Source organism: Pseudophryne corroboree, chromosome 6 (genome assembly GCF_028390025.1).
Source record: "Pseudophryne corroboree isolate aPseCor3 chromosome 6, aPseCor3.hap2, whole genome shotgun sequence".
NCBI lineage: Eukaryota > Metazoa > Chordata > Amphibia > Anura > Myobatrachidae > Pseudophryne > Pseudophryne corroboree.
The window spans coordinates 680,800,678-680,872,766 of NC_086449.1; the positions used below are offsets into that span (position 1 = coordinate 680,800,678).

The window sequence follows — 72,089 nt, forward strand, 5'->3', positions numbered from 1 at the left end:
AAAAACACACAAACGCCTCTTTCACTTAAATACACACACACCTCTCACACTCACGCCTCTTACACATGCCTCCTTAGCTTAAACACACACACTCCTCACTTACACACACGCCTCTCACTTACACACACACACACACACACACACACACACACACACACACACACACACACCTCTCACTTACACACACGCCTCTCACTTACACACACGCCTCCACCTCTCACTTACACACACGCCTCTCACTAACACAAACGCCTCTCACTTACACATGCTTCCTTCACTTAAACTCACACTTCCTTCACTTAAACACACAAACATGCCTCTTACACACACACACACACACACACACACACACACACACACACACACGGTTGAAATGACACTGGTCGACACACAAATGGTCAACACATGTTTTGTGGGGGTTTTACATATGTTCCCAACATTTGCTTGGTTTATTATCCACGTGGACTACAATTAGAAATAATAACCTGTGGTGAGCGCGGCAAACGAAGCAAGCTACTGATGGTGGTTACATATTACCAAACATACAAAATTTGACCTCCAAAAATGAAAAAAACTTGTCGACCATTTGTGTATTGAAAATTGTCATGTAGACCTTTTGTACATGTAGCCCTTAACCTCTGTAAACCTTTTATCTGTTGACCTCTTGTACCCGTTGACCATAATGCATGTCAACAATTTGGTGTTGACCTATTTACCGTCAACTTAAATACTGTAGATCTTTTATACCCACCCTGTAGGCACCACATGTGCATATACCAAAGTTTTTCTTAACCAAGTCTTTTATTCGGTTTTCATCTTAACAGAAAAAAAGATGGAAAAGTGCATAATAACATCAGTAACCTTTTCAGACAAGCTTATCTCATTATAAGCAGAATGCAAACTGATAACGCAAAACATATTTTCAATTTGCAATATGAATAAAAAGCAGGGATGCACATCTATAGGCTTTGATGACTAATAAAAGGCCAGATTGTGGAATATAGTTAGCGGTTTGTAAAATAAGTTTCACATCTATAAATAATAAGGATAATTAAAAAAAATGTTTTCTACCAAGCTTTAATATTTGGAAATGTGGCGCTCTTCAGGATATAATTTTGTATTTTTCTTTATTTTTCAGGCGGTAGAAGCGGCCCAGACACTCTGTCAGGGAAGGGGGGACCTGGTCAGCTTCTACCGCCTGCGATTGCTGCAACTTCTGCTAAATGAAATGGAACCCCTGGCCGGTCCTCTGCCTACTCACCTGCCTCCCCACCTGTGCAGCAATGGCCACTGCCATTGCTTGCTGCCGCTACACAATAAAGTTTATTATAAGTCATGACGTCACACAGAGCCACTGGAAGATAGAGGAGCAGCGTGCCGCCTGAGGAGCAGCCTGGATCACAAGAGCAGCAGTACATGAAGATCTCCATGATGCCGGTGATGCAGAGACTGCCAGTGTTAAATTGGAGGTACCAGGAGGCCAAAATGGCTCTGAGGGAGATCAGATCAATGCAAGCAAAAGAGAGGAGGATGCAGGGTGTGTACATGATATTTCTTTCCCTTTAACTAAAAGGGTGTAAGTTACCTACGCAATTTCATTGTATTGCTATTTATTATATTGCTATATTTTTCTATACCGCTGATGTGGGGTTGGGGGGATTTGTACATGCTACTATATATGGGAGCCATATCCTCCTTTATTCCACCTGCTATTGTTGGCACCATTTGGTGCATGGGGGGCAGGAAGGGCATCAGCCTCCTCACGTTCCCTTTATTTGTCTTTTATGTGATAAGTATATTTTGTTTACTAATGCCAATATTACCAGTATAAGACCAGACTGCAACAACTGGGGCTACATAGTCATTGGTACTGTATTTCTATGACACGGTGGCCATGTACTTAAGGGATGACTAAGGTTTAATGCATTGTGGTCTTTTGTCACTGCATGATTTACATGTGCTATTTTTACACATGGTAATTTGAGTACAAAATAATGTTTTGGCTATATGGTAATAATCTCTCACCTGCCTGTACTCTGGTACAAAGAGTTCTCCCTTCATTACTCTTACATGTACATGCTGGAATCTTTATTTATTAAATACTTCAAATATGTGCCTTCAGTATGCTTTTGAAAGTTAAAATTGTCTAGCAAATGGCCGTAATGTGTTCTGTAGACCTTTCATTTTTTTTAGAGCGGGATTACATTTTTTGGACTGTTCTTCAGACATTGCATCGCAAGCGCCTTGTGATGCCAGTGTACACTATGTGCATCTATGGCTCTAGCTTGGTCCAAATATATATGTATAAATATATATATATATGACGTCACTGACTTACCCGGAAGCTGGACCCGCACGGCTGGAGGCAGTGGCGTAAGTTCGTCCCAGTCGCCCGGAGGCATGATACATTTTGGTGCCCCCCTACACATACACACACATACCATATGTAGCTATCCCGCACCCAGGGTGAACAGTAGAAGGGTGCTCAGGTACCTTTCCCAATAGTAATATAGATACACATAGAAAGTGGACGCACTCCAAGTCAGTCATTACAATAAAACAGACACCAGCATACCATTATAGTACACCTACAGTGCTCCCTCACCCACCAGGTCTCCATGGAGATGCTTTGGCGCAGCGGTGTGCCAATATAATTAGTGTTCACTGTAGTATTTTTTTTTAGGGCAGGGTGCTGATCACGGGGAGGGCACATTTTTCATTCGTGAGGGTAAATTTTTAAGTTAAATGGGCAAACTTAGGTACATACTATAATGCTTGGTGCTCCCATTCCTATGGGCAAAACATCTAGGGGCGTTGTTTCGTGGGGAAGGGGCGTGGCCACATAATAGTGTCAATTCACATTACACCACACGGTAGTGCCCCTAATACACATTGCACCAGTTAGAACCTCCTATACACACTGCGCCAGGTAGAGGCTAGAGCACGTTATACATATTGCGCCAGATAGAGCACATTATACACATTGCGCCAGATAGAGCACATTATACACATTGCGTCAGGTAGAGAGCACTGAGGAACACTGCACCAGGTAGAGAGCACTGAGGCACACTGCACCAGGTAGAGAGCACTGAGGCACACTGCACCAGGTAGAGAGCACTGAGGCACACTGCACCAGGTAGAGAGCACTGAGGCACACTGCACCAGGTAGAGAGCACTGAGGCACACTGCACCAGGTAGGGAGCACTCAGGCACACTGCACCAGGTAGGGAGCACTCAGGCACACTGCACCAGGTAGGGAGCACTCAGGCACACTGCACCAGGTAGGGAGCACTCAGGCACACTGCACCAGGTAGGGAGCACTAATGGCACACTGCACCAGGTAGGGAGCACTAATGGCACACTGCACCAGGTAGGGAGCACTGAGGCACACTGCACCAGGTAGAGCACTGAGGCACACTGCACCAGGTAGAGAGCACTGAGGCACACTGCACCAGGTAGAAAGCACTGAGATTAATGTTTACAGCTGCAAAATACTTACAAGGTTAATTTAGCCCAGGGGGACTCTCATGTACGTACCGGGTCCGGCGGCGCACGGCTGGATCCGGCGACGTGGCGGGGTCCGGCAGGCAGCAAACGGCGGGGCGGCAGGGCGCACAAAAACGGGCAGGGCGGGATTCAGCTGTCTAAAAAAGGGGCAGACACCTAGCGTGAACACTAGATATATATTAAAAAAAAGACAAACGCCTCATTCACTTAAACACACGTCTCACTTAAACACACACGCCTCTCACTTACATACACCTCTCACTTACACACACCTCTCACACACGTGCCTCTCACTTACACACACCTCTCACATACACGTGCCTCTCATATACACATGCCTCTCACTTACATACACATGCCTCTCACTTATAGGCCCTACACACATAGCGATTTCACTGCACGATATGAACGATCTTGTTCATTAATGAACGAGATATCGTTCATATCGTGCAGTGTGGAGTCCCCAGCGATGAACGATGCGCGACCCCGCGCTCGTTCATCGCTGGGGCCATGTCGGCTGTGCATGCCGGCCAATATGGACGAGATCGTCCATATTTGCCTGCAAGTCTACGGAGCCGGGTGACGGGGGGAGTGAAGAAACTTCACTCCCCCCGTCACTGCCCCCCCGCCGCTGGGTCGCTCGTCGGCCGTCGGGCACCTCGGCGGCGCATCGCCGAGTGTGTAGGGCCCCTTACATACACATGCCTCTCACACACACACACATGCCTCTCACTTACATACACATGCCTCCCACTTACATACACATGCCTCTCACACACACACACATGCCTCTCACTTACATACACATGCCTCCCACTTACATACACATGCCTCTCACACACATACACACACACATGCCTCTCACTTACATACACATGCCTCCCACTTACATACACATACATGCCTCTCACACACATCACACACACACATGCCTCTTTTACTTGAATGTACAACTTTCCTTAAAAACACACACACCTCACTTAAAAACAAGCACACACAAAACACAGTACTTCCCCTCAAATACACCTCTCCCCCACCCCCCACACAGTGCCTACCTTTGGCTATCATCCAGAGCATGGAGGAGCAGAGAGTTCTGAGCTTCCCTCGGCTGGCTTACTAAGGGGCCGGGAGGAGCTGTGCTCTGGAGCTCCCCCTAGCTGCAGCCAGTGCCATCTCTCTCTACAAGAGGCAGCTTCCGTGTCATTGACACAGCTCCTCCATCTGCAATAGCAGCGCAGTCCTCAGGCTGCAGGAGACAGTGGAGGAGATGCGCCCCCTTGTGGCCAGGAGCCCGGCGGCAGCCGACTCCACTGCCTCCCACAGTTCCGCCCCTGGCTGGAGGGGTGAATGAGCGCCAACACTGACAGGTAAGGGTATTTAAACTGTTCTTAATGTCACAATGTTTGGAAGCTGCTTGAAAATGGGTAATAAACCCGACACGTTGCTGCTATTAGCCGTGGTCTGGTGATTTTTTGTGAAAAAGTCCACTGAGTCCCGTACATCTGGTGGTGTATGTATATTTTATATATATATATATATATATATATATATAAAAGTACTTATATGCCTGCATTGCTGCAGACTATGTAGCTGTAACACCCTGATATATTATATATATATATGGAATGTTGCTTTACCAGCAGTCGGGATGTTGGCGGTCAGGAGACTGCTGCCAGAATCCCGACTGCTTACAATGCCGCAAGCCAGAATGCTGGCAAACGGGCTATTCCCACTCATGGGTGTCCAAAGGGCAATTTACTCCATTGCGCTCGCCTTCCCCCCCCCAGCGTTCTGGTGGCCGTGACCGGGATGCTGACCTCCGGGATCCCGACCGCCAGCATTACATCCCCAACCATACATAAAAATATATATACGGTATTGTGACAAGGATCACATACACCAGGTAAATTTCAAACAGCAGGTTTATTGTTTTTTCCAGCAGTTAGGTCACACACATGGTTGTAACAGCAGTTCACAGCAAGTTACAGGTTAAAGTATAACATTCCATGTTCTGACAACCAGCAATGTAAGAAACACCAATGGCTCCTAATGTAAACCCATACCCTCCCAGCCTATCACCTATCCAACTTGTCCAGCATCAGAAGCATTATCCCTGTGTACAGACAGCATTCTTAAAGGCAGCTAACAGGTGTTACTAGTCAGCTTGGCTGCAGTTTATTCCTGACCTCCACGAAACCTAGACTGAATCCATGTTCAACTGCTGTTACAGGAAATCCTGCTATACACTACTAGCTGAAATCCTGTGCATCGCTACGAAATTTTAAGTATTTCCGCGTGTGTAACTTTAATTTTGAAGGACTTCCTGGTAAACTCCATTTTTAGTCTTTCCTTCAGTCTAGAGTAGGGGTGGGCAAAATACGGCCCGGCCTGCTGCCTCCCACTAGCGTGCAGTGACAAGCAGCCCGACAGGCTGAGCTGCTTATCATTGCGCTGTAGCACCTCCGAAGCTGCCGGTGCCGCTGAGGAAATCCTGGTCGCAGGTCTCCCGTCAGCCAGCCAGCATTACAACAGGTGGCAGGCGATGTTGGGGGTGTGGACAGTGTTGGGGTGGGCCAGATTGTGGATGTGGGTGGCACAGCAAGGAAAAGAGAAAGTTTGAATACACAGTGCCTGAATCTCCTGTAAGGTAAAATAATTGCTATTTTTAAGCAACTATATACATTTTTAAACAGTACCCTTGTCTGGTAATTTTGTCAAAGGGTGGAAGATAATTTGGTCCAGGGAACATGGGAGAGGGGGAGAAGCTGGTAACTGTGTGTCCAGGGGGTTGGGAGGGGGGGGAGGGGAGCTGGTAACTTTGCCCAGGATGGGATGTGTGTGTAGTGTGCGTGTGTGTGTGTGTGTGTGTGTGTGGGGGGGGGGAGCTGGTATCTTTGCCCAAGAAGGGATGTGGGGGGGGGAGAGGGGGGGGGGGGGGAGGCTGGTAACTTTTTTCCCAGGAAGGGATGGGGCGGAAGCTGGTAACCTTGCCCAGGAAGAAATGGAGGCGGGGGAAGCTGGTAACACTGGAAACTGGCCCTCATTCCGAGTTATTCGCTCGCAAGCTGCTTTTAGCAGCTTTGCACTCGCTAAGCCGCCGCCTACTGGGAGTGGATCTTAGCTTATCAAAATTGCGAACGAAAGATTAGCAGAATTGCGAATAGACACTTCTTAGCAGTTTCTGAGTAGCTCCACACTTACTCGGCATCTGCGATCAGTTCAGTCAGTTTCGTTCCTGGTTTGACGTCACAAACACACCCAGCGTTCGGCCAGACACTCCCCCGTTTCTTCAGACACTCCCGCGTTTTTCCCAGAAACGGTAGCGTTTTTTCACACACTCCCATAAAACGGCCAGTTTCCGCCCAGAAACACCCACTTCCTGTCAATCACATTACGATCACCAGAACGAAGAAAAAACCTCGTAATGCCGTGAGTAAAATTCCTAACTACATAGCAAATTTACTTGGCGCAGTCGCACTGCGGACATTGCGCATGCGCATTAGCGACTAATCGCTCCGTTGCAAAAAAAAAATAACGAGCGATCAACTCGGAATGACCACCCCTGTTTGGTGCCCCCCCCCAGCTGAAATATTTGCCCACCCCTGGTCTAGAGAATGGCTAGGCTGTCAGAGGAGCTGACTCTGGAACAGGCAACATACAACTGGCCATGGGAGAAGCAGTCACTCCTCAGATCCACACCAGCCACTTTCAGACTCTGCCCCTGAGCTTTTTTAATGGGCATGGTGTAGCAGACCTTTATCAGGAACTGCAGTAGTTTGAACTGAAAATAGTATTCTGATGGGATCAGAGGAATTCTCGTAATGAAGACAGTTTCTCCCTGGCTGACGCCTGTAAATATTATTGTTTCAATTACATGTTTGTGCAGAGTCTTCACCTGCAGCCTGGTGCCATTACACAGTTTGGGTGGATAGAAGTTGCGTAAAAGCATTATGGGGGCGCCGCCCTTGAGATACATGAGGTGGTTTTCCGGGTGGGTTCAGAGTATGCAGAAACTCTACAGGGTAGTGAATGGTGTCCTCCACCTACACCACGGAATTAACCGACTCATACAGTTGATCACTCGCTAGCTGCTTTTTGCAGCCGTGCGAACACATAGTCGCCGCCCACTGGGGAGTGTATATTTGCTGTGCAAGGGTGCGATCGCATGTGCAGCCGAGCGGTACAAAAATTGTTTGTGCAGTTTCTGAGTTGCTCAGAACTTACTCAGCCCTTGCGATCACTCAGCCTGTCCGGTCCCGGAATTGACGTCAATTGACGGAATTGACGTCAGACACCCGCCCTGCAAACGCTTGGACACGCCTGCATTTTTCCAAACACTCACAGAAAATTGTCAGTTGACACCCATGAATGCCTTCTTCCTGTCACTCTCTTTGCGAACGCCTATGCGAATGGATTCTTTGTTAAATCCATTGCACAGCAATGATCCGCTTTGTACCCGTACGATGCACCTGCACATTACGGTGCATACGCATGTGCAGTAGTGACCTGATCACTGCGCTGCGAAAAACGTCAGCGTGCAATCAGGTCGGAATGACCCCCCATATCAGTAGCCAGCCTTCTTCAACAGAGTGTTGTTGATGTTTACTGCTGAGTCATTTGTTGGAGTGAGAATAGCCCTCTCCCTCAGCCAAGAGACACTTTTACCTCCATTCTCATTCAAGGCCGGGTAGATCCTCTCAGGCAAAGCGTTCAAGTCGTAGACTAAATCGCATAGATTTTCTGGAATACGGACTCTTCCCCTTTCCTCCAAAGACTTGCCATCCCCTATTTTCTGAAGTAATTCAGAAAACTCTGCTTTCAAGTGGCCTTTAAGGTGCACTTGCATGTTGACCCTCAAGGAAAGGACGTTGACTGTTGGCCATAAGTAGGATGACTTGACACCGTAGGCATGTGTCCCATGGCACAAAAGGTACTTAGGCACTTAATTTGGTAACGTTGGTATGCAAAAACCAAATGCAAATCTTATCTGGATTAAGAGATAATGAAGAATTTATAACAAACACATTTCACTTCTTTTCACCTGTCAGGTCTGTATAATTGTCTGTTCCCGGAGGGGGTACTAGTGCAGTGGTGGTAGGATGAAGGAAACGAGAAGGCCGTAGTAAGTTCCTGCGCATGTGCGCAATGATGTTTATTAAATACACACAGCAATATAATGATTACTGGAACAGGAATAACAATACAGAAGTTTCACAGCGTGGAAGCTGACATTGGTTTTAAGTACATTCACGAATAATGAGCTGATCTGGAAACCAGCGGTGATTAGAGAACAGTAATGACCGGCCTGGGAGCCGAAGGCAATCAACGATGGTCGGCCTGGGAGCCGATGTGAAGCAGAGTCTATAACCTGAGGATAATAAATGACACAGAGGATCGGCCTGGAAACCGATGGGAGAATGTGATGGAACAACACAGGCAATAAGTAACTTTTGGTATTCAGTCTGGAAACCGTTAACAACTTGCAAATAACGATGGTCGGCCTAGGAGCCGATGGCAACTGAAATCAGTACTCTGGAGGTAAGTAATACAAATGGTATAATAACAGTCACAGGTAATGAACTGGTCTGGGAACCTATGTAATTAGCAAACTGCGATGATCGGCCTGGAAGCCAATGGTGAACATCGATGGCAGGCTTGGAAGCCGATGGTAACAGCCGATGGAATCAATATGCAGTAGGTAGGTAATGCAACCGATGGTAGTAAATACAGGCAATAAGTAACTCCGGTAATCAGTCTGAAACCCGACATCAATAGATTCACACAGTCAGAATATATGCACAAAGTCCACAGAGCCAAGCAAGGCTATAGCAGCAGACAGTTGGAAATATACTAGCTGGTTGTTTAAGTGCTGGATGCAACAGCACAGTGCTGAATGCAGATTAACAACACACAGGTGAGAATGGTGAGGCAGCACCTGGAGAGAGTCTCTTACTGCATGTAGAAGTGGAAGCTGACTGTGGAAGTAATTGTAGCAGAGCTGGATGGCTGGAGCCTGTAGTTCCACAGAGACACTGAAGCTAGGAAGTCACTGGAGACGGCTGGTGACTGGATCTGAATGCAGATGGAACTGCACCAAACTGGATGGCTGGAGCCTGTAGTTCCACAGAGACACTGAAGCTAGGAAGTCACTGGAGACAGCTGGTGACTGGATCTGAATGCAGATGGAACTACAGCAAACTGGATGGCAGGAGCCTGTAGTTCCAACGAAGACAATACACAGGGGAATCTCTGAAGACAGGAGACTAGAGCCAGGAGACGCTTATTCACAGAATGTGATGCATTGTTCAAGGCAATGATACTGAGCAGGAACTCTGAGTATATACCCCCTGGTCAGCAGGGATTGGAGAATCAAGTCATCATGTAAGCGCTCCAATGCTCAGGAGTGGATAGCACCAAGTCAGCTGACTCTAAGTGTCATGGCGGCGCCCATACTGTGGAGATGGTGTGAATACATCAGGGTACACGCTGTATGGCAAGCGGGGTACACACTGGAGAGAGTCTCTGCACATTGCAGGCAATCATGGAACATACTGCCAGGCTGGGAATGTGACCTCCGGAGGCCAGTACATCAGAGCACTGGTAAGTGATGTGATGCAAAATGCAGATTCATGACATCACCCCTTGGATGTGGAATGTTGACAAATACCTTCTTATTAGTGCCTACGTCACAAAACAAAGCTACTGTCCAAATTTCAAGTTCCCAGTCCTCATGGATCCGGAGATTTCGGAATGACTCAGTGAGTCATTCAGTGGTATTTGGCTTTTATATAAGTAGATATTGACAAAAGTATTCGCAAGCCTGACCATTACATCAACAGGGACTGTAATGACATTGTATTCAAATTCTATACTATAATATGGAGTTGGTCCCCCTTTTGCAGCTATAACAGGTTCCCCTCTTCATGGAAGGCTTTCCACAAGATTGTGGAGTGTTTCTTTCAGAATTTGTGCCCATTCTGCAGAGCATTTATGAGGTCAGACACTGATATTGGATGAGTAGGCCTGGCTCACAGTCTCATTTCATTCCAAAGGTGCTTGATGGGCCAGTCAAGTTTTTCCACACTAAACTCATCAAACAATGTCTTTATAGTGCACTGGGTACAGCCATGATGGAAAAGAAAAGGGCCTTCCCCAAACTGTTGCCACAAAGTTGGAAGCATAGCATAATTTAAAATGTCTTGGTATGCTGAAGCATTAAGATAGCTCTTTACTGGAGATAAAGGGCCTAGCCCAAACCCTGAAAAACAGCCACATACCATTATCTCTCCTCCACCAATCTTCACAGTTGGCATAATGCAGTGAGGCAGGTAACATTCTCCCAGCATCCACAAAACCCAGACTCACTCATCTGACTGCCAACCAGGCAGCGTGATTTGTTACTCCACAGAACACGTTTCCACTGCTGCACAGTCCAGTGTTGGTGCTTTACACCACTCCATCCGATGCTTGGCATTGGACTTGGTGATGTGAGGCTTGCATGCAGCTGCTTGATCATTGAAACCGATTCCATTAAGATCCGGATTTGTGCTTACATTAATGCCAGTGGAAGTTCGGAACTCTTCAGCTATGGAATCAGCAGAGCGTTGGCGACTTTTACGAACCATGTAGCAGTCGTTGACCCCACTCTGCGATTTTATGTGGTCTTCTGCTTTGTGGCTGAGTTGCTGTTATTTCTAAATGTTTCCACTTTCTAATAATGTCACTTACAGTTGACTGTGGAATATCCAGCAGGGATGAAATTTCATGAACCGTCTTATTGTAAAGGTGGCATCCTATCACAGTATCACGCCTGAGGTAACTGAGCTCTTCAGAATGACCCATTTTGTATCACAAATGATTGCAAATGGAGACTGCATGGCTAGGTGCTTGATTTTGTACATCTGTGGCAACGGGTCTCATTGAAACACCTGAATTCAGTAATTAACAGGTGTGGCAAAATACCTTTGTCCATATAGTGTATAAGTGTGTGTGTACTGGAAGAAGATGTGTGCACTCACATTCACATGTTAGTCATCTTTGGAGTGTTCCACTAAGGAAACCTGCTAGGGTTCCACATATACAGTATGCACAGATTTATTGTTGTATACACAGTCACATGAGGTCACTCATAACCACATCCAATGCAGAGTTTAAATTTATCAGTAAGTCATCATCAAAGTTGACATTTCGGCCCCAATGCAATAATTTAATAGGCAGGTGTGAAAAAAAAAATGCTGCAAAGCAAGAATGCTTTCGAAAATATAAAAAGTGAATAGTTTATTTTTATCAATTAACAAAATGCAAAGTGAATGAACAGAAGAGAACTCTAAATCAAATCAAAATTTGGTGTGACCACCCTTTGTCTTAAAAAATGTATCAATTCTTCTAGGTAGACTTGCACAGTTTTTGAAGGAACTCGGCAGGGAGGTTATACCACACATTCTTGAGAACTAACCACACATCTTCTGTGGATGTAGTCTCACTCAAATCCTTCTGTCTCTTAATGTAATCCCAGACAGACTCAATGATGTTGAGATCAGGGCTCTGTGGGGACCACATCATTACTTCGAGGACTCCTTGTTTTCTGTACGCTGAAGATAGTTCTGATGACATTGGCTGTATGTTTGGGGTCGTTGTCCTGCTGCAGAATATATGTGGAGCCAGACGCCTTCCTGATGGAATTCCATGATGGATAAGTACCTCCTGTATTTCTCAGCATTGAAGCACAAAAAAACGAGCAACGTTGAGGACCGCAGATTCAGTGGTCGGCCAAGGAAACTTAGTGCAAACAATAAATTCATAATAATAATAATAATAATAATAATAATAATAATAATAATAATAATAATAATAATTAAGTATAATATTCTTAAGATAGAATTGTGCCTTCAAAGTTATAGATACATTAGATGCGAAAGACACATTCTGCATATAAAATATACTTAAATACAAAGACCTCAACTGTTATTTTCCCACTTTTTTTTTAATAGAGTACATTGTGTATTCATAGAAAAAAAGGGTCAGATACAGATAATAACTGTGCAAGTAGTCAATCGTAGTAGAAAGCATGGGATACAGGTACATGGCAACCCGGCAACAGAGAATCAATGCAGTATATATATAATACAGATCCCAAGGTCAATATTAAGAACTTGTAAGAATAAATGGTCAGCATAAGAAAGTAAAAACTTGTATACAAGTGTGTCAGAGACCAAAATACATTTTCAAACGAAACCTGGCAAATGAAACTAACATTCGCCAAAAAAACAGCAAAGTAACAAAACGAAAGTAAGAAAAATAAAGTAAAATAACACAGAGTAAGTAGCACTGCGTAGCAAATAAGGTACGCGTAGAAACCAGACATTAAGAGGTCAAACCCTTCAAACCCTTACATAGAAGGCTCATGAGAGGAGTATACAGATCCCAGCCAGGGAGACCATATCTTTTCAAATTTAGAACCACCATTATTTTGAATATATACAAAACGCTCTTTTGAGACAGTCATTCACTAATGCCTTAAAGGAGGAAAAGGTGGGTCCCTTGGGAGCCATCCAAGCTCTTGCAATGGAGACCTTGGCCAGGGCACAAATGTTATGGATATATAATTCCTACCATCTAGACAGGGAACTTGAGCCCACTATTCCCAGGACAAATAACTTTGGTGTCAATACATCTGTATCTACGGGCATACCTGTATCTCCCATGGCCAACTGAAGGGCACTCCCACATAAGATGCCAGAAAGTGCCTTGGGCAATGAGACATTTAGGACAGGCATTAGAGCGCCCACGTGCAAACTTGGCAAGCCCAACTGGAGTCATATAAGCTCTGTGTAATATGAAGAACTGCATTTGTTGAAATCTAAGGGACTTAGTAACAATACGTGGGTATTCCATAGCAATTCCCCATTCCTCCTCATCTATTGGACCCAGGTCCCCCTCCCACTTCAGCTGCAACCAAGAAAGCAGATTGGTGTGATGTAAGGCAAGGAGATGGAGGTAGGAGAGAGAAATCAATTTAACAGGACCCAGATGAAATATAAAAGTCTTAATGGGAAACAGGAGTGTAAGAGGTGTGTTTCGAAACTGCGCTTGTAAAGCGTGCATAAGTTGGAGGAAGCTAAAGAAGTATGAGTTAGGTAAGCCATACTCTTCCTTCAATTGTTGGAAGGATTTCAGTGTACCATCACAATATAAGTGAGACTATAGAGTTAGGGGCCCACAAACTATGGCCAACAAGAGATTTCAATTCAGGAAGCCAGCGAGAGAACAAGAAGGGAGTGTCCGGGTCAAGACCATCAAATCTAGGAAGCACCCACAGTGCCTGCCAACTGAAAAACAATAGTGGGAGAGAACTGAGAGAAAGAGCCACTCAATAAAACCTGCATAGGTGAGAAACCCGGAAAATAACAGTGAATAAATGCACAATGCAGCAAACATACATCATCATCCTGCAACCAGAGCCTGAGATGCGCTATTTGTGCAGCGTAATAATAAAGTTGAAAGTTAGGGAGCGCCAGACCACCTTCCGTCCTACTTCTACTGGGGGTATTAAGTTGTATTCGAGGGTGCCCATTAGCCCAAATTAATGAGGAAAGAATGCTATTTCATTTCCTAAAAAATAAAGGAAATATGTATACTGGAGGTTGAGAAAGGATATACAAAGGTTTAGGCAGCAATAACATTTTAATAAGATTGACCCTGCCAGTGACCGTCAATGGATTTAGATGATTTAGATTTGCGTATAGTGTATTGCATCAGTGGTTTGAGGTTTAAGGGGATAAAATCAGCGGGATCATTAGTAATCTGAATGCCTAGGTACTTAAATTGGCCAGTCCAGCATAAATGTAAGGGGATTTTAGGGGTAACAGGAGGAGGGCCAATTACCAGCATTATAAAAGACTTAGACCAGTTTATACAAAGGCCAGAAAATTTACCAAAGCCATCTATCACCTGTAGGAGGGCTGACATGGACACGGTATAGTCATGTTAGAACAACAGTAAGTCGTCCACATAAAGGGCAATTTTATTCAGACTGGAGCCAACGCATATACCTAGTATATCCGGATGCAACCTAATAATACACGCAAGGGGTTCAATGGCAATAGCAAAAGTGTGGGGGAAAGGGGACACCCCTGCCTAGTACCCCGGGACAGAGAGAAGGTGTCAGAAATATAACCGTTAACCGAGATCTTGGCAGTTGGCTGTTGGTAGAGGAGTCTGTTCCAGCGTACATAATTGAGACCAAAGCCCATACCATTCATAACCTCCCACAAAAGCTTTGGGCGCATCTAAAGAGACTACAACCGAGTCAGAGGGAAAATCATGTGGGGCTTGGAGTTCAGTATTCAGGTGCCGCAGGTTAGTGGACGTGGACATGCCAGGCATAAAGCCAGACTGATCTGGGTGAATTATGGTTTTGATAACGGTATTAAGCCGCAGGGCTAGAATTTTTGCCAGGATCTTGGCATCAGTGGAGATGAGAGAGATAGATCTATAAGACTCTAACAGCTTGGGGTCCTTTCCGAGTTTTGGTATTACAATGATAACAGCCTCGGACATGGAGGGGTGAAGTCTATTTTCAGCAAAAAGTTCTAAATATAAGGAGTGCAGAATAGGGGCAAATACATCAATGTGTTTTTTTATATAATTCGATGGGAAGCCCATCACTACCAGGGGCTTTACCACCCGGAAAGGAACCAATTGCTACAGCTACCTCTTCAAGTGCTATAGGCACATCAAGAAAGGCGCAGGCCTTAGAGGAAAGTTTAGGGAGGATGATGGCTGAAAGATACTGACAGAGCTCGAAAGCCGAACAAGCTAAACGGGACGTATAGACATCATGATAATAATGTAGGAATGTGCATGCAATGTCAACAGGCGTAGTGTCAACAGTGGCACCAGCAGGGTTAATCACCTGTATAACAGCAGTCCCAGGACGATCACAGTGTATTAAATGAGCCAAAAGACTACCAGGCCTGTCCGCTTCCATATAAATATTACGTGCCCTAAACATAAGGGACCTAGAGTTTTTATCTGATAGGTGGGCCAGCCAGGCTGATGGAACCAACAGCCAACGAGTCTTGGTAGAAGATAAACCATCCATTAAATACTGTGTCTCCAGATGCCGAAATTCAGCTTCCAGAGCATTCTCAGTATATCGATGGGATATCTTAAGGGCAGCAATACGCTTTATAAGAGTACCCCGCAGGTAGGCCTTAAAGGAGTCCCCGACTACAGTAACATGAGCAGACCCAGTGCTAATGGCGAAGTATCCCTTCCACTGCTTTTCCAAAACCGGACCGTCACCCATCTGCAGCAACCAGGACGGGTGCAATTTCCAATAGGACTGTCCCTTCTGGCATGTTATATTAAGTGATAACAATAAAGGTGATTGGTCAGAAATCCCCCTGGCCGCATAGTGAATATCAGTAAGTTTAGGTAAAACAGAGGGAGAGACTAGGGCCAGGTCAATCCTAGAAAAGGAACCATGGGTTTTAGAGAAACAGGAAAATTGTTGAAGTGTAGGATGACGGCTTCTCCAGGCATCCACCAATCCCATACTATCAATGTAGTCAGCAAACCTGGAGGAGCCGTCATGAGCCGTACCAAGGAGGGGCGATTTCTATTTGTCAAGTAAGGGGTCCAAAAGATTGTTAAAGTCCCCCAAGCAAATGACAGGAGTAAGGGGAGAGGAGGCTATAAAGGTGGCAGCTTTTTGTAAAACCTCATAAGCAAAAGGAGGGGGACTATAAATTGCTAACACAAAAAAAGGTTGGGAAAACAATTGTTAGGCGCCGGGGTCCGCTCGTCGGTGCGGCCCGGCGCCTAGCAACCAGGGACGCCGTGCGCGTACAGCCGCCGGCTCCCTGGCAACGCTAGACGCCGGGCGCACGGAGCCGCACGGACCCTAGCAACGGGGACGCCACTGACGGACCGCGTTCCCCGTTGCTGGGTCCATTTTAATTAATAGGACACCTGTTTCCTGGCCATGCAGCTAGGCAGCTGTATGGCATCTAATCCAATCAGCCTCTAAACAGCTGATTGGAGGACTCCCTGTTAAATACACTTCCTGGGCTTCTCACAGACGCCGGTAATAGCTTCTTGCATGCTGTATCTGTTTGCTGAGAGTGTTTCCAGTCCTGCTGTATCCGGTCGTTCCTGTTCTCAGTTGTCCTGTACTCGGAAGTCGTCATCTGTTCCTGGAGTCCTGTCTGAGCACCTTTGAACATCCAGTGGTGTTCGTGAGTCACGGCGTAGCCGTGTGTTGCGGCTTGGCCGCTTTATCATTTATTATTTATTATTTGTGTTTCGGAGCTTTTGCGGAGGATTCCGCTCCCACAGATCCACTCTGGTATCCAGCGGTGCTGGGTAGGAGTAACGGACTAGTGGATTTTGGTTGTCCTTTTCCCTGGCGGGTTTCCGCACATACCTCAGCTTTTGTCAGTTAGCTTGTAGCCCCTGGCCTGGTTGTTTAGTCAGAGGGCCCCTTGTTATCACCCTGTCTCGGATTTCCCTTTGTCTCCCATTAAGACCTGATGGGGCATCGGAGTTGGGCAGACATAATCCGCCCTTCAAACGCGGCTGCCATGGGCTCAAGCAACCATAGTCTCGCAGGGGATTTCTGACAGCACGGGCGAGACAACGGAGTTAGGGCGCCAGGGGCTACTTTCTATTCCCGCTTCCTTCCCCAGCATTACGTTCCAGTGCTCCGGTCCTTGCAATAGGACCTCCTCAGACAAGAGTGCTGGAATCATAACAACAATTTACATTCAATAAAAACATACCGACGACGAGGGTCAGTCTGAATCGAGAGCAATTCAAATCATACAGTTTTCTTAATCAAGACTGAAACGCCACTAGAAAAAGAGGAGTGAGAGGCGTGGTAGTGGGAGGAGTGGGAGCCCACTCAACCCAAGGTCAGCGGAGCGACAGCAGTCTAGTGCCCTCCAAATGAGTCTCACTAAGGCAGGCAATTTCAGGGTTGTATTTCTTAACCATTTGCAAAACGACAGAGCGTTTCACTTTGTTATTTATACTTCGGACATTCCAGGCTAAATTTTTTTTAACTCTGGCATAATATAGTTAACACTGTATAGGTATAGGAGAACAAAAAGGAATGACTATGAAAATAAACAGGTACTAAGGGGTATATTTACTAAGGTCCCGATTTTGACCGAGATGCCGTTTTTTCTTCAAAGTGTCATCTCGGTAATTTACTAAACTCAAATCACGGCAGTGATGAGGGCATTCGTAATTTTTTGGAAGTCCAAGAAAAAAATTACGAATGAATACACCATCGGTCAAAACGCGGCTGTTTAAGTATGAATCTCGGTAATTTACTAAGAAGTACAAAGCAAAAAAAAAAAAACACTGCCGTGAAAAATTACAACTCGTAAAAAAGTGCTAAAAAAAAACAGACCTGCTTTTTTCCCCCGTGATTGGATAGGCATGCACGGATCCATGAGATCCGTGCATGTATATCAGTGGGAAGGGGTGGGAAAGTGGTTATTTTCAGGAAAAAAAATGCGTGGGGTCCCCCCTCCTAAGCATAACCAGCCTCGGGCTCTTTGAGCCGACCCTGGTTGCAGAAATATGGGGGGAAAAATGACAGGGGTTCCCCCATATTTAAGCAACCAGCATCGGGCTCTGCGCCTGGTCCTGGTTCCAAAAATACGGGGGACAAAAAGAGTAGGGGTCCCCCGTATTTCTAAAACCAGCACCGGGCTCCACTAGCTGGACAGATAATGCCACAGCCGGGGGTCACTTTTATATAGTGCCCTGCGGCCGTGGCATCAAAAATCCAACTAGTCACCCTGGGGGAGTGGGGACCCCTTCAATCAAGGGGTCCCCCCCAGCCACCCAAGGGCCAGGGGTGAAGCCCGAGGCTGTCCCCCCCATCCAATTGGCTGCGGATGGGGGGCTGATAGCCTTTTGTGAAAATGAAAAGATATTGTTTTTAGTAGCAGTACTACAAGGCCCAGCAAGCCTCCCCCGCATGCTGGTACTTGGAGAACCACAAGTACCAGCATGCGGCGGAAAAACGGGCCCGCTGGTACCTGTAGTACTACTACTAAAAAAATACCCAAAAAAAGACAAGACACACACACCTTGAAAATAAAGATTTATTACATACATCCACACAAACATACAAACATACTTACCTATGGCCCCACGCAGGTCGGTCCTCTTCTCCAGTAGAATCCAAGGGGTACCTGTTGAATAAATTATACTCACCAGCTCCAGGGTCCCAGGCTCCTCGTAGCATCCATTTGTAATCCACGTACTTGAATAAAATAAAAAAACGGACAACCGAGCCACGCACTGAAAGGGGACCCATGTTTGCACATGGGTCCCCTTTCCCCGACTGCCAGAAACCCACTCTGACTTCTGTCTAAGTGGGTTTCTTCAGCCAATCAGGGAGCGCCACGTTGTAGCACCCTCCTGATCGGCTGTGTGCTCCTATACTGACTGACAGGCGGCACACGGCAGTGTTACAATGTAGCGCCTATGCGCTCCATTGTAACCAATGGTGGGAACTTTCTGCTCAGCGGTGAGGTCACTTTCGGTCAACCGCAGGGCAGAAAGTTCCCACCATTGGTTACAATGGAGCGCATAGGCGCTACATTGTAACACTGCCGTGTGCCGCCTGTCAGTCAGTACAGGAGCACACAGCCGATCAGGAGGGTGCTACAACGTGGCGCTCCCTGATTGCAGTAGTGTTTGGCATATGTGTAAGGGGCATTATGTGTGTCATGTGTAAAAATGCATTAATAATGTGCAGCAAATGTGTAAGGCAGGCATTCCCAACCACGGTCCTCAAGGCACACTAACAGTGCAGGTTTTAGTGATATCCAGGCTTTAGCACAGGTGACTTAATTAGTAGCTCAGTTATTTTGATTTAACCATCTGTGCTGCAGCCTGGATATCACCAAAACGTGCACTGTTGGTGTGCCTTGAGGACCATGGTTGGGAAAGCCTGGTGTAAGGGGCACTATGTGTGTTATTATGTGTATAAGGGCATTAATAATGTGTGGCATATGTGTAAGGGGCATTATGTGTGTCATTATGTGTATAAAGGCATTAATAATGTGTGGCATATGTGTAAGGGGCATTATGTGTGTCATTATGTGTATAAGGGCATTAATAATGTGCGGCATATGTGTAAGGGACATTATATGTATAAGGGTTGTCATAATGTGTATAAAGGTTGTCATAATGTGTAAGGCGCATTATGTTTATAAGGACATTAATAGTGTGTGTCATATGTGTAAGGGGCATAACTGTGTGGTATTATGTGTATAAATGCATTACTAATGTTTGGCATTATGTGTATAAGGTGCTCTACTGTGTGGCGTAATGTATAAAAAGGGCACTACTGTGTGGTCTAATGTGAATAAAGAGCAATTCAGTGTGGTATAATGTGAATAAGGGGCACTACTGTGAGGAGTAATGTATATAAGGTACAGTGGTACTACTGTGTGATGTAACGTGAATTAGGGACACTATCGCATGATAAAATGTGAATAAAGTTGCAGTACTGTGTGGCGTAACTTGAATACTATTGTGTGGCCATGCCCCTTGCCAGCAAAAACACACCCCTTTTTGGGCTGTGCATCGACTGTTCTTATTTAAAATATAGGGGGTAGGAAACTCAAAATAAGGACTGAGGGTGATGGTGCTGGGAAAGGGGTGCACTGTCAGAGGTGGAACTAGTGGTGGTGCTAGGGGGCACCAGCCAAAATCTTGCCTAGGGCATCATATTGGTTAGGGCCGGCTCTGACAGAGGCAGTAATTCCTCATAAAACAGCCTCCTCACATAGGCAGCAGCAGACTGTAACAGCACGTGCAGTGTACCTTCCAAGATGGCCTGCCGGAGCAGCAGAGAATCCTCAGCAGCAGCGTGCAGCGTCCACAAGCCACAGCCACTGGGGGACCAAACCTCCAGCCGCACACCTCCAAGTGCAGTGGGAGCCAGACACCGCCAAGTGCAGTAGGAGCCACCCACCGGGGACCCGCGACCGGAAGTCCAGCGGCGTCCCGGGGATATGGAGGCGGCACAGGCCGGAGCACCAGAAAGCCATCCGCCAGCCGAAGGAGAGGCAGAAAGTGGGACCAGAGGGCACCACCAGCCGCTCCAGTGAGTGAGGGAGCCAGGAGGGCAAAAGAGGCGCTGCTGGTAATGGGCAGGATGGGTATTTAGGATGATAGGCCGGGGAGCTCTGGGAACCAGCATCCTACTCCCTTGTTGCCGTGGCCACGCCCCGTTATTTTCAACTTTAAAAATTAAATGGGAATCTTCTTTCTGGCTGTAGTCCAATTGGAAATGTTAAGTAATTTGAGTAGATGGCTGTGACATAATATAAGATAGCAGCCATACTGATGATGATGTCAGTACTATCAGATGGAGTGGTCAATATGCAAAGAGTTAGATAAGCTGCTTATATTCTTCATCATTATCATTGTATCAGCCTTCCATTACCTGTTTTCTATTACCTGCAAGACTCTTATCTGGGGATGTGTCCATATATAATTATGGCCCAATTTTGTGAACACACCTTTGTTGTATTTAGCATATGATTGACCTACCCTGTCTGTTCCCATTCTGACCCTCTAGGTATAAGGGGACTTAAGTCAACAATATACAAAATGTAGATACATTCTAAGATGACCTGCACAAAAAATGTACTTCAAGCTGTAAATGAGACCTATAATGCATGAACATTCAAAAAATCTCAAAGTTACAGCCTAGGCACATGCATGCAGCAAAGGCCTGTAATGATTAAAACTCCAAGGCCTCTGCTTTTGGCATGTAAAAATTGGTTATGGGTCAACAGTTAAAAGGTCGAAAATGTCTAGGTCGACACTGAATGGCCGACATGCTTGAAAAGTTGACATGGGCAAAAAGCCAACCTGGAAATGCTCAACACATGATAAAATTGACTTCAGTTTTTGATGTTTTATTGGTGTCAAATTTTACCTTTCAACATGTGGAACCCAAATTACTTTACCGCTTTGCTCGCCATGCACTTGGCACAGGTTACTATTCCCAATTGTAGTCCACAGGTGACCTTGGTTAACCTTGCGGTCTGCGGTAGACCGCCGGTTCCCAAACCCATAGACTTCAGTTTGACTTTTTCCCCATTGAAGTCTATGGGCTCCAATTGCCTGACAGGTGAGGAGGACCTAGCCAATCAGGATATCAGGATAATGCTACTACGTGGCACTCCATGATTGGCTGGCGGGTCTCAAAGTGACAGAACACATGGAGTCCCGTCATTCAGGAAAGGCTATCCATGTGTGTACACATGGATCCCCTTAAGTCAACTTGGATCGGGTAGTGTGTTTTTTTTAACCTTATGGATGCCTACAAGAAGAGGACCGATCTACACTGGATGTTGGTAAATATGTATTATTGGCTAGTGGGTCTCCAAGTGACAGAACACGTGGAGTCCCGTCATTCAGGAAATGCTATCCATGTGTATACACATGGATCCCCTTAAGTCAGCTGGGATCGGGTAGTGCATTTTTTTTAACCCTATGCATGCCTACAAGAAGAGGATCGATCTACACTGGATGTTGGTGAGGAAGGGGCTAGTCCCCGAAACGTCACATAAAGATTGCCCTGCGGGGTTTTTTTACTTTAAACTTGTGTCCAAGTCTCTGAGTGCCGCTCTCAACAAGGTTCCATATGCACACAGAGTTGACATGCTCTGAAGGGAAGGCACCGGAGCAGTATTGGCGTTAGTCCGGAGTGCCGGGGTCCAACCATTGACTGTATATATATATATATATATATTTTTTTTTTTACAGGTACACTATGGATTTCTACTTGGACAAGGGTCCCGAAGGGCTACGTGGGATGGTAGATAAGTATGTGTAAGTGTGAGTGTGTAAGAATGTTTTATTAACGTTATACTGTCATGGTGTGTGTGTTGTCGTTATTGTAATATTTCTTTTACAGTAGAACTACAGGTACCAGCAGGCCCTCTAATGCTCCACATGCTGGGACTTTTGGTTCTCCAGGTACCAGCATGCGGGGAAGCTTGCTTGGAATTATAGTTCCACTGTAAAAAGACAATATTAATTCTTACTTATACACACTTTACTGGAGTATCAACTCGGCATTCACAGCCCAGGAATGCCAGGGATAGCCCCAGGCTGCAGCCGTGGCCATTGGGGTCTTGGAGGGGGACACCCCTTTATTGGGGAGGGGGGAGTTCCCACTGCCCCAGGAAACCCCGACCAGGATTGACTAGTTGAATTTGTAATGCTATGGCCGCATGAACCAGTTTAAATGTATCCCGTGGCTGTGGCATTACCTCCTTGACTAGTGAATCCCAGTGCTGGTTGTTAAAATACGGGGGATCCCCTACTCAAGTTTTTCCCTGTATTTTAGCAACCAGGACTGGCTCAAAGCTCCCAGGGCTGGTTATGCTTTGGAGTGTGTGTGTGTGTGTCGGGGGGGACACAGCGTCTTTATTGTTTTTTACTTTTTATTAACTATTGAAGCACTTTTTCTTACAGAAGCATGCATGGATCTCACTGCTCTGTGTATGTCTTGTAAAACTGGCATAATGTAATGAAACTTGCATTACAATGTGCGTGCTTTCATTTGAGAAAACTTGCATACACTCGCACAATGTAACAACCTCAAACTTAAAAACTCACAGGCTGTTACATTGGGATGACCACCATGGTTTTGCCCAGTTGCTAACTTTCTTGCTGCTGCGATCAACTCAGAATTACCCCCATGTGCACTGCAGGGGGAGCAGATATAACATGTGCAGAGAGAGTTAGATTTGGGTGTGGTGTGTTCAATCTACAATCTAATTTGCAGTGTAAAAATAAAGCAGCCAGTATTTACCCTGCACAGAAACAAAATAACCCACCCAAATCTAACTCTCTCTGCACATGTTATATTTGCCTCCCCTGCAGTGCACATGGTTTTGCCCAACTGCTAACAAAATTCCTGCTGCGATCAACTTGGAATTACCCCCTGCATCCCATCTTAAATCGGAAACCTACCCATAACTACTTTCAGAAGGTTTTTTGTGCTTATGATGGGATGTAGGTATGTGACTGGCAGTCTCCTGACGCTGGGATCCCGCACCTTCACAATCCCGACATGCCGACTAACAGGGACTATTCCCACTTGTGGATGTTCACAACACCCATAGAGTGGGAAAAGAACCTGTGTGAGCGCAGTGAGCCTGCAAGGGGTTTTGTTGTGCTCATTTTCCCCACTGGACATCTAAAAGCTGGGATCCTGGCGTCAGTCACGTGAACCCAACCCCTTATGATAACTATAACCTAAAAATATGTTGAAATACTGGTAGAATATACATATGGAGTATGAAGGAGGTTAGAACCATGGACCTCCATCATGATGACACAAGAAAGGCAACAAACGTTGACGGCACTAAATTAGAATGAGAATTCTAACAAAAATTTGAGTGAGATAAAGATGATTTTCTAAGTTGTTTTTAGTTGATAAAAAGGAGATTTATGGTAAGACTTACCATGGTTACATCTCTTTCTGAGAGGTACACTGGATTCCACAGGGAATAACATTGGGGTGTAGAGTTGGATCTTGATCCAAGGCACCAACAGGCTAAAGCTTTGACTGTTCCCAGGATGCACTGCACTGCCTCCTCTATATCCCCGCCTCCAGGCACTGGAGCTCAGTTTTGTTAACCAGTCCAATGCAGTAGCAGGTAAAAGAGACAACAGTAGTTAGTAGCCACAGATAACCACATTCTCATGATAGGAGAAGCTAACAGCGGCTAATGCCATACAAACCCAAAGAAGCTAAGTGCGTCAGGGTGGGTGCCCTGTGGAATCCAGTGTACCTCGCACAAAGAGATTTAACAATGGTAAGTCTTACCATAAATCACCTTTTCTGCAGCAAGGTACACTGGTATTCCACAGGGAATAACATTGGGGATGTCCTAAAGCAGTTCCTCATGGGAGGGGATGCACTGTAGCGGGTACAAGAACCTGGCGTCCAAAGGAAGCATCCTGGGAGGTTGAAGTATCAAAGGCATATAACCTAATGAACGTGTTCACTGAGGACCACGTAGCCGCCTTACACAACTGTTCTAGGGACGTGCCACGGCAGGCCGCCCAAGAAGGTCCAACAGACCAAGTAGAATGGGCCTTGATAGCAGCAGGAGCTGGAAGTCCAGCCTGCGCATAAGCTTGTGTAATCACCATTCTAATCCATTTGGCCAAAGATTGATTATTCGCAGGCCAGCCACGCTTGTGAAACCCAAAAAGGACAAAGAGAGAATCAGATCTCCTAAGAGAGGCGGTTCTCTTCACATAGATACGGAGAGCCCGTACCGCATCCAAAGACCGCTCTTTGGAGGACAACCCAGGAGAAATAAAGGACAGAACCACAATCTCTTGGTTAAGGTGGAAAGACACCACCTTAGGTAGATAACCAGGGTGAGTTCTAAGAACCGCACGGTCACAGTGAAAAATCAGAAACGGAGACCGACAGGATAAGGCACCCAAGTCTGAAACCCTTCTAGCAGAGGCAATAGCCAGCAAAAATAAGACCTTAAGCGTTAGCCATTTAAGGTCCACAGACTCAAGCGGTTCAAATGGAGACTCTTGTAGGGCATTCAGAACAACTGACAAATCCCAAGGAGCCACAGGAGGGACATAGGGAGGCTGAATCCATAAGACACCCTGAGTGAAAGTATGAACGTCAGGCAGAGACGCAATTTTTCTCTGAAACCACACTGACAAGGCTGAAATATGAACCTTGAGGGAGGCCAGACGAAGGCCTAAGTCCAGGTCCTGTTGCAGAAAAGCCAAAAGTTTGGCAGTACTGAACTTGTGTGCATCATAATTCTTAGCCGCACACCAGGTGAAGTAAGAATTCCAGACCCTATAATAAATCTGATCTGAAGCCGGTTTACGGCCTATCAACATAGTTTGAATGACCGCCTCAGAAAATCCTTTGGCCCTCAGGAGTGAAGCTTCAAGAGCCACGCCATCAAAGCCAGTCGGGCCAGATCCTGGTAGACACAAGGGCCCTGAACGAGGAGGTCTGGGCGTTGCGGAAGTAAAAGAGGACGCTCTATTGAGAGACCCTGCCGGACTGAGAACCAATGCCATCTGGGCCATGCTGGAGTGATTAGAAGTAGTATTCCTCCTTCTTGCTTGAACTTCCTTATTACCCTGGGCAGGAGTGACACCGGAGGGAACACGTGCGGCAGCCGAAAGTTCCATGGAATTGCCAGTGCGTCTGCGAATGCTGCTTGAGGATCCCTTGTCCTTTTTTCAAAGACCAGAACCTTGTGATTGTGTCGAGACGCCATCAGGTCTACATCTGGTAGACCCCACTTGTCCACTAGGAGTTGAAAGACTTCTGGGTGAAGGCTCCACTCTCAGGCATGTTCCGCCTATTGAAGAATCTTTGACACTTCCAACATTGCCATGCGGTTTCGAGTGCCGCCTTGATGATTTATGTACGCCACCGTGGCAGCATTGTCCGACTGTACTTGAACAGGCATGTTCTATATCAGAGGCAGGGCAAGCTTCAGAGCATTGAACACTGCCCGCAACCCCAGAATATTTATCGGGAGGAGAGATTCCTCCCTGGTCCACCGACCCTGAAGAGAGTGTTGCTCCAACACCGCGCCCCAACCCCGCAGACTGGCAACTGTCGTTAGGAGGACCCAGTTGGAGATCCAGAAGGGACGACCCCTGCTCAATTGTTGGTCCTGTAGCCACCAGCTCAGTGACAAATGCACCTTTGGAATCAAGGAAATCATGTGATATTTGGTCCGTCCCACTTGAAAAGTATTAACCTCTGAAGAGGGCGGGAATGAAATTGAGCGTACTCCACCATGTCGAAAGCTGACACCATAAGGCCTAGTACTTGCATCACCGAGTGTATCGACACTCTTGGGCGAGAGAGGAAGCATCTTATCCTCTCCTGGAGTTTCAGGACCTTCTCCAGAGACAAGAACAAACGTTGGTTGTGTGTGTCCAGGAATGCCCCCAGGTGCACCATGCTCTGAGCAGGGACCAGCGAGGATTTCTTTCAATTGATGAGCCATCCGTGGGCTTGTAGAAATTGGACCATCTGTTCTAGATGACGAATGAGAACCTCTGGGGAGTTCACCAGGATCAGCAAATCGTCCAGATACGACAGGATCCTGATGCCTTGATGACAGAGAACGACCATCATGACAGCCATGACCTTGGTGAAGATCCGAGGAGCTGTGGTCAGTCCAAAAGGCAAGGCTTGGAATTGATAGTGTAGGTTGACGATAGCAAACCGCAGATACCGCTGATACGACATGGCAATAGGTATGTGTAGGTAAGCATCCTGTATGTCCAGGGATACCATATAGTCCCTAGGCTCCAAAGCCAGAACAATAGAGCGAAGAGTTTCCATACGGAATTTGGATACCTTCACAAATTTGTTCAAAGACCTGAGGTTGAGAATGGGCCAGGAGGATCCATTCGGCTTCTGAATTAGGAACAATAATGAATAGTACCCCTTGCCCCTCTGAGACAGAGGCACCGGCACTACCACTCCTGTGTCCAGGAGGGATTGTACCACCAAATGTAGAGTTTTTGCTTTTAACGGATCCGAAGGGATAATTGTCGAGCAAAACTGGTGAATAGGACGTGTCTTGAAAGAGATGGCGTATCCGTGAGTGACGACTTCCCTCACCCAGGCATCTGAAGTGGTCTGTAACCATACCTGGGCGAACCGCAGAAGTCGGCCTCCCACCCTGGAGTCCCCCAGGGGGAGGCCCGCCACATCATGCAGCAGGCTTGTCTGGTTTGGAAGCAGGCTGACGGGCAGCCCAAGAACGTTTAGGTTTGGGCTTAGAGGTTTTGGAAGTGCAAGCCTGTTTCGGGTACGCCTGACACTTTGCTTTACTTGGAGGTTGAAAGGAACAAAAGGAGGTACTTTTAGCCTTTGGAGCCCAAAGATTAGTACTTGGCAGACATGCAGTCTTTGCAGATGCTTAGTCAGCAACAATCTTGCTCAAATCTTAGGTTTTGGAAAGATTTGAACAAGATTCCTCCAAGGTCTTTTTAGAGTCCAGGAACACCGACGAGGACTGCAACCACAGAATCTGGTGAGCCAGAATGGACGCAGTACACGCTTTGGCCGCCAGAACACTGGCATCAAAGGCCGCCTGCTGAATGTAATGAGAGGCTGTGGTAATATATGAAGGACACTGTCTGGCATTATTAGAAAAATTCAGGGGGTAGCTCTGCCTCAACAGCTTGAACCCAGGCTTCAATACCTTTTGCAGCCCAAGAAGCTGCTCTAGTGAGTCTATGTACGGCACCTGCAAGAGTGTAAATAAACTTCAAGCATCCCTCCACACACTTATCCGTCGGTCCCTTCAGAGAGGTGACGGTAGTGACAGGCAGAGTAGAAGACACCACAAGACGAGCTACATGTGAGTCCACCGGTGGTGGTGTTTCCCAATTCTTACTTAACTCTGCAGAGAGGGGATAACGAGCTAGCACCTTTTTAGACAGGGAGAATTTCTTTCCTGGAGACTCCCAGGATTCTTGACGTACAGTATGTCAACTAAATGGTCAGAATGTGGCAAAATGTATTTAGTAACCTTCTGACGTTTGAACTTATCAGGTTTCTTAGAAGTACCTGGAGGGTCAGTTTCGTCATCAATCTGAAGAATCAGTTTAATACCCTCTAATAGGTCAGGAACATCAACCTGTGTTGTAGATTCCTCATGAGAATCATCTGCATCAGTGTCTGATGGGTCAGTAAATACGCCATCTTCATCGGATGAAGTGTCCGAAACATGATTGTGAGGAAGAAATGGCCCACTTAGATGACTCTTTGGTCCTAGGAGGGCGAGGGTAGGCTTTTGGTTAACCATATACTGATTTAATTGCTGTAACTGAGTCGACAGAGCATCCGCCCATGGCGGATTAACTACAGGGACAATATGTGATTGTAATGGCACAGGAGATCCCACAGGGGGTGTAAGTGTTGTACTAGCGTAGTCAGTAAATTAGAAAAAGCAGTCCAAGGTGGGTCTTGGTGTGCCAACATTGCTGCAGACTGACTGAGGGGTACAGTACCCCCGGTACCTGGACCCTCAGCTGGAATATTTTCCTCAGATAAATCTGTGTCGTCAGCACTGCATGACGCAGGATCAGCCACGGATCTCCCGCCCTGTGTAGCAGACATTATTTGGACACATAGCCTTAGGGCGTAACAGTACAATATAGACAGACACAGTACCTGACAAAAAAACCCTGTGGAGTGTGATTGCAAATGCAGAACACAGACAGAGGATTTAAGTGGTATATGGTGACTGAAATACACAGAGAAAAATACAAAATAGTATAGCCTGTGGAACACTATATATATATAGGACCCTGATGCACTTAGCCCACCTCAGGGTACAGAGTATAGGGATAGCAATATGTGTACGATACACGGAATAGGAACCACACAGCAGCTATTAGCACAAACAGTCACATGTACACTGCAGAAATGATTACACACCACAATAAAACTGCACTGGACTAGTAATACTACATAAAACTACGGAGGTCATTCCGACCCGTTTGCACGCAGCGTTTTTTCGCTGCGGTGCGAACGCGTGCGGAATGTGCATGTGCAGCGGCCGTTGTGCGTGTGCGCGATGTTCCCCGGCGACAGTGGTTGCCGGGTTACGTCGCGGCTACCGACGGAAGCGGTCGCAGAGGCGACTGCTAAGAAGATTGTCAGGAAGGAGGCGTGGCAGGGCGGATCCGGACCGTTGGAGACCGTTTTTGGGGAGTGGTGAGTAAAATGCAGGCATGTCCAGGACAACAGAGGGCGGAGGTGTGACGTCAAAGCCGGCCGATCATCGCTGGATCCATCGCACAGGGTAAGTAGGTATGGGGCTACTCTTCTTCTGCTTGAATTTTCTTTTAGCTTAGCAGGGCTACACAAGCGATCGCAGCCCTGCTAAGCTAAAATACACTCCCCCATAGGCGTGGACTATTGATCGCAGCAGCAGCTAAAAGTTGCTGGCTGCGATCAACTCGGAATTACCACCTATGTACAGTATGTATACAGATATAACAATGCACAGTAAACACTGGATGTATATCACAGAATACTAAATATTCCTGTAGTTATGCACTTGTTCTTAAGACTGTCTAAACGACATGTAGAATACTTAAGTGTCCTGTACATGCACAGCGCTGATGAGGCAGGCGGCTTTACTGGGCAGAATCAGTGCAGCTCTGTGTAATCATAATGGCGCCCAAACGCTGACAAAGAGTGAGGGAGAGAGAGACAGATGCAGCTCCAGGGTGGGAACATCTGCTGTAGATGGTGCCTGGGGCTGGGGGAGGGGCTACAGATCAGCGCCTTATCCCCTCTGCTGAAATACACCACCGGGTACTATAGAGCCTGTAATAAACGGATTTTAGGGAATCCGACCTGTGCTCCTTGCCCTGGTGGATATAGTGGGGTCCCTGCATGGCCACAGTGTCCACGTCAGCGGCACTGTATATCTCCGGAGACCGCGTCCCAGATCGCAATTTCAGCGGGTCCCGCCTGGGGGACCCTCTTACCTCCTCCCTATCGTGCGGACACGTGATCCCGGAGAGCAGCGGCGGTGTGTGTTCCTGAGAAGACCGGAAACGCCTCCGCTGTAAGTACCCGGCAACCAGGGTGCGGGAGTATACAGCGCCGCTTGGGGAGGTGAGGGAGATGCAGCATGATATGACCGACTGACATATAGCATCAAGTGCCTATGCTGCGGCCCTTGAAGTCTTCTTTCTTGTCAGAAAAGCTCTTTTCAGGGCTGCCTAACGCAGCCCTCACTGTTAACTGCCTGCACTACAGGCACCAACTTACAAACTGAGCTCCAGTGCCTGGAGGCGGGGATATAGAGAAGGCGGTGCAGTGCATCCTGGGAACAGTTAAAGCTTTAGCCTGTTGGTGCCTTGGCTCAAGATCCAACTCTACACCCCGATGTTATTCCCTGTGGAATACCAGTGTACCCCGCTTCAGAAATTTTGAGTTTGACAGATTTCACCGTTATGCACAGTAGAGAATAGAAATCTGGGGAAAACTGATTTCAAGAAGACAAAGAGATAATCAAGATCTACTAGGTCAGGCCTAGGAGAGTCAGTAAGAGAAAGCCACTGTACAAGAAAACAGCTGCACTAAATCCCAGATTCAGGGGCGTAGCCAGAACTTTCTGGGACCCATAGCAGCAGTTTGAAGGGGCCCCTGTCTCAATGCTTTTCTCATTATGTCACAATGAAGGGCTGCAAGTACACCTTACGCAACAAAGTACCCCCAATCTACATTATGACATACAGTGCTCAAGTTCATATTATGAAACATTATAATGCCCTCCAGTTCATTTTATACCACATTATAATGTGAAAGTCCAGAGGACTATCTCAATATATAACAGGTCCCATAGGCAAAAGTTTGTAAAGGCACCTGTGTACCTCCCTAAGGGACCACCCAATGGTGAAAAATGTATGTAACACATGTAGCTGTGACAGGGAAGGTGGGCCCCTCTCCGCTCTGGCCCCATAGCAGCGGCACTCCCTGCACCTATGGTAGCTACGCCCTTGCCCAGACATCAGTACTTGCAAGGCAATGTAAATGACAAGTTTATATTTATGTACTTTTTATTTTATTAAATGATGCAGAATAGTCCCTGAGGAATTAAATTGACAAATATATTAACCTATGTCATATAATTGGTCAGATACCAAATACCAAAGACAAGTGCTTTAGAACAGTTTGCGATAAAATGCAGGTGTGCAGCTCAACATTGCATAAACGTGTTGATCCAGTAACACAAAAGAACAGCAAAGAAACATACATCATACATCATATAGATGATTCCCAAGCAATGAATGCAAGAATAAAGTATACACTTTCCTCCTTTCTCTTTTCATGAATCTGTTTTTTCAGATTCATGAAAGGAGGAAAGTGTATACTGCAGCTGAAAAATATCTTTTGCTGGATACTTTTGAACCGTCGCAGGGTGATTTAATTCAGTTTTATTCAGATTGTCAGTATCTGGGAGCGGCGGCCGCCACGCTTACCACTCCGCCGGCTCCTTCTCCCTGCAGCTGTGTCATGTAGCTCTCCCCCAGGCTGCTTCCTGGCCACACCTGGAGATGCTGGATGCGGAATGCAGGAAACGGAGTCCCTGCTGTCCTCGGGTCCGGGGGCACCGCCATTGTTCCAGGTGGTCACATGCTGGGAATAGGCCAATGGTGGTCCCCGGCCATCACATGACCCCAGCGGCCAAGGAGAGCAGGCGGGAGATTCAAAAGGAAGCGCTGGGCAGAGCCCCAGCGCCTGAGTATTGATGCTACCACAGCTTCACCATAGGCTCCTGCTGTGATTCCTGGAGTCCTTTGCCTTTGGATACTTTCCAGTTTATTGCAGTGTGCACCGAGACCAGAATCAGTTCAATTCTGTTTCCAGTTTCAGTATTTCCAACACCAGTCTGCAAATCCGATATATACTGTACCAGCCCGGATCATTGCTGCAACCCCGTTATATCCGGTATCAGCCCGGAACATTGCTGCAAACTCATTATATCCGGTACCAGCCCGGATCGTTGCTGCAAACCCATTATATCCGGTACCAGCCCGGATCGTTGCTGCAAACCCATTATATCCGGTACCAGCCTGAATCGTTGCTGCAAACCCGTTATATCCGGTACCAGCCCGGATCGTTGCTGCAAATCCATTATATCCAGTACAAGCCCAGATCATTGCTGCAAACCCGCTGTATCCGGTACCAGCCCGGATCATTGTTGCGAACCCGACATACATATCTATCCGGTTCCATCCCGGATCACTGTCAAGCTACCAGTTATATAACAGTACCCGATGGGGTCCCTCACCACTAGACTAATTCCAAGACCTCTATCACCACGGTGAACATCACCTCTCCTACATCAGAGTAGCTGTATGAGGAGGACTTATATCTGACCCTCTTTGTTCCGACGCAGCCTCAGTTCCCTGTCCCAGATATCGGACGAATCCCTGAGTGCACAAGCATCTAGAGCCAGTCCAGTGACAGCATACTCAGGCCAAATGGAGTCGGAGGATAGGAACGTGGAGGCGAGTGCCATTCAGAACTTGGCTTCTCATGTACAGAGTCAGGAGGCGGCCCATGGGCAGGTGATGCAGTATCTCCTAGAGTTATTGGGTCATCTGGATGAAATTCAAGCGACACTGTCTTCAGCTGTCACTCTTGCTCCAGCTTCAGCTCCGGTAGCGGTTTCTAGTACCGTCCAGCCACAGGCGGAAGTCAGGTCTCGTCTTCAGCCTCCCACTCCATCCCATTATAATGGAGATCCCAAACATTGCCGCAGGTTCCTAAACCAGTGCAAGGTACATTTTGAACTGCTCTCCCATAATTTTCCCATGGACAGATTCAAGATGGCATATATAATTTCCCTACTTGAAGGTTCAACATTGGACTGGGTGTCTCCGTTATGGGAACATTCGGAACCACTAGTCTCCAACTATGTTAACTTTATTGCATCCTTTCAAAGGATTTATGATGAGCCTGGCAGGTCCTCTGCGGCTTCTATAGATTTACTCCATGTTCGGCAGGGTTCCCGTTCCATTGGGCAATACTTGATTCAATTTCAGACCATCGCTTCGGAATTGCGTTGGAATAATGAGGCCTTCCAGGCAGCCATTTGGAATGGTCTTAAAGATGAATTAGTCACCAGGGACCTACCCAGTAGTCTTGAGGAGCTGATCTCCCTTTGTGTCAAAGTGGATCTTCGTATGCGGGAATGAGGAAGTGAGCGAAGCCGGGCTGATTGGGCAAAGGTTCGTCTTCCACCTCCCAGGCATGTTTCACCGTCAAGTCAGGATGAGCCAATGCAGATTAACCACTTGCGTTTGTCTCCCGAAGAACATCAGCTTCACCAAGAGGGAAGACTCTATTGCGGAGTCGCTGACCATTTCATTAAATCCAGCAAGACCCGTCTGGGAAACGGACAAGCCTAGCTTGTTCCGGAGGAGTCAAGTTAGGTACTATGGCCAAATCTTCTTCAGGGAAGGACTGTTTACCGTTTAGTTGTCCGTTCGGTCTTTTACTAAATCTCTATATGCATTATTGGATTCCGGAGCTGCTGGGAACTTTATCGCTGCCAGTTGTGTCCAAGAGTTTCACCTGAAATTGAGGTCCATCGACCGACCCATTAAGCTAACTGCTATTAATGGTACTAACAACAGGAGAAAAAGAAAGCTCTTGTGTGGGCGCACTCTTATACAAAGAAGAAAAGTTCTTCAAATGTGTGTCAAGAAGATATTTAAAACATCCATTTATTATTCAAAGTTAAAAAGCCGTTACCCATCTATGATCCAAATGTGAAATGAGAAAGAAATAACGAATATACGAAAAATTGTTAAAATGTTCTGGTCTTTTTTAGAGAGGTTGTAGACACTGGATTGTCTAACAGCCGTCTCCCCTGACCAGTACAGAAATTCTGTATTGATGGGACCAAGGAAGGAAAAAAGTGTGTAACTGGTGTATCTTCGAAGAACCAATCTAGTTGGATCTATGTTGTACACTTGGCTGGCAACCAATTGCTCGGATTACCCACGTGTTAGGGCTATCTGTTACTGTACTTAGAGTCTGACGCTGAACTGTTATATAACAGAGCAAGGGGGGGGGGGAAAGATTAGTGGTGATACTGCTGTTGGTGTTCACCTTAAAAAGGAGTAGTTCCTACTCTACAACACCGGGTATTCCCAGGAAGTCTCCTCTCCAGGTACTGACCCAGCCCGACGCCGTTTAGCTTCCAAGATCGGACGAGATCGGGCATTAGCGGCGTGGTATGATAGTAGAGGAACTATGTACCAATGAGAGTGCACCTATATAAGTACAGTAAAGATTGTGGTTGGAAGAGGATAAGGTATAAAGTGTGGCTCTGCTTTCCCGTTAGGCAGGGCGCAACGACCACCACTGCCGTGGTGTCAAGCATCCTGGATCGTGGATGAGAGTCCACAGAAAGATAGTAAGTAGGAAAATGTATAGGGGATAGTCTTCATTATTTTTTATATATATTATTTTTAATTTTTATTAATATTTTATATTTAAATAAGAAGTTTGATAGGAGTAAAGAGTTCCTGAGAAAACTCAAGCGTCAGACAAATTTATAGGTCAAGTATAAGTTTGAACATATATTCTCTTAAGTGGAGACATCAAATATTGCTATAAGACAGAAATCATACATGAATAGGACACCGTTCTAATTACCAGAACTTGTGGCAAAAATTAAACAGCTATAGTATCTCTTACCGAATAAACTGTTAATCTGGGCACAGTATTAATAATTGTGATCCTTCTACATTATACACTGTGACACTAATAAGCTGCTTACTGCACACCAAGAAAAAATGGAACTTAAAATTACCTGATAATCACATGTAAGCAATTGTACAGCAAATGTGGATATACCCACACTGTATATGAGGCTATATCCAGGTATACTGATCACACATAAGTGAAAAGTGTGTCAGATATCGGTATATGAGTGTAATTATACACAGAGCGGGTGCAGGCTTACGAGACTCCAAACGTGACAGTCAGGGAAAACTGTCTGACTGTCACATTTGCTGTACAATTGCTTACATGTGATTATTATACACATATTTACTAATATGAGATCAATATAGTCAGGTCCATCAGGTAATTTTCAGTTCCATTTTTTCTTGGTGTGCAGTAAGCAGCTTATTAGTGTCACATTGTATAATGTAGAAGGATCACAATTATTAATACTGTGCCCAGATTAACAGTTTACAGTTTATTCGGTAAGAGATACTATAGCTGTTTAATTTTTGCCACAAGTTCTGGTAATTAGAACGGTGTCCTATTCATGTATGATTTCTGTCTTATAGCAATATTTGATGTCTCCACTTAAGAGAATATATGTTCAAACTTATACTTGACCTATAAATTTGTCTGACGCTTGAGTTTTCTCAGGAACTCTTTACTCCTATCAAACTTCTTATTTAAATATAAAATATTAATAAAAATTAAAAATAATATATATAAAAAATAAAAAATAATGAAGACTATCCCCTATACATTTTCCTACTTACTATCTTTCTGTGGACTCTCATCCACGATCCAGGACCCTTGACACCACGGCAGTGGTGGTCGTTGCGCCCTGCCTAACGGGAAAGCAGATCCACACTTTATACCTTATCCTCTTCCAACCACAATCTTTACTGTACTTATATAGGTGCACTCTCATTGGTACATAGTTCCTCTACTATCATACCACGCCGCTAATGCCCGATCTCGTCCGATCTTGGAAGCTAAACGGCGTCGGGCTGGGTCAGTACCTGGAGAGGAGACTTCCTGGGAATACCCGGTGTTGTAGAGTAGGAACTACTCCTTTTTAAGGTGAACACCAACAGCAGTATCACCACTAATCTTTCCCCCCCCCCTTGCTCTGTTATATAACAGTTCAGCGTCAGACTCTAAGTACAGTAACAGATAGCCCTAACACGTGGGTAATCCGAGCAATTGGTTGCCAGCCAAGTGTACAACATAGATCCAACTATATTGGTTCTTTGAAGATACACCAGTTACACACTTTTTTCCTTCCTTGGTCCCATCAATACAGAATTTCTGTACTGGTCAGGGGAGACGGCTGTTAGACAATCCAGTGTCTACAACCTCTCTAAAAAAGACCAGAACATTTTAACAATTTTTCGTATATTCGTTATTTCTTTCTCATTTCACATTTGGATCATAGATGGGTAACGGCTTTTTAACTTTGAATAATAAATGGATGTTTTAAATATCTTCTTGACACACATTTGAAGAACTTTTCTTCTTTGTATAAGAGTGCGCCCACACAAGAGCTTTCTTTTTCTCCTGTTGTTAGTACTTGTACTTTCTGGCTCTGGGCGCACCACCAACTAGGACTACAATCTAAAAGATAGTAACTTTCTTTCTTTAATTGTCCACACTTGGTCTTCTACACATTTAAACCATAATCCACCTTGGACCAGTGCCCGGTCGCCTCTTGTTCTTGTGCTATTAATGGTACCCAGATTTCCAATGGAATTGTTTCCTACTAGGCGGAGCCACTCAATTTACAGATTGGAGCGTTATATCGCGAATATATGGAGTTCCTGGTGATTCTGGAGATGTCACATGAGTTAGTTCTTGTCTTACCCTGGCTCAAGATTCATAATTCTCATATTGATTGGGAGACTTCACAAGTCTTGTCCTGGGGTTCCTACTGTCACTCAAATTGTCTCACGTTGGTCTGTCCTTTGCGTGCTTCTACCAAGCCTATCAAATAATTCCTCCCATAGCCCTATCAGGAATTTGCAGATGTATTCTCCGAGCAAGCATCCGACCGGTTGCCACCCCATAGACCTTAGGACTGCCCAATTGACCTGATCCCTGGGAACATACCACCACGAGGTCATACATACCCTCTGTCTTTGCCCAAAACACAAGCAATGTCGGATTATATCAAGGAGAACCTTCAAAAGGGATTAATTCAGCCATCTACTTCTCCGGCGGTGGCTGGATTCTTTTTCGTGAAAAAGAAAGACGGCGGGTTAAGATTATGCATAGACTACCGGGGAATAAATGATATTACCGTCAAAAATGGATACCCTTTACCCCTGATTACAGAGCTGTTTGATAAAATTCGGGGTTCCAAGATTTTCACAAAACTCAATTTGAGGGGTGCATATAATCTCATACGTATAGGACAGGGGGATGAATGGAAGATAATTTTTAACACCAGGGACGGTCATTATGAATATCTGGTAATGCCGTTTGGTCTCAGTAATGCAGGTAATGCAGTAATACAGGTGTTCGTCAATGAGATCTTTCAGGTTATGCTATATCAATGTCTTGTGGTGTACCTGGACGACATACTTATTTTTTCCTGCAAAATTTCCGAACACAGGGTTCAGATCAAAGAGGTGCTACGTCGTCTTCGCAAGAACCACTTGTACGGCAAGATTTCCAAGTGCACTTTCGATGTTACGTTCACTGTACTTGGTACTCCTGAAACTGGGCGGATGAGCCCCAAGTACAGGAACGTAATGCTGGAGTGGGAACGGAGTTACGCAGCAACCCCTACAGAAACCCTGACTCCGTTGTTCCACCCGCGTGGTCAGTCTACGCCTGCGAGACTGTTTGCTTGGGCCCACGGCAGCCGCGTTTGAAGGGCGGATTATGTCTGCCCAACTCCGATGCCCCCCTGTCTTAGTTGGAGACAAGGCGTAAACTGAGACGGGGCGAGAACAAGGGGAACCTCTAACTAAACAGAAACCCGAGTTAGGGGCAACTACAGACTCAAACAAAAGTATGTGCGGCTCAGCCGCCAAGACGAACTACAACAAAAGGAAATGCTGACCACACGCCGACACAATACTGTTGTGTCCCGGCGATGACGGCATATGCAGAACCCTCTGCAGAAAATCCAAAGCAAATATAACAAGAAGCTACGGCCAAGGCCGTAAGGTGCGACAAAAGCTGCTACTCACAACACCGGTGCTAATACAGGCAGGTGAACGGGAACCCCGAAGCCGCAGGCACAGGCTCACAGGAATGGAAAGCTGGAAGGATTCCAGCAACAGGCCACAGGACACCAGGACTCAGGATTACACGATCAAAGGAAGACAAAACTCAGGATTCCAGGACAGGAACGCTCCAGGCCAGGAAGCAGCTCATAAGAAGCTCCAGTCTCTGACAGAGCTGAGTACACAGGATTCCAGTATCAGACAGGGCCTGGACACAGATGCAATACTGGACAAGACACTAATCAGGAACATACAGGAACAAAACGTCTATCACCAGCTCAGAACTGCATAGCTAGCTAGGTAATAAGGGAACACGCCCCAATCAGGATGGCTGGAGGCCAGGCACACTGTAATGACCAAAATAGCTGCAGGTGAGAGTAACATAGAACAGAGCCAGATTGCAGTACAGAGACTCACCACATAATGATCAACTATCAGACAGGTGAGTCTTAACACATAGAAACAGGCTGCAATTACACCGACTCACCACCGGCGGCCAACAAGAGTCTTTTAAACAAATACAATGGAAATCCTGGCATGCAAACATAACTATAATACATGAAATAAATAAACAGAATACAAACAGGAATGAACCACTGCTTGTGGTTCATAACATTTGAAGTGCCAATAATTACATTCCTCGAGTATATCTCGGGTACAGAGCTCCGTATGGATCCGTAGAAGGTCAAGGCCATCCAAGATTGGACTCAACCACTATCCTTAAAAGCTGTGCAAAGGCTATTGGGCTTCGCTAATTACTATAGGAAGTTCATAAAGGGTTTTTCCACCTTAGTAGCGCCCATTACTGCCTTGACCAGGAAGGGTGCAAACCTGAGTCTTTGGTCCCCGGAAGCCCTTGAGGCCTTTAATCTATTGAAAACAGCATTTGTATCTGCACCAGTGCTATGACAGCCTGATTTCGAGAAGTCCTTTGTCTTGGAGGTGGACACCTCTTCAGTTGGAGTGGGAGCCATTCTGTTGCAGTACTCCTCAGATGGGAAATTGCATACATGTGGGTTTTATTCTCTGAAGTTTACACCGGTGGAGCGAAATTACTCCATATGAGATCAGGAGCTCTTGGCAATCAAATCAGCCCGGAAGATTGGAGATACTTATTGGAGGGGGCAAAACATCCCATTACTATTTACACAGACCATAAGAATCTGTTATACATCAAGTCTGCCCAATGTCTCAATCCCGCTAAGCTAGATGGGCACTGTTCTTCACGCGTTTCCTTTTATCATCAAGTATTGGGCTGGAGTCCTCAATGCAAAGGATGACTCTTTGTCTTGCTCTGTGTCCGCCTCTGATGAGGAGAGTTCTGCTGAAAGAAGTCTGATCATCAAGCCTGTTTCTATTACTGCGGCTCCAACCTCCTTCAACCCTCCTCCAGGCAGGTTGTCCATCCCAGTTGAGCTCCATCCGAAGTTACACCAATGGGCTCATGTCTCTAAGTTTGACGGTCACCCTGGTGCTCAAAAAATGTTTGAATTCTTGCGTAAGGCTTACTGGTGGCCCTCCATGAGGAAGGATCTACAAGACTATGTAAGTGTGTGCTTGCAGTGCACTCAACATAACATTCCTTGTCTCCATCCAGCTGGGTTACTGCATCCTCTGCCCATTCCCAGACGACCTTGGACTAATATCTCAATGGACTTCATCACAGATTCACCCCTTTCCAAGGGATGCAATACAATCTGGGTGATTGTTCACCACTTTTCTAAGAACAAGCCTTTGACGGGTCTTCCCACTGCTCCCAAGTTAGCTTAGTTATTCATTCGAGTACACTTCCGGCTACCTCATGAAGTCATTTCTGATTGTGGAGTTCAGTTCACCGCAAGATTCTGGAGAGCTCTTTGTGCTGCTTTACAAATCAACTTCAAGTTTTCTTCCGCTTACCACCTGCAAACAAATGGGCAGAACGAAAGAGTACACAAAGATCTTGAGACCTTTCTCCGGATTTACCTTTCTCCTTCACAGGACAATTGGGTAAGAGTTATTACCATGGGCAGAATTCGCCCACAATTATCAGTACCATACTTCCACTGGCGAGACTCTATTCCTTATCTAACTATGGTTTTCATCCTTGTGTTCCTGAATTAGTCTTCTCCTTCGTTGGATGTTCCTGCCATGTCTTCCACTATCCAACACTTCAGTCGCATCTGGAACAGGGTACATGCGAATCTAAAGAAAATTTCTGTGAAGTACAAACTCTTTGCAGACAGGAAACGCCCAGCAGTTCCTTAATTCAAGGTTGGCGACAGAGTATGGCTTTCCACTCGCAACCTTAGGCTTGGTGTCCACCATGAAGTTCGCTCCCAAATACATCGGCCAATTTTCCAGTTTTGTGAGTTTTGAATCAAGTTGTGTTTAAGCTGAGGCTACCGTCTCATTTCCGGATGCCAAATGCCTTCCATATTTCCCGCCCTCTCATCTTAAACCACTTTAGTCAGGATTCTCCTAAGGTCACTCCAGATCACACTGAGGCTGGGACAGAGTTTGAAGTCAAGGAGATCATCGATTCTTGTTACTATCATAAGAACTTACAGTACTTGGTGGAATGGAGGGGTTATGGACCAGAAGAGAGGAGTTGGGTAAATGCTACAGATGTCACTACACCACGATTAGTCTGGAACTTCCACTCCAAGAATCCACGGAAACCAGCAAAGTATCCAGTGGCCACTCCTAGAGGAGATGGTACTGTCAGTATCCAAGAGCAATGGCCGCCGCGCTTACCGCTTCGCCAGCTCCTTCTCCCTGCAGCTGTGTCACGCTGCTCTCCCCTGGGCTGCTTCATGGCCACGCCTGGGGACGCTGGGTGCAGAATGCAGGGAACGGAGTCCCTGCTGTCCTTGGTCCGGGGGCGCCGCCATTGTTCCCAGTGGTCACATGCTAGGAATAGGCCAATGGTGGTCCCCGGCCATCACATGACACCAGCGGCAAATGGGAGCAAGGCGGGAGATTCAAAAGGAAGCGCTGGGCAAAGCCCCAGCACCTGAGTATTGATGCTACCACAGCTTCACCAAAGGCTCCTGCTGTGATTCCTGGAGTCCTTTGCCTTTGGATACTTTCCAGTTTATTGCAGTGTGCACCGAGACCAGAATCAGTTAAATTCTCTGTTTCCAGTTTCAGTATTTCCAACACCAGTCTGCAAATCCGAAGTATCCGGTACCAGCCCGGATCATTGCTGCAACCCGTTATATCCGGTACCAGCCCGGATCGTTGCTACAAACCTGTTATATCTGGGACCAGCGTGGATCGTTGTTGCAAACCTATTATATCCGGTACCAGCCCGGATCGTTGTTGCAAACCCGTTATATCCGGTACCAGCCTGGATCGTTCTTGTACTATATCCGGTACCAGCCCGGATCGTTGTTGCAAACCCGTTATATCCGGTACCAGCCCGGATCGTTGCTGCAAACCTGTTAAATCTGGTACCAGCCCGGATCGTTGCTGCAAACCCGTTATATCCGGTAACAGCCCAGATCAATGTTGCAAACCCGACATACATATCTACCCGGTTCCAGCCAGGATCACTGTCACGCTACCAGTTATATAACAGTACCCGACGGGGTCCCTCACCACTAGACTAATTCCAAGACCTCTATCACCACGGTGAACATCACCACTCCTATGTCAGAGTAGCTGCATGAGGAGGACTTATATCTGACCCTCTTTGTTCCGACCCAGCCTCAGTTCCCCGTCCCAGACATTGGACGAATCCCCGAGTGCACAAGCATCTATTGCCAGTCCAGTGACACAGATGTAGTCCTTTGCATCCTACTACTGGGTGAGAGACACATGGGGGGCAGACGAAGAGCAGTTTTGTAGAAGACCTACAGTAGTAGAAAGAATAAGTGACATTTTTTTTAATCTATTTGGGATGTGAACGGTTTTTAGGTATGTGTGATGTTTTGGTGGAATACCATTAAGATGCTAGCCAAAAGGCCATTAGCTATGCCACTTATACTAAGCAATTCCTTTGTTTATAAATGTTTAATACATACACTGTGATATTTGAGTATGTTTAATTTTCAGCAATAGCAACAGGTGTTACTTTAGGTTATATTCAACCAGCTGGATTAGCTCTACATACAGTTTTTGATAATCACATTTTACCTACTGTAAGAAAAAATAAGAATTTACTTACCGATAATTCTATTTCTCGTAGTCCGTAGTGGATGCTGGGGACTCCGTAAGGACCATGGGGAATAGCGGCTCCGCAGGAGACTGGGCACAAAAGTAAAGCTTTAGAACTACCTGGTGTGCACTGGCTCCTCCCCCTATGACCCTCCTCCAAGCCTCAGTTAGGATACTGTGCCCGGACGAGCGTACACAATAAGGAAGGATTTTGAATCCCGGGTAAGACTCATACCAGCCACACCAATCACACCATATAACTTGTGATCTAAACCCAGTTAACAGTATGATAACAGAGGAGCCTCTAGAAAAGATGGCTCACTAAAGCAATAACCCGATTTTTTGGTAACAATAACTATGTACCAGTATTGCAGACAATCCGCACTTGGGATGGGCGCCCAGCATCCACTACGGACTACGAGAAATAGAATTATCGGTAAGTAAATTCTTATTTTCTCTGACGTCCTAGTGGATGCTGGGGACTCCGTAAGGACCATGGGGATTATACCAAAGCTCCCAAATGGGCGGGAGAGTGCGGATGACTCTGCAGCACCAAATGAGAGAACTCCAGGTCCTCCTCAGCCAGGGTATCAAATTTGTAGAATTTTACAAACGTATTTGCTCCTGACCAAGTAGCTGCTCGGCAAAGTTGTAAAGCCGAGACCCCTCGGGCAGCCGCCCAAGATGAGCCCACCTTCCTTGTGGAATGGACTTTCACAGATTTTGGCTGTGGCAGGCCTGCCACAGAATGTGCAAGCTGAATTGTACTACAAATCCAACGAGCAATAGTCTGCTTAGAAGCAGGAGCACCCAGCTTGTTGGGTGCATACAGAATAAACAACGAGTCAGATTTTCTGACTCCAGCCGTCCTGGAAACCTATATTTCCAGGGTTCTGACAACGTCTAGCAACTTGGAGTCCTCCAAGTCCCTAGTAGCCGCAGGCACCACAATAGGTTGATTCAGGTGAAACGCTGAAAACCACCTTAGGGAGAAACTGAGGACAAGTCCTCAATTCCGCCCTGTCCGAATGGAAAATCAGATGAGGGCTTTTACAGGATAAAGCCGCCAATTCTGACACGCACCTGGCCCAGGCCAGGGCCAACAGCATGACCACTTTCCATGTGAGATATTTTAACTCCACATATTTAAGTGGTTCAAACCAATGTGACTTTTGGAACCCAAAAACTACATTTAGATCCCAAGGTGCCACTGGAGGCACAAAAGGAGGCTGTATATACAGTACCCCTTTCACAAACGTCTGAACTTCAGGGACTGAAGCTAGTTCTTTTTGGAAGAAAATTGACAGGGCCGAAATTTGAACCTTAATGGACCCCCATTTCAGGCCCATAGACACTCCTGTTTGCAGGAAATGTAGGAATCGACCTAGTTGAAAATTCCTCCGTCGGGGCCTTACTGGCCTCGCACCACGCAACATATTTTCGCCAAATGCGGTGATAATGTTTTGCGGTTATATCTTTCCTGGCTTTGATCAGGATAGGAATGACTTCATCCAGAATGCCTTTCTCCTTCAGGATCCGGCGTTCAACCGCCATGCCGTCAAACGCAGCCGCGGTAAGTCTTGGAACAGACAGGGTCCTTGCTGGAGCAGGTCCCTTCTTAGAGGTAGAGGCCACGGATCCTCCGTGAGCATCTCTTGAAGTTCCGGTTACCAAGTCCTTCTTGGCCAATCCGGAGCCACGGATATAGTGCTTACTCCTCTCCATCTTATAATTCTCAGTACCTTGGGTATGAGAGGCAGAGGACGGAACACATACACTGACTGGTACACCCACTGTGTTACCAGAGCGTCTGCAGCTATTGCCTGAGGGTCCCTTGACCTGGCGCAATACTTGTCGAGTTTTATAAACATGTGGAAGACTTCTGGGTGAAGTCCCCACTCTCCCGGGTGGAGGTCGTGTCTGCTGAGGAAGTCTGCTTCCCAGTTGTCCACTCCCGGAATGAATACTGCTGACAGTGCTATCACATGATTTGCCGCCCAGCGAAGAATCCTTGCAGCTTCTGCCATTGCCCTCCTGCTTCTTGTGTCACCCTGTCTGTTTACGTGGGTGACTGCCGTGATGTTGTCCGAATGGATCAACTCCGGGTGACCTTGAAGCAGAGGTCTTGCTGAGCTTAGAGCATTGTAAATGGCCCTTAGCTTCAGGATATTTATGTGAAGTGATGTCTCCAGGCTTGACCATAAGCTCTGGAAATTCCTTCCCTGTGTGACTGCTCCCCAGCCTCGTAGGCTGGCATCCGTGGTCACCAGGACCCAGTCCTGAATGTGCGGCCCTCTAGAAGATGAGCACTCTGCAACCACCACAGGAGAGACACCCTTGTGCTTGGTGACAGGGTTATCCGCTGATGCATCTGAAGATGCGACCCGGACCATTTGTCCAGCAGGTCCCACTGGAAAGTTCTTGCGTGGAATCTGCTGAATGGGATTGCTTCGTAGGAAGCCACCATTTTTCCCAGAACCATTTCATTGATGTACTGAGACTTGGCTCGGTTATAGGAGGTTCCCGACTAGCTCGGATAACTCCCTGACTTTCTCCTCCGGGAGAAACACCTTTTTCTGGACTGTGTCCAGGATCATCCCTAGGAACAGAAGACGAGTCGTCGGAATCAGCTGCGATTTTGGAATATTGAGAATCCAATCGTGCTGCCGCAACACTACCTGAGATAGTGCTACACCGACCTCCAACTGTTCCCTGGATCTTACCCTTATCAGGGAATCGTCCAAGTAAGGGATAACTAAAATTCCCTTCCTTCGAAGGAGTATCATCATTTCGGCCATTACCTTGGTAAAGACCCGGGGTGCCGTGGACCATCCATACGGCAGCGTCTGAAACTGATAGTGACAGTTCTGTACCATAAACCTGAGGTACCCTTGGTGAGAAGGGTAAATTGGGACATGAAGGTAAGCATCCTTGATGTCCCGAGACATCATGTAGTCCCCTTCTTCCAGGTTCGCAATCACTGCTCTGAGTGACTCAATCTTGAATTTGAACCTCCGTATGTAAGTGTTCAAGATTTTAGATTTAGAATCGGTCTCACCGAGCCGTCCGGCTTCGGTACCACAACAGTGTGGAATAATACCCCGTTTCCTGTTGCAGGAGGGGTACCTTGATTATCACCTGCTGGGAATACAGCTTGTGAATGGCTTCCAAAACTGCCTCCCTGTCAGAAGGAGACATCGGTAAAGCCGACTTTAGGAAACGGCGAGGGGGAGACGTCTCGAATTCCAATTTGTACCCCTGAGATATCACCTGAAGGATCCAGGGGTCTACTTGCGAGTGAGCCCACTGCGCGCTGAAATTCATTGAGACGGGCCCCCACCGTGCCTGATTCTGCTTGTAAAGCCCCAGCGTCATACTGAGGGCTTGGCAGAGGCGGGAGAGGGCTTCTGTTCCTGGGAACTGGCTGATTTCTGCAGCCTTTTTCCTCTCCCTCTGTCACGGGGCAGAAATGAGGAACCTTTTGCCCGCTTGCCCACGAAAAGACTGCGCCTGATAATACGGCGTCTTCTTATGTTGAGAGGCGACCTGGGGTACAAACGTGGATTTCCCAGCTGTTGCCGTGGCCACCAGGTCTGAAAGACCGACCCCAAATAACTCCTCCCCTTAATAAGGCAATACTTCCAAATGCCGTTTGGAATCCGCATCACCTGACCACTGTCGTGTCCATAACCCTCTACTGGCAGAAATGGACAACGCACTTAGACTTGATGCCAGTCGGCAAATATTCCGCTGTGCATCACGCATATATAGAAATGCATCTTTTAAATGCTCTATAGGCAATAATATACTGTCCCTATCTAGGGTATCAATATTTTCAGTCAGGGAATCCGACCACGCCAACCCAGCACTGCACATCCAGGCTGAGGCGATTACTGGTCGCAGTATAACACCAGTATGTGTGTAAATACATTTTAGGATACCCTCCTGCTTTCTATCAGCAGGATCCTTAAGGGCGGCCATCTCAGGAGAGGGTAGAGCCCTTGTTCTTACAAGCGTGTGAGCGCTTTATCCACCCTAGGGGGTGTTTCCCAACGCACCCTAACCTCTGGCGGGAAAGGATATAATGCCAATAACATTTTAGAAATTATCAGTTGTTATCGGGGGAAACCCACGCATCATCACACACCTCATTTAATTTCTCAGATTCAGGAAAACTACAGGTAGTTTTTCCTCACCGAACATAATACCCCTTTTTGGTGGTACTCGTATTATCAGAAATGTGTAAAACATTTTTCATTGCCTCAATCATGTAACGTGTGGCCCTACTGGAAGTCACATTTGTCTCTTCACCGTCGACACTGGAGTCAGTATCCGTGTCGGCGTCTATATCTGCCATCTGAGGTAACGGGCGCTTTAGAGCCCCTGACGGCCTATGAGACGTCTGGACAGGCACAAGCTGAGTAGCCGGCTGTCTCATGTCAACCACTGTCTTTTATACAGAGCTGACACTGTTACGTAATTCCTTCCAACAGTTCATCCACTCAGGTGTCGACCCCCTAGGGGGTGACATCACTATTACAGGCAATCTGCTCCGTCTCCACATCATTTTTCTCCTCATATATGTCGACACAAACGTACCGACACACAGCACACACACAGGGAATGCTCTGATAGAGGACAGGACCCCACTAGCCCTTTGGGGAGACAGAGGGAGAGTTTGCCAGCACACACCAGAGCGCTATATATATACAGGGATAACCTTATATAAGTGTTTTTCCCCTTATAGCTGCTGTATTTTTAATACTGCGCGTAATTAGTGCCCCCCTCTCTTTTTTAACCCTTTCTGTAGTGTAGTGACTGCAGGGGAGAGCCAGGGAGCTTCCCTCCAACGGAGCTGCGAGGGAAAATGGCGCCAGTGTGCTGAGGAGATAGGCTCCGCCCCCTTCTCGGCGGCCTTATCTCCCGTTTTTCTGTGTATTCTGGCAGGGGTTAAATTCATCCATATAGCCCAGGAGCTATATGTGATGTATTTTTTTTTTGCCATCCAAGGTGTTTTTATTGCGTCTCAGGGCGCCCCCCCCCAGCGCCCTGCACCCTCAGTGACCGGAGTGTGAAGTGTGCTGAGAGCAATGGCGCACAGCTGCAGTGCTGTGCGCTACCTTGTTGAAGACAGGACGTCTTCTGCCGCCGATTTTCCGGACCTCTTCTGTCTTCTGGCTCTGTAAGGGGGCCGGCGGTGCGGCTCTGGGACCTATCCATGGCTGGGCCTGTGATCGGTCCCTCTGGAGCTAATGTCCAGTAGCCTAAGAAGCCCAATCCACTCTGCACGCAGGTGAGTTCGCTTCTTCTCCCCTTAGTCCCTCGATGCAGTGAGCCTGTTGCCAGCAGGTCTCACTGAACATAAAAAACCTAAAACTAAACTTTTCACTAAGCAGCTCAGGAGAGCCACCTAGTGTGCACCCTTCTCGTTCGGGCACAAAAATCTAACTGAGGCTTGGAGGAGGGTCATAGGGGGAGGAGCCAGTGCACACCAGGTAGTTCTAAAGCTTTACTTTTGTGCCCAGTCTCCTGCGGAGCCGCTATTCCCCATGATCCTTACGGAGTCCCCAGCATCCACTAGGACGTCAGAGAAACAAAGAGAAGACAACAGCATTGTCAGTAGTGGTTCTCAAGCTGTGTGCCGTGGCACCCTGGGGTGCCTCAGGACACTTGCAGGGGTGCTTTGGATTGGTGGTCTAGGACCAATTCAAATAATTTCTCGTCAATGTAATAGGCAAAACCAGTGCTGGTGACTGGCAATCATAAAATATGTAGACAAACAGAAGCAAATCTTGTCCCCTACCATATAACTGAACCTAAGGATGACACATAAACACAATTTACTTCATTTAATATTTATTTCTAAATGACTCAATAAGGTACTTTTGGCCTAGGGGTGCCAGAAAAAAATTCTGATGGTCTAGGGCGCCGTGATTCCAAAAAGTTTGGGAACCACTGGTATAGTGGAATGAAATAAGACTTTCACAAGCCGCCGAGCGGTTTCTGCCCCCCGCGAGCCCCGTTGTTCTCTGACAACCAGGACATTGTGTCTTCTGGGAGCAAGGTTGATGGATCCCGCCTGTCTCCAGGCAAGCAGGGTACCACTCAACTACGGCATCCCTGGATTCCTAGCAATGCAGCCGCTTACTGTCTGTGAGCGGAGAACATGCAGCACTGCAGCTGCACACAGTTGATTAATTATCCAGGCACTCCCTGGATGGCTTCCCCATTGGTTAGTGCGTCTGTTAAAATCCAGCCAGCCCAGCTCTATGTGCCGGATATAGCTTGTGCCCTGTAGTCCTGGTCCTTATCCCCAGATTGAAGTCCAGGTGGCAACCTAGGTACCAGTGCACATGTTGTGTACTAAGGGAACCACAGGGGGTTGTTACTGGCGGAAGAACCTCTCGCCAGCTCTAGGGGTCTCATATAGTACTAGTAACAAAGATAGTATATGCAAAATAGTATATATAGTATAGGCAGTCACTACATATACTATAAGAATAACTCCATATACCTAATTATGTAACTAGAAACAGAAAGGAATGCAAAACTAGGCCTTAAAACTGATCCTGATGTACACAAGAAAATAGTCAAATTAATTCCACTTATTAAATAATAATACATTTGGAAGATTGATTTAGTATTGTTTAGCCTCATTCTCCATGTTTTGTAAATATGACTTCAAGATACTGTACTACATTGGTCAGTTTTTTCCCCTACTGTGGCATATTAACTATTTTATTTCCACAAACTGAGAATAACTTTGAGCCTAATTCTGAGTTGATCGCAGCAGCAACTTTGTTAGCAGTTGGGCAAAACCATGTGCACTGCAGGAGGGGCAGATATAACATGTGCAGAGGGAGTTAGATTTGGGTGGGGTGTATTCAAACTGAAATCTAAATTGCAGTGTAAAAATAAAGCAGCCAGTATTTACTCTGCACAGAAACAAAATAACCCACCCAAATCTAACTCTCTCTGCAAATGTTATATCTGCCTCCCCTGCAGTGCACATGGTTTTGCCCAGTTGCTATCAAAAATCCTGCTGCGATTAACTTGGAATTACCCCCTTTATTGGTAGCAGAGATATTGGATGAATAGTAATAAATTAAATAATAGATGTTATCACAAATTAGTGACTTTAAAAAAATCAAAACATTAAGGGGAGCGTATTTATCATCGCTGGATGGCCCCTGATGATTCAGTATTCAACTCGCCGTGAGTTGCGGTGGGGGATACTTATCACCGGGGCTTTTCAGCACTGCTCTGGTGTAGAGATAACTGCTCTGAAAAGCAGCTGTCCCTGCGGAAGCGGTTAAAATACAGCTAGTCGGCATCCCGGCGGTCACAATGCCGACGAAGCAATCCCAACTTTCACATTGCAATATTTTATTGTTATTATTATTATTATGATGCGTAAATAGTAACTTATGTGAAACAAATAAAACCTCCAACAAAACAGCAATGTTGCATAGTAAAGATTAAGTGCAAAGCATAAATTGACCGTATATATATTTAATCGGCTAAGCAATTTTTTTTTGTGAGTGCAACTACTCCGAAATGGCAACACTGATTTCGATGGTTTAGGTGTTATACGGCAGGGTGTGTGATGTAAATATGCAATCAGGTTGCAGAATTTTTATAAGTGGCCAGGTTGCTGAGAAATAACGTGCCATAGGCCCTCATTCCGAGTTGTTCGCTCGCTAGCTGCTTTTAGCAGCATTGCACACGCTAGGCCGCCGCCCTCTGGGAGTGTATCTTAGCTTAGCAGAATTGCGAACGAAAGATTAGCAGAATTGCAAATAAATAATTCTTAGCAGTTTCTGAGTAGCTCGAGACTTACTCCTACACTGCGATCAGCTCAACCCGTTTCGTTCCTGGTTTGACGTCACAAACACGCCCTGCCACTCCCCCGTTTCTCCAGACACTCCCGCGTTTTTTCCAGGCACGCCTGCGTTTTTCCGCACACTCCCGAAAACGGTCAGTTTCCGCCCAGAAACACCCACTTCCTGTCAATTACACTCTGATCACTTCAACGATGAAATTTTGGTGTGCCTGACGTGCATCTATACAGTTGGATACGTACATTTATTGCATTTATTACGCATTGTAAATACAAATATATATGGTTAACAAGTGTTTACTTATGCGTTAATTCATGTGTTTTACTTGATCTAGTAAACATCTTCCTATTGTATCACAGATGCATGTTTAAAAAACAGAGACTGTATGCAATGCATTGTAAATGCATCTAAATAGACATCAAATACATATAAAACATACATACTGTATGCAAAATGAAGTTTAAATATGCTTTTAATTGAGTTTTAACATATGTAAAAAAACCTGCAATGTTTATACAGCTTATCACATACCAACATGTTGTAGTCCACAACATTGCAGAGAATATGATCCGACAACAACTTTAACTCTCATGTATGAAAGACTCTGTGGAACGGTAATGTCAAGGTACTTGCAGATGTGGGATGTGGGCATTGCATACTGTAGCTTGTGCTTTGAGAGTTCTAGAACTTTCACAAAGTTTGTTAGTAATAAATAATGGACAAGCAGCTGGTAATTATCAGTTGTGCACTCAGCACTGAGCAATTGTGTATTGTGCATTGAGTCCAAGCGACTTACCTACTTCACAGCTTTAGCCCTTTGGTCAGAACAGAGATCTTTAGGGGTTTATTTACTAAAGGTCGATTCCCTTCAATTTTTAACAATCTAAATAGATGCTTTGCTTCAAGGCATACTTCCCAACATGACCCTCTCCAGGAGGGACAGAATGCTAAAACACACATTGACTAACATTTAAAAATGATTATCAAAAATCATCTGTTAGTAAATGTGTGTTTTAGCTAGTGATGTGCACCGGAAATTTTTCGGGTTTTGTGTTTTGGTTTTGGATTCGGTTCCATGGCCGTGTTTTGGATTCGGACGCGTTTTGGTAAAACCTCCCTGACAATTTTTTGTCGTATTCGGGTGTGTTTTGGATTCAGGTGTTTTTTTCCCCATAGAATTTGGGGGTAATTTTGATCCTATAGTATTATTAACCTCAATAACCATAATTTCCACTAATTTACAGTCTATTCTGAACACCCCACAATATTATTTTTAGTCCTAAAATTTGCACTGAGGTCGCTGGATGGCTAAGCTAAGCGACCCAAGTGGCCGACACAAACACCTGACCCATCTAGGAGTGGCACTTTAGTGTCAGACAGGATGGCAGATTTAAAAAATAGTCCCCAAACAGCACAGGATGCAAAGAAAAAAAGAGGTGCAATGAGGTAGCTGTGTGACTAAGCTAAGCGACCCAAGTGGCCGACACAAACACCTGGCCCATCTAGGAGTGGCACTGCAGTGTCAGACAGGATGGCAGATTTAAAAAATAGTCCCCAAACAGCACATGATGCAAAGAAAAAAAGAGGTGCAATGAGGTAGCTGTGTGACTAAGCTAAGCGACCCAAGTGGCCGACACAAACACCTGGCCCATCTAGGAGTGGCACTGCAGTGTCAGACAGGATAGCAGATTTAAAAAATAGTCCCCAAACTGCACATGATGCAAAGAAAAAAAGAGGTGCAATGAGGTAGCTGTGTGACTAAGCTAAGCGACCCAAGTGGCCGATACAAACACCTGGCCCATCTAGGAGTGGCACTGCAGTGTCAGACAGGATGGCAGGTTTAAAAAATAGTCCCCAAACAGCACATGATGCAAAGAAAAAAAGAGGTGCAATGAGGTAGCTGTGTGACTAAGCTAAGCAACCCAAGTGGCCGACACAAACACCTGGCCCATCTAGGAGTGGCACTGCAGTGTCAGACAGGATGGCAGATTTAAAAATTAGTCCCCAAACAGCACATGATGCAAAGAAAAAAAGAGGTGCAATGAGGTTGCTGTGTGACTAAGCTAAGCGACCCAAGTGGCCGACACAAACACCTGGCCCATCTAGGAGTGGCACTGCAGTGTCAGACAGGATGGCAGATTAAAAAAATAGTCCCCAAACAGCACATGATGCAAAGAAAAAAAGAGGTGAAATGAGGTAGCTGTGTGACTAAGCTAAGCGACCCATGTGGCCGACACAAACACCTGGCCCATCTAGGAGTGGCACTGCAGTGTCAGACAGGATGGCAGATTTAAAAAATAGTGGCACTGCAGTTTTCTAGCGAGAGGATGAGTACTTCCAACCTCATGTGAATCTGAACCACTAGCCATGAACATAGGCCAGGGCCTCAGCCGTTCCTTGCCACTCCGTGTCGTAAATGGCATATTGGCAAGTTTACGCTTCTCATCAGACACTTTTAATTTTGATTTTTGGGTCATTTTACTGAACTTTTGTAGTATACTTGACGACACAGAGGTAGAGCAGTGGACTACTGTACCGTACTGCTATATATATACTGGTGGTCACAGCAACATTCTGCACTGTCCCCTCCTACTATATACTGCGCACAACTAAAATGCAGCACATGTATGGATGCATAGTATACCTGATGACACAGAGGTAGAGCAGTGGACTACTGTACCGTACTGCTATATATATACTGGTGGTCACAGCAACATTCTGCACTGTCCCCTCCTACTATATACTGCGCACAACTAAAATGCAGCACAGGTATGGATGCATAGTATACTTGACGACACAGAGGTAGGTAGAGCAGTGGCCTACTGTACCGTACTGCTATATATTATATACTGGTGGTCAGCAAAATTCTGCACTGTCCTCCTACTATATATACTGCGCACAACTAAAATGCACCACAGGTATGGATGGATAGTATACTTGACGACACAGAGGTAGGTAGAGCAGTGGACTACTGTACCGTACTGCTATATATTATATACTGGTGGTCAGCAAAATTCTGCACTGTCCTCCTACTATATATACTGCGCACAACTAAAATGCACCACAGGTATGGATGGATAGTATACTTGACGACACAGAGGTAGGTAGAGCAGTGAACTACTGTACCGTACTGCTATATAATACTGGTGGTCACTGGTCAGCAAAATTCTGCACTGACCTCCTATACTACAATGCAGCACAGATATGGAGCGTTTTTCAGGCAGAGAACGTAGATATTTTCAGCACACTGAGCACAGATATTTGCAAGCACACTGAGAACAGTTATTTGCAAGCACACTGAGCACAGATATTTGCAGCACACTGAGCACAGATATTTGCAGCACACTGAACACAGAAACTGAGAGAATGCTGCACGTCCTCTATCATCTCCAATGCACGAGTGAAAATGGTGGCGACGCGCGGCTCCTTATATAGAATACCAATCTCGCGAGAATCCGACAGCGGGATGATGACGTTCGGGCGCGCTCGGGTTAACCGAGCAAGGCGGGAGGATCCGAGTCTGTACCGTGTAAAATGGGTGAAGTTCGGGGGAGTTCGGATTCACTAGTTTTAGCCCTTGAAAAACAACTTTGATTTCCATCGATTTCCATCAATTTAAAAATCTATAAAAATCAATAGAAATCAACCTTTAGTAAATAAAGCCCCCAGGTTTGATATGTGTTATATTTAAGCACTTCCCTTTCTTTTTTTCAGCTCTCACAGACTTGTATATTGTTGTTTATTGCATTTGAATTTGAATATTGTTTATTTTTATCTGCTGATTTAATAACCAGAGAGGGTGACCTATACTATATACTAGTCATAGATGCCTACATTTACAGTTTGCTCTCCGGGAGAAGCCTAAAGAGCACGGCCAGCTGCCTAGGGGCGATGGCCCCTGGGGGCACCACTGAATTCAACTAGCAAAACACTGAAGGTCTGTGATTACCACCTCCTCCTTTACATCGCGCTTGCTGCTGCTCTGGGTCTAATCTGGTGCAGCCGCCGTTACCAGGATGTATCACATAGGGGGTCATTCTGACCTGATCGCGCGCTGCTGTTCATCACAGCAATCAGGTCGGAAGTGCGCATGCACCAGCACCGCAGTGCGCCGGCGCATGCCAGACAGTCGACGGCTGTCATAGCCCAGCGATGGAATCAGGCAGGGGCGGTCGTTGGGTGGGAGAGGGGCAGCACGGCGGCGTCCATCACAACGACGAGTAACTCCCGGCCAGCACCCAGGAGCTGCGCTAGCTGGGAGTTACTCTTCAAGTACAAAAGCATTGCCTCTGTGCGATGCTATTGTACTTGTGCGGTGGGGCCGGGCCTGACATGCGGGGTGGACTAGCCCTGTGCTGGGCGTCCCTCCGCGTGTCAATGTGGATGATCGTAGCTGTGTTAAATTTAGCACAGCTACGATCAGGTCTGAATCACCACCATAGTGCCTCAGTGTTTCCTCCGTGCTGACACGTGTAACATCGATTCATGTTAAGGCACATAGGAGGCGGATGTAACTATGATTCCCAAAGGGCGCCCACAAGGCCGCTCCTCATAACCCTGCTGCATCTAATCTAGGCTTCTGGATCCTGGCTTTCCAGCAGCAAGCAGCTCCTGACTACATGTCTGTACCCTCAACGTCGCTGTAATGCTGCTGCCACCTACAAGAGGTGTCCTGCCAATGACGAGCGAAAAACAAGAAAACAACTTAAGGTAAGTAACCCATGGGGGTTCTGCGGGATCACAGATAGTACAGATCTTACAGCCCAATGGGTAGTTTGGACTTGTAATCATCATAATAAGGGAAACCTAGGCACTGGGGCACGATACAGTACAAATGGAGGGGTGGGGGAAGGGGTGTCGGTAATTAACTTACAGAAATGGGGGGATGGAACACAATTAGGAGCATAAAAAATAAGAATTTACTCACCGGTAATTCTATTTCTCGTAGTCCGTAGTGGATGCTGGGTACTCCGTAAGGACCATGGGGTATAGACGGGCTCCGCAGGAGACTGGGCACTCTTAAAAGAAAGATTAGGTACTATATCTGGTGTGCACTGGCTCCTCCCTCTATGCCCCTCCTCCAGACCTCAGTTAGGGAAACTGTGCCCGGAAGAGCTGACATTACTAGGAAAGGATTTGGAATCCAGGGTAAGACTCATACCAGCCACACCAATCACACCGTATAACTCGTGATAACTATACCCAGTTAACAGTATGAACAATAACTGAGCCTCTCTCAACAGATGGCTCATACAATAACCCTTTAGTTAAGCAATAACTATATACATGTATTGCAGAGAGTCCGCACTTGGGACGGGCTCCCAGCATCCACTACGGACTACGAGAAATAGAATTACCGGTGAGTAAATTCTTATTTTCTCTGACGTCCTAGTGGATGCTGGGTACTCCGTAAGGACCATGGGGATTATACCAAAGCTCCCAAACGGGCGGGAGAGTGCGGATGACTCTGCAGCACCGAAAGAGCAAACTCAAGGTCCTCCTCAGCCAGGGTATCAAACTTGTAGAATTTTGCAAAAGTGTTTGAACCCGACCAAGTAGCAGCTCGGCAAAGTTGTAAAGCCGAGACCCCTCGGGCAGCCGCCCAAGAAGAGCCCTCCTTCCTCGTGGAATGGGCTTTTACTAATTTAGGATGCGGCAGTCCAGCCGCAGAATGTGCAAGCTGAATCGTGCTACAGATCCAGCGAGCAATAGTCTGCTTTGAAGCAGGAGCACCCAGCTTGTTGGGTGCATGCAGGATAAATAGCGAGTCAGTTTTTCTGACTCTAGCCGTCTTGGAAACATAAAGTTTCAGGGCCCGGACTTCGTCCAGCAACTTGGAATCCTCCAAGTCCCTAGTAGCCGCAGGCACCACAATAGGTTGGTTCAAATGAAACGATGATACCACCTTAGGGAGAAATTGGGGACGAGTCCTCCATTCTGCCCTTTCCATATGGAAGATCAGATATGGGCTTTTACATGACAAAGCCGCCAATTCTGACACACGCCTAGTCCAAGCTAAGGCCAAAAGCATGACCACTTTCCACGTGAGATATTTTAGCTCCACGGTCTTAAGTGGCTCAAACCAGTGGGATTTTAGGAATCCAACACACGTTAAGATCCCAAGGTGCCACTGGAGGCACAAAAGGGGCTGAATATGCAGCACCCCTGTAACAACGTCCGAACTTCAGGCAGTGAAGCCAGTTCTTTTTGAGATAAAAAGGGATAGGGCCGAAATCTTGGCTTTTATGGATCCTAATTTTAGGCCCATAGTCACTCCTGACTGTAGGAAGTGCAGGAATCGACCCCCCTGGAATTCCTCTGTAGGGCCTTCCCGGCCACACACCAAGCAACCTATTTTCGCCATATACAGTGAAAAAGTCTTGCTGTCACGTCTTTCCTAGCCTATATCAGCGTAGGAATAACTGCATCCAGAATGCCCTTTTCCGCTAGGATCCGGCGTTCAACCGCCATGCCGTCCAACGCAGCCGCGGTAAGTCTTGGATCAGACAGGGTCCCTGTTGCAACATGTCCTGACTGAGAGGCAGAGGCCATGGGTCCTCTGAGAGCATTTCTTGCAGTTCCGGGTACCGAGTCCTTCTTGGCCAATCCGGAGCAAAGAATATTGTTCACACTCCTCCGTTTATTACAATTCTCAGCCCTTGGGTCTGAGAGGAAGAGGAGGGAATATATAGACCGACTGGAACACCCACGGTGTTACTAGTGCGACCACAGCTATCGCCTGAGAGTCCCTTGACCCAGCGTAAAACCTTTTTTATCTTTTTATTGAGGTGGGACGCCATGTAGTCCACCTGAGGCAGTTTCCATCAATTTGCAAAACTGCATGAAGACTTCCTGATGAAGTCACCACTTTCCCGGGTGGAGGTCGTGTCCACTCCCGGAATGAACACTGCTGACAGTGCGCTTACTTGATTCTCCGCCCAGCGAAGAATTCTGGTGGCTTCTACCCTCGCCACCCTGCTCCTTGTGCCGCCCTGGCGGTTAACATGAGCCCCTGCGGTCTGACTGGATCAGAACCGGTTGGTCGCGAAGCAGGAACTCCGCTTGACTTAGGGCATTGTATATGGCCCTTAGTTCCAGGATATTGATGTGAAGGCAAGTCTGTTGGCTTGACCACAAACCTTGGAATTTTCTTCCCTGTGTAACTGCCCCCCACCCTCGGAGGCTTGCATCCGTGGTCACCAGGACCCAGTCCTGAATGCCGAATCTGCGGCCCTCGAGAAGGTGAGCACTCCGCAGCCACCACAGGAGAGACACCCTGGCCCTGGGGGATAGGGTGATTAACCGATGCATCTGAAGATGTGATCCGGACCACTTGTCCAGTAAGTTCCATTGTCCTTGCATGGAACCAGCCGAAGGGGATGGCCTCGTATGATGCCATCATCCTTCCCAGGACTCGAGTGCAGTGATGCACTGACACCTGTTTTGGTTTTCAATGGATTCCTGACCAGTGTCATGAGCTCCTGAGCTCTCTCTATCGGGAGATAAACCCTCTTCTGGTCTGTGTCTAGGATCATGCCTAGGCGAGGCAGATGAGCTGTAGGAACCAACCGCGACTTTGGAATATATAGAATCCAGTCGTGTTGCCGTTTCACTTCCAGAGAAGGTGATACGCTGTCCAGCAACTGCACTCTTGATCTCGCTTTTATGAGGAGATCATCCAAGTATGTGATAATAGTGACACCTTGCTTCCGCAGGAGCACCATCATATCCGCCATTACCTTGGTGAAATTGGTAATGACAATCCCGTACCGCAATTCTGAGGTACGCCTGATGAGGTGGATAAATGGAGACACGAAGGTATGCATCCCTTATGTCCTGATTCATTTCAGGCTTGCAATGACCGCTCTTAGCGATTCCATCTTGAACCTGAACCTTTTCAGGTATATGTTCAGGGATTTTAATACAATATGGGTCTAACCGAACCGTCTGGTTTCGGGATTATAACATGGTCGAATAATAACACCCTCTTGTTGAAGGAGGGGACCCTTGACCACCACCTATTGAAGTTACAATTTACGAATTGCAGTTAACACTGGCTCCCTCTCTGGGGGGGAAGCCCGCCGGGTCCTCGGTGAGGGGGCATCTTCTCACAGTCCAGCCTATATCCCTGCGATACAATTTCTATTGCCCAGGGATCTAACAGGGAGTGAACCCACTTGTGGCTGAACTTACGAAGGCGTGTCCCCACCGGGCCTAGCTCCGCCTGTGGAGCCCCAGCGACATGCGGTGGACTTTTGTAGAGGCCGGGGAGGACTTCTGTTCCTGGGGACTAGCTGTGTTGTACCGCTTCTTTCCTATGCCCCCGGCTCTGACAAGAAAGGACGCACCTCAGACTTTCTTGTTTCTTTATTCGAAAAGCTGCATTTAATAATGTCGTGCTTTCCTAGGCTGTGCAGGAATATAAGGCAAAATATCAGAATTACCAGCTATAGCTGTGGAGACCAGGCCCGAGAACCTTTCTCCACACAATCCTCAGCCTTCCATATGCCGCTTAAGTCGGCATCATCTGTCCAATGTATATTCTACAGGACACGTCAAGCAGAAATCGACATAGCTTTTGTCTCTAGGACCCAGTATACTCATGTCCCTTTGGGCATGCTTTATAATTATATATCTATCACTTAAGACAGCATCTTAAAATATTTATATGAATACTAGGGTCTCAATCTCTGCTGATAAGGTACCTGTCCACGCTGCCACAGCACTATAAACCCATGCCGACACAATCGCCGGTCTGGGTAGTATATTAGAATGTGCACACTATCTGCAGGATCCCTGAGAATAGCTAGTGCAAACAGGACACCCAAGGGAAAGATTCTCAACACATCCTGGCCCTAGTGGGGAAAGGATACAACCTGAGAATTCTCTTGTGGGAAGCTGCCGTCTCTTGTCTGGAGATTCCCGCTCTTTTTCCTCATGAGAGGAGGGAAATTTACCTCAGCATTCTTCCCCTTAACATGTGTACTCTCGTGTCAGGGACAGATGAGTCATCAGTGATATGCAAATCATCTTTTATTCCAATAATCATATATTGAATATCTTTTAGCCCTCTTGGCTGTAACTTTGCATTATCGTAGTCGACAGTGGAGTTAAACTCCGTGTCGATACTTTGTTATTTTGGATAGTGAACATAGAGAGACTCTGAAGGACTCTGTGACATAGGGACAGACCAGGGTAGATTTCCTTTCTGTTCCCTAACCTTTCGTGCAATAATTTTACCTCAGCACTTACACATATCCAAACACGTGTCGGCGTTGTCGACGGAGACACCCTCCCACACACATATCCGCTCTATCACCTCCTTAGAGGAGCCTTTTACCTCAGGCATGTCGACACGCGTACCGACACACCACACACACAGGGGATGCTCTATTTGAAGACAGTTCCCCCACCAGGCCCTTTGGAGAGACAGAGAGAGAGTATGCCAGCACACACCACAGCGCTATATAATACAGGGATGTACACTATACTTACTGATTTTTCCCCTATAGCAGCTTATATACACAGTTTTGCGCCTAAATGTATGTGCCCCTCCCTCTCTTTTTTACCCTTTGCGTACCAGGATACTGCAGGGGAGAGCCTGGGAAGCTTCCTTCCAGCTGAGCTGTGAAGAGAAAATGGCGCCGGTGTGCTGAGGAAGAAGGCCCGGCCCCCTCAGCGGCGGGCTTCTGTCCTTTTATGTACTTTAATGTCGGGGTTAATGCACATATACAGTTTATCAGACTGTATTATGTGCTTTTCGCCAAGTAAGGTAATCTAATTGCTGCCCAGGGCGCCCCCCCGAGCGCACCCATCAGTGACCGGAGTGTGTGGTGTGCTAAGGGAGCAATGGCGCACAGCTGCAGTGCTGTGCGCTACCTTAATGAAGACTGGAGTCTTCAGCCGCCGATTTTCAACTTCTCTTCGTTTCTTCTGGCTCTGCAAGGGGGACGGCGGCGCGGCTCCGGGACCGGACGACCGAGGACTGGGCCTGTGTTCGATCCCTCTGGAGCTAATGGTGTCCAGTAGCCTTAGAAGCCCAAGCTAGCTGCAAGCAGGTAGGTTCGCTTCTCTCCCCTCAGTCCCACGTAGCAGTGAGTCTGTTGCCAGCAGATCTCACTGAAAATAAAAAACCTAACAAATACTTTCTTTTCTAGGAAGCTCAGGAGAGCCCCTAGGGTGCATCCAGCTCTGGCCGGGCAGAGATACTAACTGAGGTCTGGAGGAGGGGCATAGAGGGAGGAGCCAGTGCACACCAGATATAGTACCTAATCTTTCTTTTAAGAGTGCCCAGTCTCCTGCGGAGCCCGTCTATACCCCATGGTCCTTACGGAGTACCCAGCATCCACTAGGACGTCAGAGAAATATATGTATGTCTGCGTATACATGTATGTGTACACAATTAAAGGGATGTAGTTTTCATCCCAGCAGGATGCCAGCGTTCAGAAAATCAGAATCTGAATCCCGACACCTGTCAGGGTGCCGACATCAGAATCCCAAATGTTAGTATGCCAGGAAGGGCTAGGGTTAGACTGGAGAGGGAGGGGTAGGAAAGGGGTAAGGTTAATTAATTTCATTCAAAATGTCGGTATCATGGTGGTCGGGATGCTGCTGTCGGTATTCTGATTGGTGGCATCCTGTACCCAACCCCAATTAAATATCCCTACCAGACCCCATATATCCCAGCTAGGGAGGCGGGATCCCGGGATTTGAATCCCTGGATTCGACTTCCATCCCGGGATTCATGGGATTAGGTTGCACATGAGTAGTTTTGCCGGGCAGCACATCGCTGCCTGGCTGTGCGGCCCGGGTAGCAGCGGGGTATTTAAAGCTTAGGTGGGCAGCCACGGACACACTGACTGGACCGGCGGCCTTTCAAATGTAGCGCCGGCAACAAGCCACTTAGAGCTGGCGGACCGGCTGCATAATCAGGGAAGAGGCCGCAACAGCGGCTCCTGATTGGCTGTCGGACTGCCAGTTCTGACTGGCTGGTGGCCAGCGCTACATTTAAAATGCCACCGGCGATGTCAGTGTGTCCATGGCTGCCCGCCTAATAGTATGTACGCAGCATACTCCTGAGTCCCTACAACCTGAGGCCCTCCCTCACTGTTCCCTCTCCTCTCACATTTGGGTGTGGATGTAAGAATACAAAGGTGGTCCTCTGGCGGAAGACATGTTTATAAGGGAAACTCACATGATTATTGTGTGAGTACGGTACGCCATCCTCTTGTTGTAATCAGGTGGAGGATACCACTTGAGTTGAAAGTAGACCAGTGAACACATATTGGGTGTATTATATCCTCCATTTAAGATATACTACACTAGATTCTCTTCTTTACATTTATCTTTTGGATATGTGAACAACCGTGGAGGAAACAAGCGTTTGCAGGGGTGGATGTAAGAACAGAAGGTGGTCCTTCAGTGGGAGATTTTATCAAAGATACCTTGATAGGTGGAATACGCACTATTGCTGTGTGAGTATGGTACACCATTCTTCCATTGTAATTTGATGGAGGACACCAGTGGAATTTAAAGTGAACACAGATTGGGTGTATGATCTCTCCCCTCAAGGACATACTACACTATATTTCCTTTTGTATATTATTCTTTTTTATATGGAATATCAGCAGATATACGTTTCAAAATCACTGACAAAGGCTCTTCAGATCGACCCAGTATTAAGTATTCGTTCAATTATTTATGTTCTGTGTATAGTGAGAGCCAGTGGTGATTGACGTGTATTTCATTGTTTTACATGTTCTCTGTGTCCGTTTGGATAACAGACCACTCATTCCATCTCACTTGTTGCTCCTAGAGTGCGCAGGTCACTTCTAATTTTGTATTCTTTGATTACAATATACTTTTTCGCTTTAAAAGTCCTTGAGTGTTGTTTCTTTTCTCTGTACTGTATATGTATAATGATGCAATTCACCCTAGCTCACCTAGTGGCTACCTACATCTTCCATCTGGGAAGTGGGAGGGGGATGGTTTCAGGTTGGGTGGTGCTAGGCTGAAGCTTTGCCTAGGGTGCAGAGAAACCTTGCACCGGCCCTGCTCGAGAGGAGACGCTGATTGTCACTTTGGGGAACAGGCTTCACATCACTGGGCCAGCCCCAAAATGCAGTGATTTGTGGGATTGTGGGGAAGGGGCGGAGCTAAATGATGCAAATTTACATTTTTTTAGCACCACCTCCTCCATATGGCACCGCAACTCCCTGTATAATCTCCTCATCAATTCTCTGGCTCTTGTGGATTGAACACAGTGTTTCTAAGCTCAAGCCCTCTGCCAGCTAGACTCGCCCATGGGAAAGAACCAGTGAGAATCAACCAACACCAGCCAGGATGTGTCCAGCATGTTCATGCATGCCAAAAGTAGGTGGTTCCAGGTGCCAGAGGCAGGAGCCTGGGAGAAGTGCCACTGTAGGAGCTTGGAGGCGGCAGCGAGTTACCAACCCAATATGCAGTGGGTGGAGTCAGTATCAGGTGGTTACTGACAGTAAGGGGGAATCCCTAATAATCTAAATATAGTGGGATAAAAAAAAACTGATCACTGTGATGTTAGTGTATTAGTATGCTTAATACTTGTAGACACTCCCTTAGTAATATGTGTAAGCCTGAATCTTCAGTGATGGTCCCTGGGACCAGGGGGATGCTGGGAAGTGGGTGGTCCAGTGTGCAGTGTGCCTGGAGTTGGTGATGGAATAAAAAAGCACAGCAGTGAACTCACATGTCTCTGTGTCCTGATGACTGGATTTACAAACATATGAACAAAACATAGTGTCAGAATAAGTTTAACTTAGACTACTAGTGCTCTCAGAGTGTGAAAGAATCCTGCAGCAGTCTGTCAGGCTGTGATACTCAGTGTCTGCAAAGCCTGCCGTGTGCTCCTCTCTTCAAACAGTGAGTAACCATGGATAAACTGGCTCCTCCAACTGGCATGCTGATGTATGGTAACTTGTCTGAAAACTGGAAAAGATTTAAGCAAAGGTTTAATATATATCTTGCTGCATGTGGAGCTGATACAGAGGCTGACAAAACGAAGGCATCCATTTTCCTCCATGTGATAGGAGAGGATGTGCTGGATATTTATAATAGTTTTCAGTTTGCTGAGGGGCAGAATATGGTGCTATCTTCTATAATGCAAACGTTTGAAGATTACTTTGTGCCAAGGAAAAATGTGACTTATGAGAGATATGTTTTTCACATATGATCAGAAGTCTGTAGATTGATTTGATCAGTATGTTACAGAGCTGCAATCACTCAGTAAAACCTGTGAGTTTGGGGATTTAAAGGATTCACTGATTAGAGATCGTATTGTCTGTGGAATACCTGATAATGGACTCAGAGAGAGACTGCTGAGAGAGCAAGACCTAACACTAGAAAAGGCAGTGACTATGTGCAGATTTGCAGAAATAACTAGATTTCAAGCCAAAAAGTTACACAAGGAAGCTGATGTACAGCACGTACATGTGGTGCAGAAAACAGAGCCAAGCAAACCTCCATTCTCAAGAATGAAGCAGTCTAAGCCACAGTCTAACAAGGAAATGTGTAGTAGATGCAGAAATGCTCACAATCCTAAAATGTGCCCTGCTTATGGTAAAACCTCCATGAAATGTGGTAGACTTAATCACTTTGCCAAATGCTGTAAAATGAAAAGTGAAACCAAAGTGCATGCTATTAAACAAACAGGAATTCTTTGTGGATTGCATTGAACTTTGCAGTGCAGATAAGAAAGAATGGATTGTCCCTTTAACTGTGAACGAGATTGTCATTCCCTTTAAGCTTGATACTGGCACACAGGTTAATTTAATATCGTTTCAAGACTATAAGACTTTTAGAGTAAAACCTAAAATTCATCCAGCCAAAGTGAAAGTTACAGGGTACACTGGGGAGGAAATTCCTGTGAAAGGTACATGCTTAGTGACACTGAAATATAAGGGACAACAGTTTAAAACATCTCTACTGATTGTGGATAAAAATGTGCAACCGATTCTAAGATTAAGTTCCTGTGAGAAACTAAGCTTGCTAAAGAAAGTTTTATATGGTGACATCACAAGTAGAAAATGACTGCAAATCGATGTTTACAGAATACAGAGACTTGTTTGAAGGTCTAGGTTGTTTGCCTGGAGAGCATAAAATAAATATAGACACGCAAGTTTCTTCAGTGATACACCCCTGTAGAAAAGTGCCGTTTGCGCTGAGAGAAAAACTGAAATGAGTTAAATCGTATGGAAGCCTTGGGTATGATACAGAAAGTTGATGAGCCTACTGAATGGGTAAGCTCCTTAGTAATTGTTGAAAAGAAAAATGGACAACTCAGAACATGTCTAGACCCCAGAGATTTAAGCAAAGCTATTAAACGAGAACATTTCAAACTACCAACCAGAGATTAAATCATGTCGCAATTTGCGGGAGCAAAATGGTTCAGTAAATTGGACGCATCATCAGGATTCTGGCAAATGAAGCTAGATGAGGCCAGCTCAAAGCTTTGTACATTTAATACACCAGAAGGTAGATACAGATTTCTTCGACTACCATATGGAATATTGTCTGCTCCAGAAGTATATCACAAAAAGATACACATGATTTTTGAACATATTCCAGGTGTTGAAACAATGATGGATGACATTATTGTCTGGGGATCTACAAAGGAAGAACATGATTCTAGATTGAGACAGGTAATGGAACTTGTCAAGAAAGTGAATTTAAAGCTAAACAAGGACAAATATGAATTTGGTGTGAATACACTTACCTTTATGGGCGACGTGGTCTCGGATCAAGGTGTAAAACCAGACCCAAGGAAAATATCAGCCATAGTGAACATGGAACGTCCTAACAACAAAGACGACGTCAGAAGATTCCTAGGAATGATTACTTACTTAGGAAAGTTTATTTCTGAACTCTCTGAATGAACAGCCTCTCTTAAATGGTTGTTGGACAAAGATAACGAGTGGATGTGGTCACATGAACAAGAAGAAAGTTGGCAAAACTTGAAAAAGATCATTACAGAGCAACCAGTGCTAAAATTCTTTGATCCTGCGAAAAGAATAAGAATTGCAGCAGATGCTTCGCAATTTGGCCTAGGCTCAGTGCTGTTACAAGAACATGAGGATACATGGCAACCAGTAATCTATGCATCAAGAGCACTGACAAGTGCTGAAACAAGGTATGCTCAGATAGAAAAAGAACTTCTAGCGATCACATATGCATGTGAGCGATTTCATCAGTTTGTGTATGGTCAAACATTTACAGTGGAAACTGACCACAAGCCATTGGTAGCTATCATGACTAAATCATTGCATGACTGTCCCATGAGAATTCAACGAATGCTTATCAGACTACAGAAATATGATGTACACTTGCTGTACTGTCCCGGCAAATACATGTACATTGCTGATACACTTTCTCGTGCTGTGGACAAAAGTGAAGGTTCCAAAAGTCTGATGGATGAAGAGATAGAAGCCTATGTTAATTTGATCGTAGCTTCTCTACCAGTGTCTCTTGCAAGACAAGAACAGATTAGGAAAGAAACTGAGACAGATGACACAATGAAAGTGTTGAAAGATATCATTCTGAAAGGTTGGCCAGCAGAAAAACATGCATGCCCGCTGTCTAGCCATGATTATTGGATGTACCACAGTGACCTTACAGTTGTCGATGGTATTATTTACAAAGGCAATAGGTTTGTCATACCTGCACGACTAAGAAAAACTATGCTGTGCAAGATACATGAAGGCCACTTAGGAGAAGAAAAATGTAAGCGGAGAGCGCGTGAAGTTATGTATTGGCCAAGAATGAACCAAGACATAGCACAGACTACAGCTACATGTGAATTATGTCTTACGTATAGACCGAAACAACAAGTCGAGCCACGCAGTGCCAGAGAGACCGTACCAGAAAGTTGGCGCAGATTTGTTTGATTGCAATGGGAAAACGTACATTGTCATGACTGATTATTACTCTAACTACCCTGAGGTGAAGACACTATATACAACTACTAGTAAAGCAGTAATCAATTGCATGAAGTCAATCTTTGCAAGGCATGGTGTTCCTATGGAAGTGTTCACTGACAATGGTCCTCAGTTTTCCAGTGCTGAATTTAGACAGTTTGCTGATGAGTGGGAATTTGTCCATACTACGTCAAGTCCCCACTATCCACGCTCAAATGGGTTGGTGGAAAGTTCATTAAAAACTGTAAAGAGTCTCATGAAAAAAGCTCAAGAAGGTAAAGAAGATTTCTACAAAAGTCTTTTAATCTACCGCAGTACACCTTTACAGAATGGACTTTCTCCTGCACAAATGCTGATGGGAAGGAGGATTAGAGCAAATCTCCCGATACATGATGAACTGCTTAATACACATAACTCAGCGTTGGTCAGACTGAGTAAGGAACGTCAACAGGCGAAACAGAAACTGTTCCATGACAGGCGAACAAAAAGCTTATCTGATCTAAAATCGGGTGACCAAGTCCGTCTCAGAGATCACGAGAAAGGTATTTGGGTGCAGAAAGGTATTGTGCAAGCACAAGTAGCACCAAGATCTTATACTATACGTACAGAGCGTGGAACGGAAGTAAGAAGAAATCGGGTGGATTTAAGATCTCAACCTAACCATAATGAAGACAACATGACTGAAGAATACCCTTCATCTGACATGTATGATGATCCTCATAATGGTGAACAAACCACAATTCTAGAAAGGTCCAACATGGTAGATGAAACACAGACTGTGTATGAAAGACCCAAAAGGGAAATACGCAGACCTGAGAGACTCATTGAAACGTGTTAGATGATGTTCTTAATATGACGTTGTTAATTGTTGCATTGAAGCGTACAGGGTTTATCTTTAAAGAAAAGAGGATGTGATGTTAGTGTAGTAGAATGCTTAATATTTGTAGACACTCCCTTACTAATATGTGTAAGCCTGAATCTTCAGGGATGGTCCCTGGGACCAGGGGGATGCTGGGAAGTGGGTGGTCCAGTGTGCAGTGTGCCTGGAGTTGGTGATGGAATAAAAAAGCACAGCAGTGAACTCACATGTCTCTGTGTACTGATGACTGGATTTACAAACATATGAACAAAACAATCACCTGGCAGAGGGAGGTCATATGGTCACATATTGGTGGCAGGGTGGGATCATCCCAGGTGGCTTTTTGGTCACCAGATTGAAGAACCTGAGATACTCATGTAAGGAGAAACTGAAGCACAGGAGAACGCACAGAATGGCTGACTGCAGTAGAATATACAAGCACAATCTTGCAGTACTGTCAAGAGAAGGGTGTTGAAATCCCTTACAGTGCAACCAGAAGTGACATGAGAGAGGTGCTCATGAGCTGGGAGGATTTGCACCAGGTGGAGGTGGGTAGCGCCGAGAGCGGAAGCATCCATGAGAACAGTGGACTTTCATCATATCCTGGTGAGAACTCCAAGCCCTCCCCCTCTCACAGCCGCCATGTTTTCCAACATCCCCCAGCATGGCAGAAATCCCCAAATCCCAGGGGGTGGGATGGATAGTGGAATTGGAAGAAAGGGCAATGAAGCAAGAGCACATGCTCGACACCTGGATGTGGGTTGGCAAGCAGGCACCACTGGCTATGGTATTCAGAGAACCATTGCCAGCTGCTGTACCCAGATCCGGACCAATACAGTTTGCCAAATTTGCAGTCAGTGAGGAGGACATTTACAAGTTTTAAAAGGACTTACAAACTCCATGATTTGCCTAAGTAGGATGGGTAAGACACCTAGTGCCCACTCTGCATGGAGAGGCACTGATGGTCTATTGAGGACTGGCCACTGAGGACTGTGGAGATTATGATGAAGTAGTAGTAAGAGCTCTCCTACAGCAATATTGTATCACTCCTGAGTCCTACAGGAAAAAAGTAATGGACTTGTCCAAGAGCCCTAACAGCACCAATGAGCAGTTCACCACCTAGCTGAGGCAGTAAAGTGGGTGAAGGGTTCTGGTGCTACCACATGATAAGCACTGATTGACCTGATTTGCCAGGAGTAGTTTTATCTCAGGTGCACCCCAGAGGTGAAGGAGTGAGTACTGTATTGGGAGCCACCCAACCTACAGATTATGGGCTAGCTAGCTGACAAATATGTAGCAATTCAACCAGAAGGGCAAAGCACCCGACCAGCTGCCGCTCCATTCTGTCCCTGCAAGTAATCAGAGATCACCGGAGCCTCGACTGGTCAAGAAGTGCTACAGCTATGGGAAAATCGGACATCTGAGAATGAACTGTCTCACTCCCCAAGCAAGAGAGCAAGTGCACAATACAACCATTAGAATTATAATAAATTTAATTACACATCATATATGAAGTTCTTGGCATAAAGTGGAAAATATATGAACCTACCCACCAGTCATCAAGGCGAACTCATTGGGCTGGTCTCTTAGATTATAATGGTTAGCCTCCTGGGTGCAGGGACCCTCAAACCACCCTATCCAAACCACCCAAGGGCATCACACAAATAAAGGATAGCAGTAAAAAATCAGAATGGTAGGCAAGTGAAAGTAGCTGCTAAGTATTAGAGGACAGCAGTAAAGTGTCAAGAGCCCCATACCCTACAATAATAATGCCCAATTTCATCTGATTTCGACCTTTTGGGCCATTAAATCGGATGGAATGTGGCAAATCGGATGTGTTTTACATCCGATCCTATGCACGGTCCCGTGAGCATCAGATCGGAGCCCCTAGGTCGTTAGTTCCGCACTCATGATTTCTCGGATCCCACAGGCATGGCTGGGATCGCAAAAGATACATCATATGCAAAAGGACCACATACAATGTATCCTATGCGATCCTGCCACCCAGGGAGGCTGCTAGGTGGTTCAAGTCCTACATAACTGCCATAACTGCACCCCATGACTGCCTCTGAGGCTTTTAAATAGGGACCTAGAACATGCTGACTGCATAAAAGCTACAGGAAAGAACCTAATAATTATACAGCAAGTCAGTTGAGGGGTGAACTTTTGGGGCGTGAGGCTCCTTAGATTGCTCTAGCTGGGCCACTTTGAGGCATCATCATCTCACAATAATGTCTAACACCTATATCACCCTGTGTTTGTTTTTTATTTATGTAGCATTTTTCACGTATATTTTACACTTGTTTCATTGATCAGTAAATTTCACCATTTAACACTCTGAAGGGCCCAGGGGCAGATTGGGAACAAAAAGCAGCCCTGGAAAAATTTGTACTAGTGGCCCCACATGGGCAGCACCAGAGGTGTAAAGTCTAGCCATGGTCCATGGCAGCAGCACCCTCACCCCCCAAGACTTTCCAGATAGTGGGCATGTCCAGTATCAAGGGGGAAGTTAAAAAGAAATAAAATTAAATATTGTGAGCACATTATATGATATACCTTCAGAATTTAGGAAACTGTATCATTCTTTAGAAAGATATATTTTCTTGTTTATTACATTAACCGTATCCCAATCACTATTCACTCAATCTTATATGTCAGCCAAGCAGGTAGAGAGAGCATACACTAGATCATCTGCAATCACAGGCTAGGTGGCAAAGTAATTTTCATATATGCAAATTATTTTGCATCTTATTCATTATGTCTATAAAAAGGACCACATGTCCTCAGACAAAACAGGCCCCACAGTTGCGTCGGCCCACCGGGGATCTTCCCTGTAGACCCTATGACCAATCTGCCTCTGGAAGGGCCCCATACACTACAGCGACATTTCAAACCGTCATGTCGCATAACATTCAGTGCTTATCATGTGGTAGCACCAGAACCCTTCACCCACTTCACTGCCTCAGCTAGGTGGTGAACTGCTCATTGGTGCTGTTAGGGCTCTTGGACAAGTCCATTACTTTTTTCCTGTAGGACTCAGGAGTGATACAATATTGCTGTAGGAGAGCTCTTACTACTACTTCATCATAATCTCCACAGTCCTCAGTTTATGAACCATTAGAATTATAATACATTTAATTTTACATCATATCTGAGATTCTTGACATAAATTGGCCAATATATGTCTGCCCACCAATATATTGGCCAGGTTACTATTCCCAATCATAGTCCACATGGATGGTAAAATAGAATGAAAAAGTTGAAAAAACAAAAAACAAACATTGTGTCGACCATGTGCATTTTGACCATTGTCATGTCGACTTTTGCTTTTGACCCATCTATCTTTTAAACATTGACCTTTTGACCCTGTCGACCTTTTGACCTGTTGACCTAATGCATGTTGACCATTAGTGGTTGACCTATTGACTGTAGAGATGTGCACCGGAAATTTTTCGGGTTTTGTGTTTTGGTTTTGGATTCGGTTCCGCGGCCGTGTTTTGGATTCGGACGCGTTTTGGCAAAACCTCCCTGAAAATTTTTTGTCGGATTCGGGTGTGTTTTGGATTCGGGTGTTTTTTTTCAAAAGCCCCTCAAAAAGAGCTTAAATCATAGAATTTGGGGGTCATTTTGATCCTATAGTATTATTAACCTCAATAACCATAATTTCCACTAATTTCCAGTCTATTCTGAACACCTCACAATATTTTTAGTTCTAAAATTTGCACCGAGGTCGCTGGATGACTAAGCTAAGCGACCCAAGTGGCCGGCACAAACACCTGGCCCATCTAGGAGTGGCACTGCAGTGTCAGACAGGATGGCACTTAAAAAAATTGGCCCCAAACATCACATGATGCAAAGATAAATAAAAAAAAGAGGTGCAAGATGGAATTGTCCTTGGGCCCTCCCACCCACCCTTATGTTGTATAAACAGGATATGCACACTTTAACAAACCCATCATTTCAGCCACAGGGTCTGCCACACGACTGTGGCTGAAATGACTGGTTGGTTTGGGCCCCCACCAAAAAAAGAAGCAATCAATCTCTCCTTGCTCAAACTGGCTCTACAGAGGCAAGATGTCGACCTCATCATCATCCTCCGATTCCTCACACCTTTCACTGTGCACATCACCCCCCTCACAGAGTATTAATTCGTCCTCACTGGAATCCACCATCACAGGTCCCTGTGTACTTTCTGGCGGCAATTGCTGGTGAATGTCTCCACGGAGGAATTGATTATAATTCATTTTTTTTTCCAATAAATGTTTATTGATTAAAGGTAAGAACATATTATAGCGAGTAATAGAAGACAGCGTTTACAATTCAATTATCAGTAAGTCCATTTGATACAAGCAATGACTGTTTACGAACTTAACACGGCCTGCTGTTGGGGAGCACCCTAACTAGAGCCTTATCTGAAATTCAAGGTCGCTTCCGGCCATTCTAGGTGCTAGCTGTCTCAATAAAACATTTCCAAATTTTAAAACAGTTCAAGAAAACAAAACAGAAGAGTATAGGGTGGAAAGGAAGAAGAGAAAAAAGAAAAAGGGAGGGGTTAGAGAATCGGAGAAGAGGGGGGAGAAAGGGGGGGGGAGAGGTCACAGCGAATCTTCCGTGTCTAGTCCGGTTGGGGGTCTGAGGTGTATGTTTCTAGATTCAGTCGTTCCCAAGAGGACAGCGGGGGAGCCCAGGTAGGGGATCAAGGTAAATGGTCTAGGTCATTACAGCAATGTCGAGTAAGCTTGTGAGGCCTTAAATTCGAGCCAAGGGGACCAAGTAGTCGTAAACCTTTGGTTCGTCTCCGGTGTCACCCGCAATTTCTCCATAGTCATATACCAATCTACTCTGGCGACCCACTCCCTCACGGTAGGAGAATTAGTCGATCGCCAGTGAACCGGAATGACCGCTTTGGCTGCGCTATTGAGAAACTTTAATAGAGATTTTTTATATGTTTACAGGGGCCATGAAGTACAGTTGAGAAGCCAGAAAGTAGGCTCCGAAGGAACGCCTGGATCCACTAACAATTTTGAAATTTCTATAACCTTGTCCCAAAAGAGACGAAGTTCGGGGCAGCTCCACCAGATATGCATCGGGGAGCCCGGATGGATTATAATTCATTTTGATGAACATCATGTTCTCCACATTTTGTGGAAGTAACCTCGTACGCCGATCGCTGACAAGGTTACCGGCTGCACTAAACACTCTTTCGGAGTACACACT

General features: G+C 46.0%; 2 pseudogenes; one reads left to right on the forward strand and one right to left on the reverse strand.

Annotated features, from left to right (window-relative positions):
• Nucleotides 1-34,251: 34,251 nt before the first annotated feature.
• LOC134937790 (5S ribosomal RNA) lies at nt 34,252-34,370 on the reverse strand (annotated as a pseudogene).
• A 1,423-nt stretch (nt 34,371-35,793) lies between these two features.
• Nucleotides 35,794-35,912, forward strand: LOC134937802 (5S ribosomal RNA; annotated as a pseudogene).
• Nucleotides 35,913-72,089: the final 36,177 nt, after the last annotated feature.